We start from the raw sequence: 72,089 nt of genomic DNA on the forward strand, positions 1-72,089 counted from the left end.
CTGCATCAAAACGTCAGAGAGTGACACCCACTAGTCAGGCTGGTCAGGCTGTGGAGAAGTCAGCCTCATACACTGCTGACAGGAATAGAAAATATTTCAGCAGCTTTGTAAAGCAGTCTGGCAGCACTTCCTATATTAAACATAAATGAACGAAGCAATTTACCCAGCATCTACCCAAGACATGAAAGCACATGTCCCCACAAAGACCTGTACACAAATGTGGAAAGTAGCATATTTGTACTAAGAGGTGGAAATGGCCCAAATGTCCCTCAGTGGACAAGTGGATAAACAAAATGTGCCATCCCCACATAGAGGAATACTCTTCAGTCATAAAAAGAAATAAAACTACATTGAGATACCACCTTACACCAGTTAGAATGGCCAAAATTAGCAAGACAGGAAACAACATGCGTTGGAGAGGATGTGGAGAAAGGGGAACCCTCTTACACTGTTGGTGGGAAAGCAAGTTGGTGCAGCCACTTTGGAGAACAGTGTGGAGATTCCTCAAGAAATTAAAAATAGAGTTTCCCTATGACCCTGCCATTGCACTACTGGGTATTTACCCCAAAGATACAGATGTAGTGAAAAGAAGGGTCATCTGTACCCCAATGTTTATAGCAGCAATGGCCACGGTCGCCAAACTGTGGAAAGAACCAAGATGCCCTTCAACGGATGAATGGATAAGGAAGATGTGGTCCATATACGGATTATTATGCCTCCATCAGAAAGGATGAATACCCAACTTTTGTAGCAACATGGACGGGACTAGAAGAGATTATGCTGAGTGAAATAAGTCAAGCAGAGAAAGTCAATTATCATATGGTTTCACTTATTTGTGGAGCATAACAAATAGCATGGAGGACAAGGGGAGATGGAGAGGAGAAGGGAGTTGGGGGAAATTGGAAGGAGAGGTAAACCATGAGGGACTATGGACTCTGAAGAACAATCTGAGGGTTTTGAAGGGGCGTGGGGTGGGAGGTTGAGGGATTCAGGTGGTGGGTATTGGCGAGGGCACAGATTGCATGGGGCACTGGGTGTGGTGCAAAAATAATGAATACTGTTATGCTGAAAAAATAAAAAAAATTATTAAAAAAAAGAAAAAGAAATGCGACCACGTGAACGAGTTGAAAACATTATGCTAAAAGAAAGAAGCTAGTTACCAAAGACAGAATACCACATGATTCCATTCTATGAAAAGCCAGATTAGGAAAACCCAAAGAGAGAGAAAGTAGATTAGTGGTTGCTTAGGGCTGGGGATAGGGGCTTAGGAGAATAACAGGAAATGGGTTTTGAGGAAATGACAATGTCATAGAAACATCTATGGTGATGGCCACCCATATCTGTGAATGTGTTAAATATTATGGAATTATTCACTTTACATGGAAAAACTATAGCTAAATAAGCTAAAAGAAGAAGTAGTTAAAGAATTCCAATCATCAGACATATCTGATGTCAGAGTGGACAATGTTCTACAAGACAACTGGCCTGGATTTGTCAAAGGACCAAATCATGAGAAGAAAGGGGGTGGAGATGAGAGGAGTTGGGGGTTCTATACAGAAGGAAACCGAAAAGTAGACCCAAGAAGCAAAATCAAGGTAGGGACTTTGATTGGATCCTGACTGAAAACTGGTATCTGGGATAATAGGAAAATTTGACAAGGATTAGATATCAAATGGTATCATCTATTTCTGATGTATCTGGATGGAGAAGAAAGACCATTTATCTTTGCCCCTTTGGCTGGGTGGCCTAGAAAGAACCTACCGAGTCTCAGAGCTGTCAGCTCATGGTCATGGACATTTGGCTATTACTGCTTTAGGGAAAGGAAGATGTCATGTTAGCACAGCCCCAACTTCTGGTTTATAAATGGGTCATGGCTGAGTTAGTGGTATGGACTGTGTTGGACATGGAGACACACCCCTCAAGGCCCCCTATAGGAGGTGCTAGTTGCCCCAGTTGCGGGGGTGTCCCCAGCATTCAGCCTCCAGCTACCAGCCTTCCAGGACTTCCTCAGCCTTGCCAGGGCCACATGCTGCTACACAGTAGCTGGTGGAGGCAGAGATAGAAAAGCCTGGTCACTTTGGCCAAAGCAGGACAGCCCTAGGGCCATGTTCGCTCCAGGGCCCTCTGGCCACTCCTACTTCTACACTCCCCTGTTCTTAGGTCATGGCTTCTCTGCAGTCCCTCCTCACCTCCCACATGCTCCTCTCTGCTTCTGGGGTCCACACACTGCCATGTGCAGTTTCCCACTATTCTAGGAGAAGGCAACAGGCCACTCTTACAACAAAGATGAAAAGCCATGCCACTGCGGGCTACATGGGAATGTGTGTCCTTGCTGGTATGGGCAGCGCCACCCTTCCTCTGCCAACTGGGGTGAACGACAATCAGGTAGACATTGGAAAGGGCTGGCTAACACCACAAGGCTTCATGCAGTCTATCGAGAAGGATCCTCCTGAGGTGCCCCTTGTCCTGTGTGATCCCAGGCAGTGACTTCCTCTCCCTACACTTCCACCTGGCAGGAGAATGCCAGTGATGTGTCACTATGCTTATGACCATGGAGGTGAGCGGACAGGAAAGGAAAATCAGGTCTTCCATGGGGAGTGACACAGATGGGGCTCCTCACCTGCAGAGAGCAGGGAAGCTGTATTTTCACATCTCTGCCCAGCTACATGGCCCTGGTCCTTCTCAGCCACCATGGACCCAAGGTCATGGGTCTGCATTCTCAGCAGGCAATGGGCAGCCCTCCCACACCTATTTGTAAACACATCTGGCCCCTGTGACCACCGCCATCCTGTCCCAACATTGGCCAATCTGCCATCATGCGTGGCTTGGGCAACTGGCCTCTAAGACACCAGGATATGCCTGCTTCCCCATCCAAAGCTCCCTCAGCAGCAGAGTGATCCATAAACATGTAAATCAGATGGGAACCTGTGTGGCTCAGTGGGTTAAGCCTCTGCCTTTAGCTCAGGTCATGATCTCAGGGTCCTGGGATTGAGCCCTGCATTGGATTCTCTGCTAATCAGGGAGCCTGCTTCCCCCACTCTCTCTCTGCCTGCTTCTCTGCCTACTTGTGGTCTCTATCTGTCAAATAAATAAATAAATAAATAATCTTTAAAAAGGCATGTAAATCAGAGTAGTTACTCTTCTACTTCAAACCCTTCAGGGTCTTCTAATAGCACCACAGTAAAAGTCAAACTCCCTACAAGTCTGTAAGACCCTCATGCCTCTGTCTCCCAGCTATCTTGTTGTCTTGTCCCACTGTCCCTCTACTCCAGGCTTCTTGCAGTTCCACTAAAGTACTAGTTCATTCCCACCTCAGGGCCTTTGTACATACTGTTCCCTCTGTCTGGGCTACTTTCTTCACAGCAATTCTTGCTGGATTTTCATCATGCTTCAGAGCTTTGCTCTACTGTCTCCTCCTGAGAAAGGTCTTCCTGAAGCCACCTTATCCTTAGTGACAGGCCTCTGTTCCACTTGCTATCACATTGCCCTGTACTTTGCAGGAGTTCTCATAACTGGAGGCAATCATGGTGTCTTTCTCATGTGTTTTGCTTACCTATGTCCTGACCCCTTCTCCCTTCTTGAGGACCGACCTCTGCCAGTCTTTGTTTCACTTTCCTGGTGAGGGAACACTTCCTGGCCCATTACAGGAATTCAAAGAATATTTGATGAATGAATGAATGGGATGAATGAATGGATGGATGGATGGATGGAAGCCAGATGGCCTTGGCTGGGACAAGCAGGCCGGAGGAGCCCATGGCTCACGCTTGCAGAGGCAGTTCTCCATATGAAGGCAGAGATGATGCACTTCTGTTGCCTTTTGTTCCATGTTTTCACCATATGGCTTGCTGCACATTGGGCTGAATTGCAGATGCTCTAACTTGGAGCTTTCTTGCTTTTGTGTGCTAATAACATAAAGATGGAACATAGCTTACCACACATTTTGTGTTTTCTGACTATCTATATGTATATAAAACAGACGTTGGTGTTACTAGCCAACCCACTTGTGAAGTGGAAGGAAAAGAGAGCAATTAGAGAGGGAGGGAGGAGGTGGGTGCTGCCTGAGACCCTGGCCAAGTCTCCAGAATTATGTGTGCCTCCCATGGAGGGCAGGCTCTACCCAGGAGGACATGGCAGGGCAGGGCTTGGCACAGAGATTTTATAGCCTTACAGTCCCCCTGATAGGGTCCAGCGCCTCATGAAGCATGGCAGAGAGTGTGCTCCCTGCACTCCTGCCCAAGTCTTCCTCAGCCTCAGTGCTTTCCTTTCCCAACTCCACTCAGCCCCAGTGCTTCCCTTTCCCACCTCCACTCAACCCCAAACACACCTGACGACTGTCACTTCCAGGATGGACCGCTCTCTCTCTAGCCTTTGAACACCCCACCTCAGACCACAGCCCGCTCACCCCTCCTGGTGTCACTCAGCAATCTTTCACTCAAATGTTTAAGACTGAGTGCCTCCCACGTGCCTTTGTGTAACGACCTTCTGAAGGAGGGAGAGCTCCAAACAAATAAACAACTGCACAAAAACAAAGTGCCTCACATGCAATGAAGAACAAAATATGGGGCTTATTTAAAAAGACAGAATTAAGCATTTGTGCCACCATGGTAGCCACAATGCAGGGCAACCAAATAGCCCTAATTGATATAGAATATTTCTTTAAAGAAGATTCCAGTGAGTAGACTCTGAACAGCGGTGTGTCGAGGCAGGGGCGAAGCAAGGGTCCTGGGGACCTGAGAGGAGCAGTATTCCATCACGGACATTGCTTGGAATGGCAAAGCTGTGGGAATGATACAAACAGATGACTCTTATCCATTTCTTTTTTTTTTTAAGTTCTTCACAGACAATGTAAGACAGAAGTAAGAATACTAAAACCATAAGAGCCAAGAGGAGAGCCTGAGGGGAAAGCCAGGAAAGGGTTTTCACCACCTGGGGGAGACCGGACTTGAGGTCCAGCCTGTCCTCTCAGGCCCAGCACCCATTACAGTCACCCCAGAACCCAGCTAGTCCACACTGACTTCACTCAGCAAGATCTGCTCCATCTGACCCAAAACTGCCCAGAGTTGGTCAGGTTTTTTCCCAGGAATGAAGGCAGGCCGGCCAAGGGAAGGACTTCAGTGACCATCAGGGCAGGACCACTGACTAGGACCCCGTGTTCCCTGGGTCTGGGAGAGTTGGACCCAACCCATGAGCAATGAATGGGTGAGGCTTCCCCTAACTCCCAATCACCTCTATGAGTTAGGAAAACCATATTAATGGCCCACCACCCTGTGGAGAATCATCTAAATGAGACCCCTGCTTTCTAGAAATAGCTTTGAAATCAATGTACTGGACTTCAGCCTTTGAGGCACTTTTCCAGAATGGCCAGCAGCTCCTTTTTCAGGTCCGCACTGCCCATGACCAATGTGGTCAGGTCTTCAGTGTCCCTCCACTCCAGGTCCTTGAGGATGGTCATGGCTTTATTATAGAGCTTTTGCTTCTTATCAGGCGGCAGCTCCATTATGGTCTGAGGAATCGGCTTGAACTCTCCACTTACCATCCATGTACCTAAGAGAGCCCCAATAGCCTCCCCTAGAAAACAAGGAAGGTTCAATTAGTTGGTTCAATGTGTGCTCTTGCTGGGAGCACGTCCACCGCCTTGACGAGTGAACACATTCACGCACAGGCCAGAATGGGCTCGGCTTCATGCCTGCTCCACCCCTTCGTGAGGGGGCAAGGGTTTCTGGGGTCCTTGTTCCATTTGGCTCAGATAACTGACACCCAACATGCCTTTTCCTAAGTTGTGCACTCACAGACGCAGCACAAAGTATCTCTCACCGCACAGCTCTGAGAACTGAAAACTTCTCCAGGGCCCACATGTTTCCTGCTTCCCAGAAATCTCTCTCATCTTAAAGGACAGAGCTGAGAAGCCAGTGCCTTTGCAAGGAGAATCATCTCAGTGGTGAGGCTGAGTTTTCTTCACAATATGCATTTTGCCCCTGAACTTTGGAAATTTTCAGTGAAATCCTATGGTTAAAGGACCCTGTGGACAGAAAACGAGACCATATCTCTGGAAGCAACTGTTTTTCATGCCAGCCCTCCAGAGTGGTATGATAATAACTATCAAAGAGAGCTTACTCAACTGCACAGGTAAGTGAAACCATATATTAATTGACTCTTTATACTTGACTTATTTCATTCAGCATAATCTCCTCTAGTCCCATTCATATTGATGCACAAGTTAGGTATTCACCCTTTCTTTTTTTAAAAATTTCTTTTCAGTGTAAGAGTATTCATTGTTTTTGCACCACACCCAGTGCTCCATGCCATCCATGCCCTCTCTAATACCCAGCACCAGATTCCCCCAACCTCCCACTCCCCGCCACTTCAAAACCCTCACATTGTTTTTCAGAGTCCATAGTCTCTCATGGTTCATCTCCCCTTCCAATTTCCCCCAACTCCCTTCTCCTCTCCATCTCCCCTTGTCCTCCATATTATTTGTTATGCTCCACAAATAAGTGAAACCATACGATAATTGACTCTCTCTGCTTGACTTATTTCACTCAGCATAATCTCTTCAGTCCCATCCATGTGGCGACAAAAGTTGGGTATTCATCCTTTCTGATGGAGGAATAATACTCCACAGTGTATATGTACCACATCTTCCGTATCCATTCATCCGTTGAAGGGCATCTTGGTTCTTTCCACAGTTTGGCGACTGTGGCCATTGTTGCTATAAACATTGTGGTAGAGATGGCCCTTCTTCTCACGACATCTGTATCTTTGGGGTAAATACCCAGGAGTGCAATTGCAGGGTCATAGGGAAGCTCTATTTTTAATTTCTTGAGGAATCTCCACACTGCTCTCCAAAGAGGCTGCACCAACTTGCTTTCCCACCAACAGTGGAAGAGGGTTCCCCTTTCTCCACATCCTCTCCAACACATGTTGTTTCCTGTCTTGATAATTTTGGCCATTCTAACTGGTGTAAGGTGATATCTCAATGTGGTTTTAATTTTCATCTCCCTGATGGCTAGTGATAATGAGCATTTTTTCATGTGTCTGATAGCCATTTGTATGTCTTCATTGGAGAAGTGTCTGTTCATATCTTCTGCCTATTTTTTGATATGATTATCTGTTTTGTGTGTCCTCAGTTTGAGGAGTTCATTATAGATCCTGGATATCAACATTTTTTCTCTACTGTCATTTGCAAATATCATCTCCCATTCCATGGGTTGCCTTTATGTTTTCTTGACTGTTTCCTTTGCTGTGCAGAAGCTTTTGATTTTGATGAAGTCCAGAAGTTTATTTTCGCTTTTGTTTCCTTTGCCTTTGGAAACATATCTTTTTTTTTCCCAATTAATTTATTTTCAGAAAAACAGTATTCATTATTTTTTCACCACACCCAGTGCTCCATGCAAGCTGTGCCCTCTATAATACCCACCACCTGGTACCCCAACCTCCCACCCCCCCGCCACTTCAAACCCCTCAGACTGTTTTTCAGAGTCCATAGTCTCTCATGGTTCACCTCCCCTTCCAATTTACCCAAATTCCCTACTCCTCTCTAACGCCCCTTGTCCTCCATGCTATTGGTTATGCTCCACAAATGAGTGAAACCATATGATAATTGACTCTCTCTGCTTGACTGATTTCACTCAGCATAATCTCTTCCAGTCCCGTCCATGTTGCTACAAAAGTTGGGTATTCATCCTTTCTGATGGAGGCATGATACTCCATACTGTATATGGACCACATCTTCCTTATCCATTCATCCGTTGAAGGGCATCTTGGTTCTTTCCATAGTTTGGCGACCGTGGCCATTGCTGCTATAAACATTGGGGTACAGATGGCCCTTCTTTTCACTCCATCTGTATCTTTGGGGTAAATACCCAGGAGTGCAATGGCAGGGTCATAGGGAAACTCTATTTTTAATTTCTTGAGGAATCTCCACACTGTTCTGCAAAGTGGCTGCACCAACTTGCATTCCCACCAACAGTGTAAGAGGGTTCCCCTTTCTCCACATCCTCTCCAACACATGTTGTTTCCTGTTTTGTTAATTTTGGCCATTCTAACTGGTGTAAGGTGATATCTCAATGTGGTTTTAATTTGAATCTCCCTGAGGGCTAATGATGATGAACATTTTTTCATGTGTCTGATAGCCATTTGTATTTCTTGATTGGAGAAGTGTCTGTTCATATCTTCTGCCCATTTTTTGATGTGTTTGTCTGTTTCGTGTGGGTTGAGTTTGAGGAGTTCATTATAGATCCTGGACATCAACCTTTTGTCTGTACTGTCATATCTTGAAAGAAGTTGCTGTGGCTGATACAGAAGAGATTACTGCCTATGTTCTCCTCCAGGATTCTGATGGATTCCTGTCTCATGTTGAGACAGGTTAGGTCCTAGCAACAGCAATCAGACAACAAAGAGAAATAAAAGGTATCCTAATTGGCAATGAAGAAGTCAAACTCTCTCTCTTCGCAGATGACATGATTCTTTATATGGAAAATCCAAAAGACTCCACCCCCAAACTACTAGAACTCATACAGCAATTCAGCAACGTGGCAGGATCAATGTACAGAAGTACAATGTACAAAGTCAATGTACAGAAATCAGTGGCTTTCTTATACACTTTCTTATACACTAACAATGAAAATACAGAAAGAGAAATTAGAGAATCAATTCCATTTACTATAGCACCTAGAACCATAAGATACCTGGGAATAAACCTAACCAAAGAGGTAAAGGATCTGTACTCTAGGAACTACAGAACACTCATGAAAGAAATTGAAGAAGACACAAAAAGATGGAATACCATTCCGTGCTCTTGGATCAGAAGAATAAACATTGTTAAAATGTCTATACTGCCTAAAGTAATCTATACTCTAATGCCATTTTGAGCTTATTTTTGTGTATGGTGTAAGAAAATGGTCACGTTTCATTCTTCTACATATAGCTGTCCAGTTTTCCCAGCACCATTTATTGAATAGACTGTCTTTTTTCCACTGTATATTTTTTCCTCTTTTGTCGAAGACTATTTGACCATAGAGTTGAGGGTCCATATATGGGCTCTCTACTCTGTTCCATGGTCTATGTGTCTGTTTTTATGCCAGTACCATGCTGTCTTGGTGATCACAGCTTTGTAGTAAAGCTTGAAATCAGGTAGCATGATGCTCCCAGTTTTATTTTTGTTTTTCAACATTTCCTTAGTGATTCCAGATCTCTTCTGGTTCCATACAAATTTTTGGATTATTTGCTCCAGCTCTTTGAAAAATACCAGTGGAATTTTGATCAGAATGGCATTAAAAGTATAGATTGCTCCCCCAAACTACTAGAACTCATACAGCAATTCAGCAGCGTGGCAGGATACAAAGTCAATGTGCAGAAATCAGTGGCTTTCTTATACACTAACAATGAAAATACAGAAAGGGAAATTAGAGAATCGATTCCATTTACTATAGCACCAAGAACCATAAGATACCTGGGAATAAACCTAACTAAAGAGGTAAAGGATCTATACTTGAGGAACTATAGAACACTCATGAAAGAAATTGAAGAAGACACAAAAAGATGGAAGACCATTCCATGCTCTTGGATCGGAAGAATAAACATTGTTAAAATGTCTATACTGCCTAGAGCAATCTATACTTTTAATGCCATTCCGATCAAAATTCCACCGGCATTCTTCAAAGAGCTGGAGCAAATAATCCTAAAATTTGTATGGAATCAGAAGAGACCCCGAATCGCTAAGGAAATGTTGAAAAACAAAAATAAAGCTGGCGGCATCACCTTACCTGATTTCAAGCTTTATTACAAAGCTGTGATCACCAAGACAGCATGGTACTGGTATAAAAACACACACATAGACCAGTGGAACAGAGTAGAGAGCCCTGATATGGACCCTCAACTCTATGGTCAATTAATCTTTGACAAAACAGGAAAAAATATACAGTGGAAAAAAGACAGTCTCTTCAATAAATGGTGCTGGGAAAACTGGACAGCTATATGTAGAAGAATGAAACTCGACCATTCTCTTACACCGTACACAAAGATCAACTCAAAATGGATAAAAGACCTCAACGTGAGACAGGAATCTATCAGAATCTTAGAGGAGAACATAGGCAGTAATCTCTTTGATATCAGCCACAGCAACTTCTTTCAAGATACGTCTCCAAAGGCAAAGGAAACAAAAGCGAAAATAAACTTCTGGGACTTCATCAAAATCAAAAGCTTCTGCACAGCAAAGGAAACAGTCAAAAAGACAAAGAGGCAACCCACGGAATGGGAGAAGATATTTGCAAATGACAGTACAGACAAAAGGTTGATATCCAGGATCTATAATGAACTCCTCAAACTCAACCCACACGAAACAGACAAACACATCAAAAAATGGGCAGAAGATATGAACAGACACTTCTCCAATCAAGAAATACAAATGGCTATCAGACACATGAAAAAATGTTCATCATCATTAGCCCTCAGGGAGATTCAAATTAAAACCACATTGAGATATCACCTTACACCAGTTAGAATGGCCAAAATTAACAAAACAGGAAACAACATGTGTTGGAGAGGATGTGGAGAAAGGGGAACCCTCTTACACTGTTGGTGGGAATGCAAGTTGGTGCAGCCTCTTTGGAGAACAGTGTGGAGATTCCTCAAGAAATTAAAAATAGAGCTTCCCTAGGACCCTGCCATTGCACTCCTGGGTATTTACCCCAAAGATACAGATGTCGTGAAAAGAAGGGCCATCTGTACCCCAATGTTTATAGCAGCAATGGCCACAGTCGCCAAACTATGGAAAGAACCAAGATGCCCTTCAACGGATGAATGGATAAGGAAGATGTGGTCCATATACAGTATGGAGTATCATGCCTCCATCAGAAAGGATGAATACCCAACTTTTGTAGCAACATGGACGGGACTGGAAGAGATTATGCTGAGTGAAATCAGTCAAGCAGAGAGAGTCAATTATCATATGGTTTCACTCATTTGTGGAGCATAACCAATAGCATGGAGGACAAGGGGCATTAGAGAGGAGTAGGGAATTTGGGTAAATTGGAAGGGGAGGTGAACCATGAGAGACTATGGACTCTGAAAAACAGTCTGAGGGGTTTGAAGTGGCGGGGGGGGTGGGAGGTTGGGGTACCAGGTGGTGGGTATTATAGAGGGCACAGCTTGCATGGAGCACTGGGTGTGGTGAAAAAATAATGAATACTGTTTATTCTATTTGTGTACTGCATTTCCAAATAAATTCACCCCAAGGGGGGGAAAAAAGTATAGATTGCTCCTTTCTAATGGCTGTGTAATATTCTGTTATATATATGGACCACATCTTCTTTATTCATTCCTCCTTTGAAGGACATCTTAGCTCTTTCCACAGTCTGGCTCTTGTGGACACTGCTGCTATGAACATTGGGGTACAGAAGACCTTTCTTTTCACTATATCTCTATCTTTGGGGTAAATACCCAGCAGTGGAATTGCAGGGTCATAAGGTAGCTCTACTTTTTATTTTTTGAGGAAACTTCACACTGTTTTTCAAAGTGGTTGTAACAGCTTGCATTCCCAACAACAGTATAAGAGTGTTCCCCTTTCCCCACATCCTTTCCAACACTTGTTTCCTGTCCTTTTAATTGTTGCCAGTCTAACTCATGTAAGGTGGCTTTTCAGTGTGGTTTTGATTTTAATTTCCTTGATGGCTAATGATATTAAACATTTTTTTCATGTGTCTGCTGGCTATTTCTATTTGTTTTCTTCCTTAAATTATTTTTATTTATTTATCTGACAGAGAAAGAAACAGCTAGAGAAGGAACACAGCAGAGGGAGTGGGAGAGGGAGAAACAGGGCACCTGCAGAGAAGGGAGCTCAGTGTGGATCTTGATCCCAGGACCCTGGGATCATGACCTGAGCCAAAGGCAGATGCTTAAGGATTGAGACACCCAGGTGCCCCTCTATGTGTTTTCTTTTTTCTTTTTCTTTTTTTTTATTTTCAGCGTAACGGTATTCATTGTTTTTGCACCACACCCAGTGCTCCATGCAATCCGTGCCCTCTATGTGTTTTCAATACTATGGATTAGGGACACAAAGATCATGTCATGGGAGCAACCACAACTCAGCAAAAAAGTCCCACAGGACAGAGACTTTTGTGAGGTCTCTGTGGTTTCAAAATCTAGCTCTCCCTGCAAGGCTTACCAACAGTAGCTCCATGTCGACCTCCAACCATATGACCGATCATTCCACCCACAGCTGGCTTCAAGCTCCCCTTTTCCCTCTCCTCAGCGATGCGGCACAGCAGCTTCATGACGTCTTCCACCTTGAGAGGTTTCTTGGCAAGCCTCGAAGGAAGCCTTTCAAAGGGAGAGTTATAATGAGTGTCAGAGTATTTGCACCCAAATGTCACTCTTGCTAGAGTTTGGAGGACAGCCTCACGCAGAGAACAGGAGCTCTGCTGTATGCGGAACCAACAGCACCCAGCAATGTGATGGGTTCCTTGACACAGAGGATGTCGGGGAGCCACTAGTTAATAAGCACACAGAACCCACAGAATGCATGAGAGGTCTTCCTTGCCCTCTGAATAACTTCTCACTTATGAGAGATTATGGAACAGGCCCAGCCACAAGCTGCATCTGTTCATCACAAGTGAGGCAAGCATGTCCTCTCTCACATCTGCAGAATTCGTGCCGGCTCAGGGACCCCCAGTGCACAGAGCCTGGCAGAGGACAGATTGTCCCAGCCTTGAGTCCTTTGTCATGTGGCAGGGCAATAAAGCTCATGCCAAGCCCAAGAAGGGGGAAAGTACTGGGCTCTGTGACCACCCTGGCCTATACCCTCACATGCCTGCCACGTGACCCTGAGCAGACTCCTCACCTGTAAAGGGAGATAAGCCACCTACAAGCTGGATTCTGGAAAGGTCTGGGGGGAATGGATGCAAAGTACCTGTTGTGAGTCTGGAACACACGGACCTGAGACCAGATGGCTCTAAATGAGCCTTATGTTACTGATACACACCACTGGCTTTTCTGTAAGCAACCTCTCTTAATGCCCATCCAGTTCTGCAAAGGGGATAATAAGGGTAGGAACAGGATGGCCCTAAGGATGACCAGTAAGATGGAACAACCAGAGAATAAAATAAACCAAAGAATTCCAGAGGTTTGCGTGTGTTTGCATAGACAGACAGATGAACATTTGGAACAATGACCTTTGAACAATACTCTGTGGTCAAGAAAGTGTTATCCACACTGGTGGGAAACTGACAGGCACACAGGGGAAAGGCAGGGGATGCTCTGACCCAGAGTCAGTGGGCATGGAGATCCAAAACACTGACGGGACACCTGACAGGACCCAGAACCCAAATCAAAGTGGCCATGAGTTGGTGCTTCTCCTTTTGGCTTCACCTGGACCCAAGGCTGGAAGGACGCTTTCTTTCCTTCACTCCCCTTTTCATGAAAGTAATTCCTAAAGTATCTTGACATAGTTTGGGGCAGACCCTTTGCTCAAGAACTCTTGGTTACGTCTCCTTTTGACCCAAGGAAAATCCAGAACCAGACACTCCTGTAGAAATCATCCTCTCAATCCTGGGGGAGAATTTTGAGCCCCTAGAACAAGTCTGTAGGTCTACTGGATCACCACAGTCGGGGTTCAGAACCTCTTTGCCATTCCAGAAGAGATAAGTTAGTGTCCTGGACTCTGGCCCCTGCCATGTTCTAAATCAGTGATTCTCCATAAGTTGACCCCACTTCAGACAGCAAGACTCGAAGAGAGCATGACCCAGACATCTGACATCGGCTACTTAGTCCTCAAGTTCAGAAAGTGCAAACAAGCACCCACCAAAAGTGTCTGTTTGACCATGTGGGGTGTGGAGGCCTTGAAGGGGCAGGCCCTGCAGGGGTGCTCAAGGGACTGGAGGAGAAGTCAGGAGTATCTGCCCTCACTCTGGCACCATGTGTCCTGGACCTGCCAGCACACCTCTGAGCTTCCTGCCCCTTTGCTCACTACTGGCAACCCCTTGCAGGGAATGGAATATCTGTCCTTTATCCTGGGGAAAAGGGAGATGAAACTTGGAACTGGGAAGGTGCTTCTGGGGCTGCAGTGAGCTTCCCATTTCCAGGCACAGGAAGAACCCAAGCATGGTCTTTAAGGCTGGCTCCCTGGCCAGGGGACTCTGCCCAGACACCACTCCTAAAACAGGGTTTCTGCACAATTATTGACCTGCACGTGGAAACACTTCTGCAGGGCAAGAAAATGTGTGGAAAGGAAGCAGGAAACAGCCATTTCACACTCTGGTCAATCTAAAAACCTACCTTCCCACCTGCTCTGAATGACTTCATACAAACCCAGAGGGGCTAATACAACATCATCATGCAAAGACTACTCACTTCCAACCTCCTCTCAGCACAGGCAGACCAGCCCAAGGCAGGAGCCCAGGGCTCTGTGGACCAAGAGGGCCAGCAGGTGTACTGATGTGTGGGAGGGCACGAGAGGATGCGGCTCACCTCTGGCTGGGTTCAACAACTTCACATCACAGCAAGACGTAGCACTACAGTTGCCTCAGTGCAAGACAGAGCCAGTTTAATTTCCATGTGAGAATCATTTTAGACTTTAGAGCATCAATAGACTCTAATAGAAGAAAGGTTTGTCACCCCATCTCTTCAGTTCTTACTGGAAATCCCACCCTCCTGATTTCTCAGGAATTGCCAGACTGAGGAAGGAAGCCAGTCCTGTTTACCCTCCCACTCCAAGATTACCTTTGTCTTTGAGCAGTAAGGAAACCAGGAAGGAGGGAGGAGAGAGGAAGAGTACTCTGATGGGGACACACCTCAGAGGGTGGGAATGGGGTTTCCCCTCCCCATTTCACACCTACTTAAGAATCAGATTTGTTCATAACACAGGCTCTGGTCACAGAAAGCCCATCTTCCAGCCACAGGGAAAGCAAATGCCAACTTGAAGCCCTGGTTTCTTGCAAGCACCAGGCTGGTCTGCTGGTGACAGCAAGGTTCTGGGGAAGAGGGAAATGAACCCATCCCTGGGACTGCATCCCGCCTTTTTGAGATGGACCAGATTGTGAGAGAGCAGGGAGAAAAAGGCTTCAGAGCTAACATGGACTTCCGTGCACCGTGTTTAAAAAAAAAATTAGAAAAGCAGAGCCCCTTAAGGAGTCAGAGTGATCGTGCTCACCTGCCATCCTCAGTACTTTCTACTTCTCTGTTGGAATTTATGAAACTCCTTTGCATGGCCTGGTTCTTGCAAGCCTTGTGTCCGCACTTCTGTAGGTCTGCTCCAAACATCCCATGTGGGACCCCACTAGCACTTTTGGATATGCCCACAGACTTTTTAATGACTGAAGTGTTGCCAGTATTTAAAAACCAGATTTAACATACATCAGATTTCTGATTTCTCTTGAAAAATCAAGAGAACACCTTCCCATAGACACAGAGGCCAAAGCCGAACAGATCCTGGCTGGGCGACCTTACCTGAGCAGAGGCCCATAAACAGGTCATCTGCAAAGTCTCAAATCTCCCTGCTTCCTCTTTTAAAGGCTACAGAAGCCACCAGTCCCCACCACAGGAATTGTCCCCTCTGATATCTCAAACTTCCATTCCTGAACATCTCTAAACTTTATCTGCAGGGCAAGACCAGGGGTGCTGACTCATGGAGTATCCTTCTAGGACTCTGTCCCACAGTTCTAACACCTGCCACCCCACCCATGCACCTGGGACGCATAGGAAGGTGACACACACACCGGGTTACTGAAGATGGCACATACATGCAGGTAACTCAAGAGGTCATACACACACTGGGGTCACTCTGCTGGGAGCCAGGGCCCTGAGTCCCACTGCCTGGGTTGTAGCTGGCTGCTTCTGCTTACTTCTGGTATGACATCAGCCTCTCTCTGTCTCAGTGTCTTCATGTTGGCAACGAATACCTTAGCAACCATGGATAGGGCTCCACGCCCCACCTCACCTGTGCCACATCCGTGCACCCAGCCCTTCACCTGCTGGGACGCGACCACTGGCATCACGGAGACCTAAGGACCAGCTTCTCCGGCCCCACCCAGGGTCTTCTAGCCCCGCAGCCGCCCCAACGCGCAGACCCCCTCCCTGACACCTTCCGGCTCACCCACGTAGAAGGGCCTTCTGGCTCCCACTCACCATGGCACCGATGCCGCCAATACTATTACCACCACCGCCACTGCCACCGCCACATTCACCTCAGCCTTCCTCCTCTCTGCCGCCGCCTCCGCTACCATGGTCCTCCTGGTGGCTGCCACTGCGGTCACCACTATGGCCACCAGCACCACTGGCCTCACCAACCGGCTGTGCTGCTCTGGCGCCTTCACCTTCACTTGATGCCTCTCTGGCTTCGGCTTGCTGGCCAGGTGTTGCTTAGAACCTGGAGACTGAAGGATCCTGGGGAGATTTTCCTGAGGGTCCTTCTCCAGCCCTCTACCACACACATTTTATATGTGATTTGGTATCTCTGACCCTTGGGCCTAAGGAAGTTCCTCCCCTCCTTTACTGGGCTTGAGGGAGATCCCAGTAACCCAGGAAAACTCAAGGTGCTAAGTTAATGTTTGCTGAATGTATGGGCCGAAGTCCAACATAGGCTGTCCCCCATCCACTGCAGCAGCACGGGCCTCTGGGTCAGGAGTTTGAAAGGCTAAGCGCTGGCTTCACTCCTAAGGTTCTAAAAGAACAGTGAGTCCAGCTTCCAGCACAAAATTGAGGTTGGGGAACCTCTTGGGTGGGGGCAGAGCTGAATATGGTGGGCTTGCAAGGAATCCTTCAGAGGGAGCCTGGAGATTTCCCCCACACACCCCCACCCCAACACACACACACAAACACACACACACACACAGGCTGGCCTTGAACCATCTGAAATCTGAAAAAGGGCTCTGGGGGCTTTCAATGAACTAGCCCACTTAATCCTGACACTGTCCTCCCACCTAGGCATGGTTGCCACTGCTCTATTACAGATAGCTACAAGAGGTTGGTCTGCCCAAGGCCACCCAGGTAGGAAGTATCAAGGTCCATACTCTAACCTGGGTCCACCTGGCTCAAAGCCCTCACTGGACCTCTTTCACTCAAAGTCTTTTTGTTTCATTTTCTTCTCTTTCCTCCTTTGAATGGGAAAGTATTTTGGAAGTATATATGCCATATATACACACATATATATAAACCATAATATTCAACATACAAATATGTACATGCATTGCTGAATTCCTGTATCAGTTCTAGCAATTTTGGAGTAGAGTCTTTTGGGTTTTCTACATACATATCATGTATCTGCGAAGAGTGAGAGTTTGACTTCCTTGCTTATTTGGATGCATTTTATTGCTTTTTGTTATCTGACTGCTGAGGATAGAATTTTTGGTACTAAGTTGAACAACAGTAGTGATGGTGAATATCTGTAGTATTCTTTTTTCCCACTATTTTTTAAAATTCTTTATTGTTTTATGTTAGTCACCATACATCATTAGATTTTTTTCCAATTTATTTATTTTCAGAAAAACAGTATTCATTATTTTTTCACCACACCCAGTGCTCCATGCAAGCCGTGCCCTCTATAATACCCACCACCTGGTACCCCAACCTCCCACCCCCCCCCGCCACTTCAAACCCCTCGGACTGTTTTTCAGAGTCCATAGTCTCTCATGGTTCACCTCCCCTTCCAATTTACCCAAATTCCCTACTACTCTCTAACGCCCCTTGTCCTCCATGCTATTGGTTATGCTCCACAAATGAGTGAAACCATATGATAATTGACTCTCTCTGCTTGACTGATTTCACTCAGCATAATCTCTTCCAGTCCCGTCCATGTTGCTACAAAAGTTGAGTATTCATCCTTTCTGATGGAGGCATGATACTCCATACTGTATATGGACCACATCTTCCTTATCCATTCATCCGTTGAAGGGCATCTTGGTTCTTTCCATAGTTTGGCGACCATGGCCATTGCTGCTATAAACATTGGGGTACAGATGGCCCTTCTTTTCACTACATCTGTATCTTTGGGGTAAATACCCAGGAGTGCAATGGCAGGGTCGTAGGGAAGCTCTATTTTTAATTTCTTGAGGAATCTCCACACTGTTCTCCAAAGAGGCTGCACCAACTTGCATTCCCACCAACAGTGTAAGAGGGTTCCCCTTTCTCCACATCCTCTCCAACACATGTTGTTTCCTGTTCTGTTAATTTTGGCCATTCTAACTGGTGTAAGGTGATATCTCAATGTGGTTTTAATTTGAATCTCCCTGAGGGCTAATGATGATGAGCATTTTTTCATGTGTCTGATAGCCATTTGTATGTCTTGATTGGAGAAGTGTCTGTTCATATCTTCTGCCCATTTTTTGCAGTCAAATGCTCTACCACTGAGCTATACCCCCTCTGCCCATTTTTTGATGTGTTTGTCTGTTTCATGTGGGTTGAGTTTGAGGAGTTCATTATAGATCCTGGATATCAACCTTTTGTCTGTACTGTCATTTGCAAATATCTTCTCCCATTCCGTGGGTTGCCTCTTTGTCTTTTTGACTGTTTCCTTTGCTGTGCAGAAGCTTTTGATTTTGATGAAGTCCCAGAAGTTTATTTTCGCTTTTGTTTCCTTTGCCTTTGGAGACGTATCTTGAAAGAAGTTGCTGTGGCTGATATCAAAGAGATTACTGCCTATCTTCTCCTCTAAGATTCTGTTGGATTCCTGTCTCACGTTGAGGTCTTTTATCCATTTTGAGTTGATCTTTGTGTACGGTGTAAGAGAATGGTCGAGTTTCATTCTTCTACATATAGCTGTCCAGTTTTCCCAGCACCATTTATTGAAGAGACTGTCTTTTTTCCACTGTATATTTTTTCCTGTTTTGTCAAAGATTAATTGACCATAGAGTTGAGGGTCCATATCAGGGCTCTCTACTCTGTTCCACTGGTCTATGTGTCTGTTTTTATGCCAGTACCATGCTGTCTTGGTGATCACAGCTTTGTAATAAAGCTTGAAATCAGGTAAGGTGATGCCGCCAGCTTTATTTTTGTTTTTCAACATTTCCTTAGCGATTCGGGGTCTCTTCTGATTCCATAGAAATTTTAGGATTATTTGCTCCAGCTCTTTGAAGAAATTATGAATGAAAAGGGAGAGATCACAACTAACGCCAAGGAAGTAGAAACAATCATCAGAAGTTATTATGAACAGTTATATGCCAATAAGCTTAGCAACCTAGATGAAATGGATGCATTCCTGGAAAAATATAAACTACCAAAATTGAACCAGGAAGAAATCAACAACCTGAATAGACCGATATCTAATAACGAGATTGAATCAGTGATCAAAAACCTCCCAAAAAACAAGAGCCCAGGACCTGACGGATTCCCTGGGGAATTCTACCAAACCTTCAAAGAAGAAATAACACCTATTCTCCTGAAGCTGTTTCAAAAAACTGAAGCAGAAGGAAAACTTCCAGACTCTTCCTATGAAGCCAGCATTACCCTGATCCCCAAACCAGGCAAGGAACCTACCAAGAAGGAGAATTTCAGACCAATATCACTGATGAATATGGATGCTAAGATTCTCAACAAGATCCTAGTCAACAGGATCCAACAGCACATTAAAAAGATTATCCACCATGATCAGGTGGGATTCATCCCTGGGCTACAAGGATGGTTCAACATTCGCAAATCAATCAATGTGATACAACAAATTAATATGAGAAGAGAGAAGAACCACATGGTCCTCTCAATTGATGCAGAAAAAGCATTTGACAAAATCCAACATCCGTTCCTGATTAAAACGCTTCAAAGTATAGGGATAGAGGGAACATTCCTGAACCTCATCAAATCTATCTATGAAAGACCCACAGCAAATATCATCCTCAATGGGAAAAAGCTTGCAGCCTTCCCACTGAGATCATGAACAAGACAAGGATGCCCACTTTCACCACTCTTGTTCAACATAGTATTAGAAGTCCTAGCAACAGCAATCAGACAACAGAGAGGAATAAAATGTATCCAAATTGGTAATGAAGAAGTCAAACTCTCTCTCTTCGCAGATGACATGATTCTTTATATGGAGAACCCAAAAGACTCCACCCCCAAACTACTAGAACTCATACAGCAATTCAGCAACGTGGCAGGATACAAAGTCAATGTGCAGAAATCAGTGGCTTTCTTATACACTAACAATGAAAATACAGAAAGGGAAATTAGAGAATCGATTCCATTTACTATAGCACCAAGAACCATAAGATACCTTGGAATAAACCTAACTAAAGAGGTAAAGGATCTGTACTTGAGGAACTACAGAACACTCATGAAAGAAATTGAAGAAGACACAAAAAGATGGAAGACCATTCCATGCTCTTGGATTGGAAGAATAAACATTGTTAAAATGTTTATACTGCCTAGAGCAATCTATACTTTTAATGCCATTCCGATCAAAATTCCATCATTAGATTTTGATGTAATGTTCTAAGATTCATTGTTTACGTATAATACCTATTGCTCCATGCAATTTGTTCCCTCCTTAAAACCCACCACCAGGCTCACCCATTTCCCCCCCCCACTAAAATGCTCAGTTTGTTTCTGGAGTCCACAATCTCTCATGGTTCATCTCCCCTCCAGTTCTCCCCCTTCACTTTTCCTTTCCTTCTCCTAATGTCCTCCGTGTTCTTCCTTATGTTCCACAAGTAAGTGAAACCATATGATAATTGACTTTTTCTGCATGACTTATTTCACTCAGTATAATCTCCCCCAGTCCCATCCATACTGATGCGAGAGTTGGGTATTCATCCTTTCTGGAGGCTGAGTAATATTGCTTTGTATATATGAACCACATCTTCTTATCCATTCATCTGTTAAAAGGAATCTCATCTCCTTCCATAGTTTGGCTATTGTGTACATTGCTTCTATGAACATTGGGATGGGGTTAAAACCCAGTAGTGCAATTGCAGGGCCATAGGGTAGCTTTAATTCTTTGTGGAATCTCCACACTGTTTTCCGAAATGGCTGCACTAACTTGCATTCCCACCAACAGTGTAAGAGGGTTCCCCTTTACCCACATCCTCTCCAACATTTGTTGTTTCCTGCCTTGTTAATTTTTGCCATTCTAACTGGTGTAAGGTAATATCTCATTGTTGTTTTGATTTTAATTTCCCTGATGGCTAATGATGATGAACATTTTTCACATGTCTGCTAGTCATTTGTATGTCTTCATTGGAGAAGTGTCTGTTCATGTCTCCTGCCCATTTTTTTTTCAATTTATTTATTTTCAGAAAAACAGTATTCATTATTTTTTCACCACACCCAGTGCTCCATGCAATCCGTGCCCTCTATAATAACCACCACCTGGTACCCCAACCTCCCACCCCCCCGCCACTTCCAACCCCTCAGATTAAAAGGCTTATATGTTAATAAAAATGGAAGGAAGGAAGGAAAGAAAGAAAGAAAGAAAGAAGAAAGAAAGAAAGAAAGAAAGAAAAGGCTCTCAGCTTTTCCCCATTGAGAATGATATTCCCTGTGGGCTTTTCATAGATGGTTTTTATGAAATTGTGGAATGTTCCCTAAATCCCTACAATCCAGAGAGTTTTAATCTTGAAGGGATGCTGTGTTTTGGGGCTCCTTGGTGGATCAGTCATTTTGTGTCTGCATTCTGCTCAGGTCATGATCCCTGGGTCTGGGGTGAAGCCCCATATTGGGCTCCTTGCTGGGAGGGAGGCCTGCTTCTCCCACTCCCACTCTCCCTGCTTGTGTTTCTTCTCTTACTGTCTCTCTATCAAATAAGTAAATAAATAAATAAAATCTTTAAAAGAAAAAGAATGCTGTGTTTTGTCAAATGCTTTTTCTGCATCAGTTGAGAGAATCTTATGGTTCTTTTCTCTTTTCTTATTAATGTCCGTGTGTGTGTGTGTGTGTGTGTGTGTGCCATGACTAGGACCCAGCCTCCTATAGCAGCACGCAGCAACAAGATGCAATGGAAGCAACGACACACCCATCCCATCCCTGCCTCCACCACAGATGGCGAGAAGCCCAGAGCCAGGCAGGCAGACAGGACCTGCCAAAAGTGAGCACTGCTTAGAGCAGCCTGGGTGCAGAACAGCAGGAACAGCTTAGTCAGTGGAATGGGCCTGGGTGGACCCCCACCCTGCCCACAGGCTGTATGGCCTCTGCTACTGTGGACAGGCCTCGGATCCTCTCTAGCCCACCAGGAGGCTGGTACAGTACAATGAGCCAATGACCAAGCCAATGAATTCACACTTCTGAGAGTTATTTTCTCTTGCTGGGCACAAGCAAGTGCATCATAAAGCCCTGATTTCTCTCCTGGATTCCATCCTGCTCTCTGTCCTCCAATCACTTGGCAGCCCCTGCTGCAGAGCCCAGGCCAGGTCTGTGTGGCCCATGACCCACCAACAATCTGGCAAGGAGGTTACCAACTCCGGCTGTTTACATTTCTCTCTCTCCTCTGCAGCTCCAAGAAGTTTCCTTGCAATCAAATGTAGGTAATCAAAGACTTCCCAGCCCCAACAGCTCTGCTCCTGAAGGCTTCTGCAGAGCCTGCTCCCTCTGCTGGCCTTGTGGCTCGAAAAGGTTCTTAAACCAGCCCTCAAATCTCTCCCCAGGAAGGAAGATCCCTCCTCACCTGCAGATCCGCAGACATTTGTCGAGAATTTTATAGTCAGTAATAATAGTAATAACACCTTCAGTGTCCCTGGGGCCTTTTCCAAGGAGGCTCAGAGCACATGGTGTGGGCCCCCCACAGCACTGAGCTGCTGTTGCATTCCCAGTGTGCTGGTGGAAAGGAGGGATCACCCTAAGTGTCGTGTCCCCCAGAGGCTAAACACTCCAGGAGAAAGGTGGGTGTTCTCCCCTTCCTAGTGTGGGCGTTCTCCTTAAGTGGTGTGCCTTAATCAAGGGCAATGATGAGCTGCTCAGCCTGGAGCCTGGAGCACAGCGAAGGGCGAGGAGGCGGATCCGGGACCCTAAGTGTGAGACTGATTGGACCCCAGGACCTCAGACAATCTCACAGCTCCAAAGCCTGGGCCCAATCCCCAGGTGGTACATGTTTTACATGTTTTAGGATAGGCTGGAGTCGGTTACTATCAGCTGCCACCTAACCTTGGCCCAGTATGTGCCACGCTCCGTCACACCTGATGAAGACCAGAGCTAGTGTGTGGGGAATACCTGCTATGTCCCAGGCACTTGCTGAGTTACTTCAGTTGGGCTTCACAGAAGCTCTACCAGAAGCCTCACTTCACTGATGAGGATACTGTGGCACAGAAAGGCCAAGGAACCCATCCAATGTCACACAGTGAGCACCTCAGCCCATCTGTCCCCAGAGCCTGCATTCTAGATGAGCATGCTGGTCTGACTCAAAAGAGCACAGTGGCTTCTGGCATCTTGAGAGCAGAAGTAGGACAAAGGCTAGGGTATGTGGAGGATAAAGTGACTTCCCCACATTACACTTCCTCTACTATGGGACTATGAGGGCCTCGACACAATCTTGGTCCCCAGTGAGGCAGGAGCATGTCATGTTCCCAGGGTGGGCTCCCTAGGCAAGGTTTGTGTGTGTGATGCCGAGAAGCCACTCTGGCCAGGCCCTCAGTGTGGCTGGGGGTTCTGGGCAAGGGTCTGTAAGGTCATTGCAGAAAGAACCAGAATAGACAGGGGTACTGCTGGGGGGGGGCGGGGAAGCAGGGTATGCAGGTGTGGTCTCCAGAGCTCTGTCAGAAGTTACCATCAAGTCTGAAGGGAAGAGGATAGTAAGAAGAAGGGACAACCCCAACTTCAGCCACGGCACCTCCTTCTTGGTCTGGCTTACCTCTGGGACTCCCACAAGGAGTCTCATTTGGGCAAAGACCTTTCCTCAGCTGACAGGAGGTTAAGTCTAAAAGTGCTGACAGCATCTCTTCCACCACATGGGGACCTTCTGCCTGAGAATAAAGTCAGCACAGAGCAAAGTAGAGACAAAGCAAGAACGATTCCTGTCGATATTGTTTAAGCCCCTGGATCCAGCTATGACTGAAAACCCTAGACTTTTTGACAGCCAGGGCCAGTTATTAGTTGATACTCTTTCAAATTTCACTTGAGCCTGTTGACACAGGTTTCCACCATTTTCATTTTTTTTTAAAGATTTTATTTATTTATTTGACAGAGAGAAATCACAAGTAGATGGAGAGGCAGGCAGAGAGAGAGGGAAGCAGGCTTCCTGCTGAGCAGAGAGCCCGATGCGGGCCTCGATCCCAGGACCCTGAGATCATGACCTGAGCCGAAGGCAGCGGCTTAACCCACTGAGCCACCCAGGCGCCCTCCACCATTTTCATTTGAATGAATCTGGACAAATATGGGTCCACAGTAAAGTAAGTCCCCTGCTTTCCCCTGCCTTCAGGAGGCTCTAGCCATCACACTGGAGCGAGCAGCCTTAGCTATTCTGGAAGGACTGTCCTTCCTTGTGTTCCATCAGGAGGAGAAGTGGCAGCTGGCACAGAGCCACCCATTCTCCCTGAGGACTTGGAGGCCGGGATAAAGGACCAGCAAGTGCAGTGATTCCCAGACGCTCCCTCTCCTAGCATGGCACCTCGGACAGTTCTCTGCATGTAGCCTGAGGACGCTTCTAGCAACAACCAGTAACTTCTCTCCCTCACTCAAAAATTATCCAGTTCTCATGCACTTCGATTGTCCCCAACCCAGCCCAGACTCTCCACTCGCCCTTCCTCCCTGGGCCCCAGGTTTCCTGGCCTATTGTTTCATCGGAACAAGCCTGGCTTGCTCAACCTCCAGGCCTCATACTCGCAGTGGCTTAGCACAGTGGGAGGGCCACTCATCCGTCACATCTGGTTCCTCCTGTTTTTGTGGCTTAGCCCCATGGTCATCTATCCCCCACCCCGGGGCCTTCTCTGATGAGCCCAAACCAGTCACTCTGTCTTCCTTTGTAGCTAAGATGGATGCTTGTCCCAGTCCTTATTGATTAGCTGCTTCTCTCCACTGGAAATTAGCATTGCTGTGACTCCATAGCTTGGAAGAGGGCCCCACCCCTTGGGCACTCAGTAAACTCTTGTTAAATGAATGAATGAATGAATGAATGAAGAACACAACCTCCAAGGCCTTGACAACAACCTCCCTCTCTCCTGGTTACCTGCATCTCATCTTCACCCCACACATCCAGAGCAGCCCATCCTCATTATCCATCCTTATTCCAGAGAAGTCCAGGGTCCATGAGCAAGAGTCTTTATTCTTCCCCCCAAAAGCCACCTCAGCAACCTATGTCAGCTCTCTGGTCACCCCGGGAGTGAAAGGCCTCCTGCAGTGTCTCTGACTGCAGCCACTCTGGGACACGGTTTCACCCATCCTGCCGTCCCCAAGGGAGATGGGCTGGTAGAGCCCGTTCTAAAGAGCAGTGGCCCAGGAAGTGGTTGTTTTTTTTTTCTTCTATATGAGGGAAACAATTCATCATCCTTACCAAACAAGAATGACAATTTACAGAAAGTTATGCCCTGAATTCATAATGTGGAATGAGCAGAAATAGTACTATAGTAATCCATCCCCACTGACTCGTTATTTTATATGTACCTGCTAACATTTTTTTTCTTCCCAGTTTTAAATATTTTTATTGAAGCATAGCTGACACACAATGTTACATTAGTTTCAGGTGTACCACAGAGTATTTGACAATTCTATACATTATGCTTTGCTCCCCACAAGTGTAGCTACCATATGACACCATATACTGCTCTTATAATAACATTGACTTAGTCCCTATGCTGTATTATCTGCCCAGTTTTTAAATTTTATTTTATTTTTTCAGTGTTCCAAGATTCATTGTTTATGCACCACACCCAGTGCTCCATGCAATACGTGCCCTCCTTAATGCCCACCACCAGGCTCAACCAACTTCCCACACCCCTCCCCTCCGAAACCCTCAGTTTGTTTCTCAGAGTCCACAGCCTCTCATGGCTCATCTCATCCACCCACCCCCCCCCGTTTCCCCCAACTCACTTCTCCTCTCCTTCTTTCAATGTCCTCTGTGCTATTCCTTATGCTCCACAAGTAAGTGAAACCATATGATAATGGACTCTCTCTGCTTGACTTATTTCACTCAGCATCATCTCCTCTAATCCCATCCATGTTAAGCCAGGACTTTAGAGAAGGGACATTTTGATCACTTCTGAAGTTTGCCGAGCAAACCCCTCACTCTCAGGCATGCGGTCTTTGTACTAGATATTTCCGTCGTGGCTTCCTACAGGCTCCAGAAGCCAGCACATGGACATGCACATGGGCACACACACACAGCCACAGCCTCCTCTTGTTGGCATGACTCTGATTGAGGAGTTTTGTAGGTGCCAAGCTGTGGAAATGGAAGCTGGTAGAATGCACTAACAGTTGGCACCTGTGCCCAGTTTGCCTGAGGATGAGCTGCAGACTGTGGTGCCCACTGGGATTAGAGATGTTTTCCAGCTCTGGAGGAAAGGAAGGGCAGAGGAGAGCAGAGGCATGGAGGGCCAAGCTGGGCTGCCTCCAAGCCATGCAGAGGTGAGCTCATCAGAGCTAGCCATGGGCTGTAGTGATCCTGCACAGGAGGGGGCCAGTGATACCAATACCCTCATGCCCTAGGTTTCTGTGCTTCTGGAGTAGCCACTCATTCCAGGACCCTGTTGGCAGCCACCCCACCTCATCCTTCTCTCAGACCTTCAGCACAGGACGGATACAAACACATGGTAGACTGAGAGCCTCCTGAGGTAGGAATGAGCCCACCAACATGCTCTCTTGCTTACCCTGGGCCTGGCACATCATGGTTACTGAGGAAGTACCTCAAGTGAAGCCAGGTCAGAGGACTCCTTCTCTGGGGAGTGGGCCCTTCCCACTTTCCCACTGACACTTGGGTTGTGTGTGGCCTCCTCGGTATCCAGTGCTGCAAGCTGTAGGCAAGGAGGTGGTGTTCTTTCCACTGGGATCATCAGGAAAGGGACAACTATGCTAAACTAGGTCTGGGCAATGGTAGAGGGACATGAGAAGCTGCATCCAAAAACACTCACTGAAGTGCACTCTCTCTCTCTGAACAAATATTTCAGAATATCCCAAACTTATGGGAAAAAATGACCTATGGACCCTCACAAGAGGGCCACAAGAGCAGCAAGGAAAAAGAGTGAGATGTACTCTTTTATGGAAGAAGCTCCAGGAAATGTTATTCTGGGAAAAGAAAGTAAGTTGAAAATAAAATAAAATTCAAATAATGCTTGCAACGTAATTTCACTTTTAAAAATCTTTTTAAAATATTTATTTATTTATGTATTTATTTAAGAGAGAGAGAGAGAGATTCTGAGGGAAGGGGCAAAGGGAGAGAAACAGACTCCCCTCTGAGCACAGAGCCAAATGCAGGGCTGAATTTCACAAACCTGAGATCATGACCTGAGCTGAAATCAGGAGATGGATGCTTAACCAACTGAGCCACCAAGATGCCTCAACTTCTTTTTGAATCTTACAAGAGGTTGCTGTATACTGTGATTGGGTGCATCCACACATATGCACACACACACATATGTGAAACGCACAGAGAAACCTGTGGAAGGGATCATCTCACAGCACCAATGATGTCCACCTCTGGGGTGAGAAGAGGAGCTAGTGAGAAATGGGTGTGTTAGCCTTATCTGTAATGTTTGCATTACTCTTAGATGTACTCCTGGATGAGTACATGGATGTACTCATCCATGCTTTTATAAAGTTATTAATCAGTATAAAAGGAATGAAATACAAACTAAACTGGTCTCTGCCATCACATTCCTGATCATAGTCCAAGGTGGGACAGTCCACCCAACCCAAACCATTTTGAAGCTCTTTATATCTATTCCATTCATTCATTCATTCATGCATGCATGCATTCAATATGTACCATTTTTCTGTCATTTATTCACCCCAACAAGTATTTACTGAGCACCCATTCTAGGTTCTGCACTGCAGCAGAGAACAAAATAGATAAGGTCCCTACCCCAGGATTTCACATCCATGTGCATATATGCACATACACATTTGCACATGTGTGTCTCCTCCATAGTCCCACTGGCCACCTGGAGAGAGGGGAAAGGAACAATGGCAGTTGTTGCCCCTCACCCTTGAATGGAAGGAGGGGTGAAGAAGAAAAGGAACAGCATTAGGCTGTCCCAAAGCATATGAAAATCACATATTGGCCAGGAAATGAGATGACATCAGGCCTTTTTTCTTATGTAATTGGCTACTCCCATATTGGGGGCATAGATATTTAAAATTGTTAGATCATCTTGGTGGATAGTCCCTTTAAGAATGATGTAGTGTAAGAGGTTTCCCCTTTCTCCACATCCCCTCCAACACATGTTGTTTCCTGCCTTGTTTTTTTTTCCCAATTTATTTATTTTCAGAAAAACAGTATTCATTTTTTTTTCACCACACCCAGTGCTCCATGCAAGCCGTGCCCTCTATAATACCCACCACCTGGTACCCCAACCTCCCACCCCCCCGCCACTTCAAACCCCTCAGACTGTTTTTCAGAGTCCATAGTCTCTCATGGTTCATCTCCCCTTCCAATTTACCCAAATTCCCTACTCCTCTTGCCTTGTTAATTTTGGCCATTCTAACTGGTGTAATGTGGTATCTCAATGTGCTTTTAATTTGAATCTCCCTGATAGCTAGTGATGATGAACATTTTTTCATGTGTCTGATAGCCATTTGTATGGTGCAACCTCTTTGGAGAACAGTGTGGAGATTCCTCAAGAAATTAAAAATAGAGCTTCCCTATGACCCTGCAATTGTACTCCTGGGTATTTACCCCAAGGATACAGATGTCGTGAAAAGACGGGCCATCTGTACCCCAATGTTTATAGCAGCAATGGCCATGGTCACCAAACTATGGAAAGAACCAAGATGCCCTTCAACGGATGAATGGATAAGGAAGATGTGGTCCATATAAACTATGGAGTATTATGCCTCCATCAGAAAGGATGAATACCCAACTTTTGTAGCAACATGGACGGGACTGGAAGAGATTATGCTGAGTGAAATAAATCAAGCAGAGAGAGTCCATTATCATATGGTTTCTCTTATTTGTGGAGCATAACAAATATCCTGGAGGACAAGGGGTGTTAGAGAAGAGAAGGGAGTTAGGGTAAATTGGAAGGGGACGTGAATCACGAGAGACTATGAACTCTGAAAAACAGTCTGAGGGGTTTGAAGTGGCGGGGGGGTGGGAGGTTGGGGTACCAGGTGGTGGGTATTATAGAGGGCACGGATTACATGGAGCACTGGGTGTGGTGCAAAAATAATGAATACTGTTTTTCTGAAAATAAATAAATTGAAAAAAAATTTTTTATAAATAAATAAATAAATAATATTAAAGAAAGCATGTAAATCAGAGTAGTCACTCTTTCACTTCAAACACTTCAGGGTCTTCTAATAGCGTCAGAGTATATCTCAAACTCCCTACAAGTCTAGAAGACCCTGATGTCTCTGTCTCCCAGCTATCTTGTTATCTTGTCTCACTCTCTCTCACTCACTCTAGTCCAGCCTTCTTGCAGTTCCACTAAAGCACTAGTTCATTCCCACCTCAGGGCCTATGCACATACTGTTCCCTCTGCCTGGGATACTTTCTTCACAGCAATTCTTGCTGGATTTTCGTCATGCTTCAGAGCTTGGCTCTACTGTCTCCTCCAGAGAAAGGCCTTCCTAAAGCCACCTTATCCTTAGGACAGGCCTCTGCTCCACTTGCTATCACATCGCCCTGTTACATTTCTGGAGTTCTCATAACTGGAGGCAATCATGATTTCTTTCTCATGTGTTTTGCTTACTTATGTCCTGACCCCTTCTCCGTCCCTGAGGACAGACCTCTGCCTGTCTTGGTTCCTCTGTCCTGGTGAGGGAACACTTCTGGCCCATGACAAGAATTCAAAGAATATTCGATGAATGAATAAATGGAATGAATGGATGGATGGATGGATGGATGGATGGTGGAAGCGAGCTGGCCTTGGCTGGGATACACAGGCCGGAGGAGCCCATGGCCCTGACTTGCAGAGGCAGCTCTTCAGACGAAGGCAGAGATGATGCACGTCTGTTGCCCTCCATCCCCTGTTTTCACCATATGGCTTGCTGCACATTGGTCTGAATTGCAGATGCTCTAAGTTGGAGCTTTCTTGCTTTTGTGTGTTCAAAACATAAAGATGGAACATAGCTTACCACACATTTTATGTTTTCTGACTATCTATATGTGTATAAAACAGACTTCGGTGTTACTAGCCAACCCTCATGTGAAGTGGAAGGAAAACAGAGAAATTAGAGAGGGAGGGAGGAGGTGGGTGCTGTCTGAGACCGTGGCCAAGTCTCCAGAACTATGTGTGCCTGTGGAGGGCAGGCTCTATCCAGGAGGTCATGGGAAGGACAGGGCCAGGCACAGAGATCTTATGGCCCCAAGGCCCCCAGGATAGGGTCCAGCTGCTTATGAAGCATGACACAGAGTGTGCTCCCTGCACTCAGTCTTCCTCAGCCTCAGTGCTTTCCTTTCCCACCTCCACTCAGCCACAGACACACTTGTTGACTGTCACTTCCAGGAGGGACCACTTATCTCTAGCCTCTGAACCCTTCCTCTGCACACCCCACCTCAGACCACAGCCCGCTCACTCCTCCTGGTGTCACTCAGCAATCTTTCACTCAAATGTTTGAGATTGAGTGCCTCCCACGTGCCTTTGTGTAGCTACCTTCTGAAGGAAGGAGGGCCCCAAACAAATGAACAAGCGCACAATGTCAAAATGTCTCACATGCGATGAAGAACAAAATATGGGGTTTAATTAAAAAGAAAGAATTAAGCATCCATGCCACCATAGTAGCCACATTGCAGGGCAACCAAATAGCCCTTATTGATAAAGAATATTTATTTAAAGAAGATTCCAGTGAGTAGACTCTGAAAAGCAGTGTGTTGAGGCGGGGGCGAAGCAGGGGTCCTGGGGCCCGGGTAGGAGCAGTGTTCCATCATGAACATTGTTTGGAATGGCAAAGCTGTGGGAATGATGCAAACAGATGACTCTTAGTCCATTTCTCTTTTTTTAAGTTCTTCACAGACAATGTAAGACAAAGTAAGAATAGTAAAACCACAGGAGCCAAGAGGAGAGCCTGAGGGGAAAGCCAGGAAAGAGTTTTCACCTCCTGGGGGAGACAGGACTTGAAGTCCAGCCTGTCCCCTCAGGCCCAACACCTATTACAGTCACCCCAGGACCCAGCTAGTCCACACTGACTTCACTTAGCAAGATCTTTTCCGTCTGACCCAAAACTGCTCAGAAGTTGGGTCACGGTTTTTCCCAGGAATGAAGGCAGGCCAGACAGGGGAGGGACTTCAATGGGCACCAGGGCAGGATCTCTGACTAGGACCCCATGTTCCCTGGGTCTGGGAGAGTTGAACCCAACCCGTGAGCAATGAATGGGTGAGGCTTCCCCTAACTCCCAATCACCTCTATGAGTTAGGAAAACCATCTAAATGGCCCACCACCCTGTGGAGAATCATCTAAATGAGACCCCTGCTTTCCAGAAAAAGCTTTGAAATCAATGTACTGGACTTCAGCCTTTGAGGCACTTTTCCAGCATGGCCAGCAGTTCCTTCTTCAGGTCCTCACTGCCCATGACCAATGTGGTCAGTTCTTCGGTGTCCCTCCACTTCATGTCCTTGAGGATGGCCGTAGATTCATTATAGAGGTTTTGCTTCTTATCAGGCAGCAGCTCCATTACGGTCTGAGGAATTGGCTTGAACTGTCCGCTTTCATCCTGTATCTAAGAGGCCCCCAATAGTCCCCCCCTAGAAAACAAGGAAGGTTCAATTAGTAGGTTCAACGTGTGCTCTTACTGGGAGCACGTCCACCACCATGACGAGTGAGCACATTCATGCACAGGCCAGAATGGGCTCTGCTTCATGCCTGTTCCACCCCTTGGTGAGGGGGCAAATGTTCCTGGGATCCTTGTTCCATTTGGTTCAGATAACTGACACCCAAAGTGCCCTTCCCTATGCCGTGCACTCACAGACGCAGTACAAAGCATTTCCCACCACACAGCTCTGAGAACTGAAATCTCCAGGGCCCACCGGTTTCCTGCTTCCCACAAAACTCTCTCATCTTAAAGGACAGAGCTGAGAACCCAGTGCCTTTGCAAGAAGAATCATTTCAGTGGTGAGGCTGAATTTTCTTCATAATATGCACTTTGCCCTTGAATTTTGGAAATTTTCAGTGAAATCATATGGTTAAAGGACCCTGTGGGCAGAAAAGGAGACCTTTACTCTGGAGGCAACTGTTTTTCATGCCATCCCTCCAGAGTGGTGTGATGATAACTATTAAATAGAGCTTACTCAACTATTTCTATTCCTGTGATCCCAAAAGAGCATAACCATTATATTCAAGTGTAAATTTATGATTGATTTAAGGTGTATGATTTTGGGACTTGAGGCCCTATGTCAATGGAAAGTTCTTTCTGAGCAGGTGGGATGTAGGTTTGCTACAGGAAGGTGCCCTGGGGCAGGGGTCTCCAACTCAAGTGCCTTCAGGGGGCAGGCAGTAGATGAAAGGAATGAAGAAGGATGAGTGAGCCTGTGGGTAATGGTGAGCTGGGTCCCTATCTAAATGGGCAGTGGCACTGTTGTTCAACAGAATACTAGAAGTCCTAGGCTCAGCAATAAGACAACAAAAAGAAAGAGAAGACGTTCAAATTGGCAAAGAAGAAGTCAAACTCTCACTCATTCAGGATGACATGATAACTTACGTGAAAAAACCCAAAAGATGGCATCCCCAAAATTGTTAGGACTTATACAGCTGTTCAGCAACATGGCAGGATACAAAATCAATGCACAGAAAATAGTTTCATGTCTCTACACCAACAATGAGCCTGAAGAAATAGGAATTAAGGAATCAATCCCATGTACAATTGCACCAAAACCATAAGACACCTAGGAATAAACTGAACCAAAGAGGTAAAGGACTGTACTCTAAAAACTACATAACACTTATGAAAGAAATTGAGGAAGACGCAGAGATGGAAAAACATCTCACACTAATGGATTAGAAGGATAAGTATTGTTAAAATGTCTATGCTGCCCAGAGAAATCTACATATTCAATGCAATCCCTATCAAAATACCATTGACATTGTTCACAGAGGTGGAACAAACAATCCTAAAATTTGTATGGAACCAGAAAAGACCCTGAATACCCAGAGGAACATTGCAAAGAATGCTAACGCTGGGGGCATCAGAATGTCTGACTTCAAACTATATTACAAAGCTGGGATCATCAAGACAGCATGATCCTGGCAAAAAACCAAACACATAGACTAATTGAACAGAACAGAGAGCCCAGAAATGAATTTTCAACTCTATGGTCAACTAATGTTTGTCAAAGTGGGAAAGAATACTCAATGGAAAACATATAGTCTCTTAAATAAACAGTGCTGGGAAAATTGGATACCCACATGTAGAAGAATGAAAATGAAAAATTCTCTTAACTCTACCCAAAGGTAAACTCAAAACAGATGAAAGACCTCAATGTGAGACAGGAATCCATCAAAATCTTAGAGAAGAACATAGTCAGGAAACTCTTTGACCTCAAACATGTCAACTTCTTTCTAGATGCATCTCCAAAGGAAACAAAAGCAGAAATGAACTCTTGGGACTTCATCAATATAAAGAGCTTCTGCACAGCAAAGGAAACCATCAACAAAACTAAAAGACAACCTACAGAATGGTAGAGGATATTTATATATGACACTACAGACAAAGAGCTGATATCCAAGATCTATAAAGTACTTCTCAAACTCAACACCTAAAGAACAAATATAATCCACTCAAAAGAAATGGACAGTGGATAAGGAAGATGTGGTCCATATACACTATGGAGTATTATGCCTCCATCAGAAAGGATGAATACCCAACTTTTGTAGCAACATGGACGGGACTGGAAGAGATTATGCTGAGTGAAATAAGTCAAGCAGAGAGAGTCAATTATCATATGGTTTCACTTATTTGTGGAGCACAACAAATAGCATGGAGGACAAGGGGAGATGGAGAGGAGAAGGGAGTTGAGGGAAATTGGAAGGGAAGGTGAACCATGAGAGATCATGGACTCTGAAAAACAACTGAGGGTTTTGAAGGGGCGGGGAGTGGGAGGTTGGGGTACCTGGTGGTGGGTATTATAGAGGGCACAGATTGCATGGAGCACTGGGTGTGGTGCAGAAACAATGAATACTGTTACACTGAAAAGAAATAAAAAATTAAAAAAAAAGAAATGGGCAGAAGGCATGAGCAGATATTTCTCAAAAGAAAATATACAAATGGCCAACAGACACATGATGAAATGTTCCACATCACGTGGCATCAGGGAAATAGAAATCGAAACTAAAATGAGATATCAAGACCAGTCAGAATGGCTAAAATTAACAAGGCAGGAAACAACAAATGTTTGAGACGATGAGGAGAAAGGGGAAACTTTCTACATTGTTGGTGGCAAGGCAATCTGTTAAAGCCACTCTGGAAAACAGTATGGAGGTTCCCAAAGAAGTTAAAACTAGAGCTACAATATGACCCAGAAATTGCACCACTGGGTATTTATCCCAAAGCTACAGATGTACTGAAAATAAGGAGCGGCTGCACCCCAATGTTCATAGCAGCAACACACACACACACACACACACACACACACACACACATACGCAATGAAATATTAGCCATCAGAGAGGATGAATACTTACTATTTACACCCACATGGGTGGAAATAATACAGGATATTATGTTAAGTGAAATAAGTGAATTAGAGAAAGACATATATCGTATGGTTTAACACATATGCGGGCTATAAAAAACAGTGCAGAGAACCATAAGGGAAGGTAGTGAAACCTGAACAGGAAAAAAAAAAGAGAGGGAGCAAACCAGGAGAGACTCTTAATTATGGGAAACAAATGAAGTGTTACTAAAGGGGAGGAAGTTAGGGTGTGAGGTAACTAAGTGATGGGCATTAACAAGGGCAGAGGTTGTGATGAGCACTGGGTGTTATATGCAACTGATTAATTGTTGAACACTACATCTGAAGATAATGATGTACTATCTGTTGCAGAATTGAATTTAAATAGAAATAAAAAATAAAGGAGCAGTGGCTACCTCTTGACAGTTCATTGCTACCACACAGAATGCAAGATGTATATCCTGAGAAGTCGCATGACTATTAAATATTGATGATCAGATATTAATAGATGCAGCTCAGCTGGACTTAGGGACTCTCTTTGAAAGAGCAGAGTGTGGAAAGGGGAGACATTGACTTCAAAATGGACTCCTGGCAAAGACCACCTTAACCGGGTGATCAAGGTGGCCATCGCCGGGGAGGATTGTGGATGTCACATGTCCCTAAAATGGCACCATGAGACAGGTGCTCCGCCTCTGTCTGTGGTATGCTTTCCCAAGGTCCACAAACCCTGCATAAGCATGAGAAAGCATCCTGCTGACCCAAACGGAGAAGCATTCTACAAGTACCTGCCCGGTACTCCTCAACAGTACCAGATCATGAAAACAAGCCAAGTCTGAGAACTGTTACAGAGCCTGGGAGACTAAGGAGATCTGAGGATTAAATGCTCTGTGATCTCTTGAGCTGGATTCTGGGAAAGATCTTAAAACAAATGAAAAGATCTTAATGCCAAAACTGGAAAAGTACAGATAAAGTCTGGAGACCAGTTAATAGTGATCCATGAGTGTTGACTTCATACTTTTCATAAGTGCACCATGGTGGTAACATTATGGGAACTGGGTGAGAGATATCTGGGCATTCTCAGCACAGTCTCACCAATGTGTCTGTAATTCTACTACTATTGCAAAACTGAAGGTTTATCTGAGAGAATAGACCCCAGCAATGAGATGAGTTCCTTGTCACAGAGGAAGTCGGAGAGCCGCTAGTTAATAAGCACAGAGAACCCTCAGAGGGACAGAGGTCTTCCTTGCCCTCTGTGTAACTTCTCATGACAGATTACAGAACAGGTACAAGTACAAGCTGCATCTGTTCATCACAAGTGAGGCAAGCGTGCCCTCTCTCACGTCTATGGCCTTCCTGCTGGCTCAGGCAGCCCCTGTGCACAGATCCTGGCAGAAGACAGAATGTCCCAGCCTCGAGTCCTCTGTCATGTGACAGGGCAACGGAGCTCATGCCAAGCACGAGAAGGGGAAAGTACTGGGCTCCGTGATCACCCTGGCCTGTGCCCACACCTGCCCCGTGACCCTGAGCCGAGCGTCAGACTCCTCACCTGTAAAGGGAGATAAGTCACCTACAAGATGGATTCTGGAAAGGCCTGAGGAGAATGGATGCAGAGTACCTGTGGTGAGTCTGGAACACGCGGCCCTGAGACAGGATGGCTCTAAATGACTGTTCTGTTACTGATACACACCACTGGCTTTTCTGTAAGCAACCCTTCCTAATACCCATCCAGTTCTGCGTGGGGCATAGTAAAGGTAGGGACAGAATGGCCTTAAGGATGACCAGTAAGATGGAACAACCAGAGAATAAAATAAACCAAAGAATTCCAGAGGTTCGCATGTGTTTGCATAGACAGACAGATGGACTTTTGGAACAAAGTCCTTTGAACAATTTGCTGTGGTCAAGAAACTGTTATCCACACTAATGGGAGACTGACAGGCACACAGGGCAAAGGCAGGATGGGCTCTGCCTCAGGTTCAGTGGGCATGGAGAGCCACAACACTGACGGGACACCTGACAGGACCCGGAACCCAAATCAAAGTGGCCATGAGCTGGTACTTCTCTTGGCTTCACCTGGACCCAAAGCTGGAAGGGCGCCTTCTTTCCTTCACTCCCCTTTTCATGCAAGCAGTCCCTAAAGGATCTCGACACAGTTTGGGGCAGACCCTTTGCTCAAGAACTCTTGGTTACATCTCTTTTGACCCAAGGAAAATCCCAAACCAGACACTCCTGTAGAAATCATCCTCTCAATCATGGGGGAGGAATTTGAGCCCCTAGAACAAGTCTGTGGGTGTGCTGGACCACCACAGTCGGGGTTCAGAACCTCTCTTCCATTACAGAAAGATAATTGGTGTCTTGGGCTCTGGCCCCTACCATGTTCTAAATCAGTGATTCTCCATAAGTGCACTCCACTTCGGACAGCAACTCTAAGAGAGTATGACCCAGACTCTGACATCGGCTACTTAGTCCTTGAGTTCAGAAAGTGCAAACAAGCATCCCCCAAAAGTGTCTGTTTGACCATGTGGGGTGAAGAGGCCATGAAGGGGCCAGGCCTGCAGGGGTGCTCGAGGGACTGGAGGAGAAGTCAGGAGTGCCTACCCCCACTCAGGCACCATGTGTCCTGGATGTGCCAGCACACCTCTAAGCTTCCTGTCCCTTTTCTCACTACTAAAAACCCCTTTCAGGGAATGGAATATCTATCTATTATCCTGGGGAAAAGGGAGATGAAATTTGGACCTGGGAAGGCCCCTCTGAGGGCTGCAGTGAGTTTCCCCATTTCCAGGCACATGAAGATCCCAAGCATGGTCTTTAAGGCTGGCTCCCTGGCCAGGGCACTCTGCTCAGACACCACTCCTAAAACAGAGTTTCTGCACAGTTATTGACCTGCACTTGGAAACACTTTCTGCAGGGCAAGAAAATGTGTGGAAAGGAAGCAGGAAATAGCCATTTCACACTCTGGTCCATCAAAGAACCTAGCTTCCCACCTGCTCTGAATGACTTCATACAAACCCAGAGGGGCTAATAAAACATCTTCATGCAAAGAATACTTACTTCCCAGTTAGAATGGCCAAAATTAACAAAACAGGAAACAGCATGTGTTGGAGAGGATGTGGAGAAAGGGGAACCCTCTTACACTGAATGCAAGTGGGTGCAGCCTCTTTGGAGAACTGTGTGGAGATTCCTCAAGAAATTAAAAATAGAGCTTCCCTATGACCCTGCAATTGCACTCCTGGGTATTTACCACAAAGATACAGATGTAGTGAAAAGAAGGGCCATCTGTACCCCAATGTTTATAGCAGCACTGGCCACGGTCGCCAAACTATGGAAAGAACCAAGATGCCCTTCAACGGATGAATGGATAAGGAAGATGTGGTCCATATACACTATGGAGTATTATGCCTCCATCAGAAAGGATGAATACCCAACTTTTGTAGCAACATGGACGGGACTGGAAGAGATTATGCTGAGTGAAATAAGTCAAGCAGAGAGAGTCAATTATCATATGGTTTCACTTATTTGTGGAGCATAACAAATAGCATGGAGGACAAGGGGTGTTAGAGAGGAGAAGGGAGTTGGGGTAAATTGGAAGGGGAGGTGAATCACGAGAGACTATGGACTCTGAAAAACAATCTGAGGGGTTTGAAGTGGCAGGGGGGTGTGAGGTTGGGGTACCAGGTGGTGGGTATTATAGAGGGCACGGCTTGCATGGAGCACTGGGTGTGGTGAAAAAACAATGAATACTGTTTTTCTAAAAATAAATAAATGGGGAAAAAAAAGAATACTTACTTCCAACCTCCTTTCGGCCCAGTCAGACCAGCCCAAGGCAGGAGCCCAGGGCTCTGCAGACATGGAGGGCCAGCAGGTGTCCCGGTGTGTGGGAGGGCATGAGAGTATGTGGCTCACCTCTGGCTGGGTTCAACAGCTTCACACCACAGCAAGACGTAGCATTATAGCTGCCTCAGTGCAAGACAGAGCCGGTTTAATTTCCTTGTGAGAATCATTTTAGACTTCAGAACATCAATAGACTCTTGTGGAAGAAAGGTTTGTCACCCCATCTCCTGAATCCTTGCTGGAAAGCCAGCCTCCTGCCATCTTGCGGATTGCCAGATTGAGGACAGAAGCCAGACCTGCTTCCCCTCCCACTTCAAGCTTGCCTTTGTCAGTGAGCAGCAAGGAAGCCAGTAAGGAGGGAGGAGGGAGGAAGAGTACTCTGATGGGGACAGACATCAGAGGGTGGGAATGGGGTCTCCCCTCCCCATATCACACCTATTTCAGAATCAGATTTGTCAACAACATGGGCTCTGGTCACAGAAAGCCCATCTTCCAGCCACAGGGAAGGCAAATGCCAACTTGAAGCCCTGGTTTCTTGCAAGTACCAGGCTGGTCTGCTGGTGACAGCAAGGTTCTGGGGAAGAGGGAAATGAGCCCATCCCTGGGACTGCAGCCTGGCTTTTTGAGATGGACCAGATTGTGATAGAGCAGGGAAAGGAAGGCTTCAGAGCTAACACAGACTTCCGTGCACCATGTTTAAAAAAAAAAATTAGAAAAGCAGAGCCCCTGCACCATTTATTGAAGAGAGACAAAAGGTTGATATCCAGGATCTATAATGAACTCCTCAAACTCAACATACACGAAACAGGCAAACACATCAAAAAATGGGCAGAAGATATGAACAGACACTTCTCCAATCAAGACATACAAATGGCTATCAGACACATGAAAAAATGTTCATCATCATTAGCCCTCAGGGAGATTCAAATTAAAACCACATTGAGATATCACCTTACACCAGTTAGAATGGCCAAAATTAACAAAACAGGAAACAACATGTGTTGGAGAGGATGTGGAGAAAGGGGAACCCTCTTCCACTGTTGGTGGGAATGCAGGTTGGTGCAGCCTCTTTGGAGAACAGTGTGGAGATTCCTCAAGAAATTAAAAATAGAGCTTCCCTAGGACCCTGCCATTGCACTCCTGGGTATTTACCACAAAGATACAGATGTAGTGAAAAGAAGGGCCATCTGTACCCCAATGTTTATAGCAGCAATGGCCACGGTCGCCAAACTATGGAAAGAACCAAGATGCCCTTCAACGGATGAATGGATAAGGAAGATGTGGTCCATATACACTATGGAGTATCATGCCTCCATCAGAAAGGATGAATACCCAACTTTTGTAGCAACATGGACGGGACTGGAAGAGATTATGCTGAGTGAAATAAGTCAAGCAGAGAGAGTCAATTATCATATGGTTTCACTTATTTGTGGAGCATAACAAATAGCATGGAGGACAAGGGGTGTTAGAGAGGAGAAGGGAATTTGGGTAAATTGGAAGGGGAGGTGAATCACGAGAGACTATGGACTCTGAAAAACAATCTGAGGGGTTTAAAGTGGCGGGGGGGTGGGAGGTTGGGGTACCAGGTGATGGGTATTATAGAGGGCACGGCTTGCATGGAGCACTGGGTGTGGTGAAAAAATAATCAATACTGTTTTTCTGAAAATAAATAAATTGGAAAAAAAAAAGAAAGAAAAGCAGAGCCCCTTAAGGAGTCAGAGTGATCGTGCTCACCTGCCATCCTCAGTACTTTCTACTTCTCTGTTGGAATTTATGAAACTCCTCTGTGTGGCCTGGCTCTTGCAAGCCTTGTGTCCCCATTTCTGTAGGTCTGGTCCAAAGGTCCCATGTGGGACCCCACTTAGCACTTTCGGATATGCCCACAGACTTTTTTTTTTTAAGATTTTATTTATTTATTTGACACAGAGAGAGAGATCACAAGTAAGCAGAAAGGCAGGCAGAGAGAGGGGGGGAAGCGGGCTCCCTGCTGAGCAGAGAGCTCGATTCAGGGCTCGATCCCAAGACCCTGGGATCATTAACTGAGCCAAAGGCAGAGGCTTAATCCACTAAGCCACCCAGGTGCCCCTGCCCACAGACTTTTTAATGACTGAAGTGTTGCCAGTATTTAAAAACCAGATTTAACATACATCACATTCCTGATTTCTCTTGAAAAATCAAAAGAACACTTTCCCATAGACACAGAGGCCAAAGCTAAGCAGGTCCTGGCAGGGCAACCTTACCTGAGCAGAGGCCCATAAATAGGTCATCTGCAACCTCTCAAAGTCCCCCTGCTTCCTCTTTTATAGGCTAAAGAAGCCACCAGTCCCCACCACAGGAATTGTCCCCTCTGAGATCCCTAACATCCATTCCTGATCATCTCTAAGCTTTATCTGCAGGGCGAGGCCAGGGGTGGTGACTCACGGGGTATCCTAGGACTCTGTCCGGGATTTGTAACACCTGCCGCCCCACCCACGCACCTGGGAGGCAGACGAGCGTGACGCACACCCTGGGTTACTGAAGATGGCACATACGTGAGGGTAACTCAAGAGGTCATACACACACTGGGGTCACTCTGCTGGGTGCCAGGGCCCTGAGTCCCGCTGCCTGGGTTTAACCCCAGCTGGGCTGCTTCTGCTTACTTCTGGAGTGACATGAGCCTCTCTCTGTCTCAGTGTCTTCATGTGGGCAACGAATACCTTAGCGACGTGGATCCGGCTCCACGCCCCACCTCACCTGCTCCACATCCGTGCACCAAGCCCTTCACCTGCTGGGATGCGGCCCCTGGCACCAGGGAGACCTAACCACCGGCTTCTCCGGCCCCATCCAGGGTCTCCTAGCCCCGCAGCCTCCCCAGCGCGCAGACCCACTCCCTGAGGCCTTCTGGTTCACCCACGCAGGAGGGCCTGCTGGTCCCCACTCACCGTGGCACCAATGCCACCACTACTATCACCACCGCGGCCGCTGCCACTGCCGCTGCCGCCTTCATCCTCTCTGCCGCGATCTCCGCTGCCACTGCCGCCTTCATCCTCTCTGCCTCTGCCTCCACTGCCACTGCCACCTTCATCCTCTCTGCCGCTGCCTCCACTGCCGCTGCCGCATCTGCCTGCATCCTCTCAGCTGCCGCCTCCGCTACCATGGTCCTCCTCACGGCTACCACCACAACCACTACCGCCACCACTGCCACCACTATGGCCACCAGCACCACTGCCCTCACAGACAGGCTGTGCTGCTTTGGCGCCTTCATCTTCACGCGATGCTTCTCTGGCTTCGGCTTGCTGGCCAGGTGTTGCCTAGGACCTGGAGACTGAGGGCTCCTGGGGAGCTTCTCCTGAGGGTCCATCTCCAGCCCTCTACCACACACGTTTTATCTGGGCTTCCCTTGCACCTTCCTCAAGCTGGGGGAGGCCTCTCTCTTTGGTTTGATTCAGTATCTCTGACCCTTGGGCCTAAGGAAGCTCCTCCCCCCTCCCTTCATTGGGCTTGAGGAAGAGCCCAGCAACCCCGGGAAGCTCAAGGTGCTAAGTTAATGTTTTCTGAATGTATGGGCCAAAGTCCAACATAGGTTTTCCCCCATCCGCTGCAGCAGCGCGGGCCTCTGGGTGGGGGGTTTGAGAGGCTAAGCACTGGCTTCACTCCTAGGGTTCTAACAGAACGGGGAGTCTAGCTTCCAGGACAGAGCTGAGGTTGGGGAACCTCTTGGTGGGGGCAGAGGTGTATGTGGTTGCTTGCAGGCAGTCCTTCAGAGGGAGCTTGGAGAAGATTCCCTCCTCACCTGCACCCCGAAACATACACACACACACACACACACACACACACGCACAGGTTGGCCTTGAACCATCTGAAATCTGAAAAAGGGCTCTGGGGGCTTTCTATGAACAAGCCCACTTAATCCTGACACTGTCCTCCCACCTAGGCATGGTTGCCCCTGCTCTATTACAGATACCTACAAGAGGTTGATCTGCCCAAGGCCACCCAAGTAGGAAGTATCAAGGTCCACACTCTAACCTGGGTCTACCTGGCTCAAAGTCCTCACTGGGCCTCTTTCACACACAGCCTTTTTGTTTCGTTTTCTTCTCTTCTCTCCTTTGAATGGGAAAGTACTTTGGAAGTATATATGCCATATATACACGCACATATATACACCATAATATTCAACATATAAATATGCCCACACATTGCTGAATTCCTGTATCAGTTCTAGCAATTTTGGAGTAGAGTCTTTTGGGTTTTCTACATACACATCATGTATCTCCAAAGAGTGAGAGTTTGACTTCTTTGCTTTTTTGGATGCATTTTATTGCTTTTTGTGATCTGATTGCTGAGGATAGAATTTTTGGTACTAAGTTGAACAACAGTAGTGATGGTGAACATCTTTGTAGTATTCTTTTTTCCACTATTTTTTTATTTTTTATTGTGTTATGTTAGTCACCATACATCATCAGCTTTTGATGCAGTGTTCTAAGATTCATCGTTTACGTATAATACCCAGTCCTCCATGCAATTTGTGGCCTCCTTAATACCCACCACCAGGCTCACCCATTTCCCCCACCCCCTCCCCACTAAAATGCTCAGTTTGTTTCTCGGAGTCCACAATCTCTCATGGTTCATCCCCCTTCACTTTTCCTTTCCTTCTCCTAATGTCCTCCATGTTCTTCCTTATGTTCCACAAGTAAGTGAAACCATATGATAATTGACTTTTTCTGCTTGAAGTTTTTCACTCAGTATAATCTCCCCCAGTCCCATCCATATTGATGCAAAAGTTGGGTATTCATCCTTTCTGGAGGCTAAGTAATATTGCTTTGTATATATGGACCACATCTTCTTCTTCTTTTTTTTGTATGTCTGCTTTTTTTTTCATTTTTTAAATTTATTTTCAGCGTAACAGTATTCATTGTTTTTGCATCACACCCAGTGCTCCATGCAATCTGTGCCCGCTCTAATACCCACCACCTGGTTCCCCCAACTTCCCACCCCCGACTCCTTCATACCCCTCAGATTGTTTTTCAGAGTCCATAGTCTCTCATCGTTCACCTCCCTTTCCAATTTCCCTCAACTCCCTTCTCCTCTCTCCTTACCCATTCATCTGTTAAAGGACATCTTAGCTCCTTCCACAGTTTGGCAATTGTGGACATTGTTTCTATGAACATTGGGATGGGGTTAAAAGCCAATAGTGCAATTGCAGGGTCATAGGGTAGCTTTAATTTTTTGTGGAATCTCCACACTGTTTTCCAAAGCAGCTGCACCAACTTGCATTCCCACCAACAGTGTAAGAAGGTTCCCCTTTACCCACATCCTCTCCAACATTCATTGTTTCCTGCCTTGTTAATTTTTGCCTTTCTAACTGGTGTAAGGTGATATCTCATTGTGGTTTTGATTTTAATTTCCCTGATGACAAATTATGATGATGAACATTTTTTCACATGTCTGCTAGCCATTTTTTTGTCTTCATTGGAGAAGTGTCTGTTCATGTCTTCTGCCTATTTTTTGACTTGATTATCTGTCTTTTGGGTGCTGAGTTCAAGGAGTTCTTTCTAGATCTTGGATATCAGTGCTTTGTCTGTAGTGCCATTGGCAAATATTTTCTCTCATTCTGTGACTGCCTCTTTGTTTTGTTGACTGCTTCCTTTGTTGTGCAAAAGCCTTTGATCTTGATGAAGTCCTGAAAGTTCATTTTTGCCTTGATTCCCTTGCCTTTGGAAACGTGTCTTGAAAGGAGTTGTTGGGGCCAATGTCAAAGAGGTACTGCCTATGTTCTTCTCTAGAATTTGAGGGATTCTTGTCTAATATTGAGGTCTTTCATCCATTGTGAGTTTATCTTTGTGCATGGTGAAGGGAATGGTTGAGATTCATTCTTCTCTATGTAGCTGTCCAATTTTACCTGTACCATTTATGAAAGAGACTGCCTTTTTTTCCATTGGATAATTTTTCCTTCCTTAATTGAAGATTATTTGACCACAGAGTTGAGGGTCCATGTCTGGGCCCTTTACCCTATTTTGTTGGTCTGTGTGTTTGTTTTTGCACCAGTATGATGCTGTCTTGGTTTTCGTAGCTTTATAATAAAGTTTGAAATCAGGCGATGTGATGTCCCCAGCTTTGTTGTTCTTTTTCAACATTTCCTTGGTGATTTGGGGTCTTTTCTGGTTCCATACAAATTTTAGGATTGCTTGTTCCAGCACTTAGAAAAATGTCATTGGCATTTTGATTGGGATGGCATTGAAAGATAGATTGCCCTGGTCAGCATAGACATTTTAACAATGTTTATTCTTCTGATCCATGAGCATGGAATGTTTGTCCATCTTTTTGTGTCTTCTTCAATTTCTTTCATGAGTGCTCTATAGTTCCTCAAGTATAAATTCTTTACCTCTTTGGTTGGGTTTATTCCGCGGTAGCTAAAGTATTTGGGTGCTTTAGTAAATGGAATCAATTCCCTAATTTCTTTTTCTATAGTTACATTGTTAGTGAATGGGAAAGCAACTGATTTCTATGCATTTATTTTGTGTCCTGCCACATTACTGAATTGCTGTATGAGTTCAAGTAATCGGGGAGGTGGGGTGGAGTCTTTTGGGTTTTTCCACATAAAATACCATGTCATCTGTGAAGAGAGAGAGTTTGACTTCTTCCTTGCCAATTTGAATACCTCTTATTTCTTTTTGTTGTATGATTGCTGTTATTAGGACTTCTAGTACTATGCTGAACAACAGTGGTGAGAGTGGACATCCTTGTTCTGCCCCTGCTCTTATGGAAAAGGCTTATATGTTAATAAAAATAGGAGGAAGGAAAGAAAGTGAGAAAGAGAGAAAGAAAGAAAGAAAGAAAGAAGAAAAGAAAGAAAGAAAAAGAAAGAGAAACAAAGTAAGAAAGAGAAAAAAAAGAAAAGGCTCTCAGCTTTTCCCCATTGAGAATGATATTCCCTGTGGGCTTTTCATAGATGGTTTTTATGAAATTGTGGAATGTTCCCTAAATCCCTACAATCTGGAGAGTTTTAATCTTGAAGGGATGTGTGTTTTGGGGCTCCTTGGCAAATCAGTCATTATGTGTCTGCCTTCTGCTCAGCTCATGATCTTTGGGTCTGGGGTCAAGCCCCATGTTGGGCTCCTTGCTGAGAGGGAGGCCTGTTTTCCCCTCTCCCACTCTCCCTGCTTGTGTTCCTTCTCTTACTGTGCCTCGCTATCAAATAAGTAAATAAATAAATAAATAAAATCTTTTTAAAAAAGAGAATACTGTGTTTTGTCAAATGCTTTTTCTGTATCAATTGAGAGAATCTTATGGTTCTTGTCTCTTCTGTTATTAATGTCTGTGTGCACATATGTGTGCGTGTGTGTGTGTGTGTGTGTCCCACAGCCCTGACTAGGACCCAGCCTCCTGCAGCAAGCAGCAACAAGATGCAATGGATGCAAGGACAATCCCACCCCCACCCCCACCCCCGCCCCCACCACAGAGGGCGAAAAGCGCAGAGCCAGGCAGACAGAGAGCCCAGTCACCTACATACAGGACCAGCCAAAAGTGAGCGCTGCTTAGAGCAGTTTGGGTGCACAGCAGCAGGAACGGCTTCGTCAGTGGGGTGGGCCTGCGTGGACCCCCACTCTGCCCGCAGGTCGTATGGCCTCTGCTGCAGCCCTCGGATCCCCTCTAGCCCACCAGGAGGCCAGGACAGTACCACGCGCCAATGACCGAGCCAATGAATTCACACTTCCCAGGGTTATTTTCTCTTGCTGCACACAAGCAAGGGCATCATAAAGCCCTGACTCCTCTCCTGGGTTCCATCCTGCTCTCTGCTCTTGGGTCACTTAGCAGCCCCTGCCACAGAGCCCAGGCCAGGTTTCTGTGGCCCATGCCCCACCTACAATCTGGCGAGGAGGCCACCGACTCCTTGCTGTTTACACTTCCCTCTCCCCTCCGCAGCTCCCAGAAGTTTCCATACATACAAATGTAGGTAATCAAAGACTTCCCAGCCCCAAATGCTCTGCTCCTGAAGGCCTCTGCAGAGCCTGCTCCCTCTGCTTGCCTTGTGGCTCCGAAAGGCTCTTAAACCAGCCTTCAAATCTCTCCCCAGGAAGGAAGACTCCTCCTCGCCTACAGATCCACAGTCATTTGTCGAGTATTTTATGGTCAGTAATAATAGTAATAACACTTTGATGGAGAGAAGGGAGTTGAGGGGAATTGGACGGGGAGATGAACCATGAGAGACTATGGACTCTGAAAAACAATCTGAGGGTTTTGAAGGGGCGGTGGGTAGGAGGTTAGGGGAGCCTGGTGGTGGGTATTATGGAGGGCACGTATTGCGTGGAGCACTGGGTGTGGTGCATAAACAATGAATTCTGTTATGCTGAAAAAAAAAATAATAATAGCACCTTCAGTGTCCCTGGGGCCTTTTCCAAGGAAGCTTGGAGCACATGGTGTGGGCCCTCCACAGGACTGAGCTGTTGTTGCATTCCCAGTGTGTGGGTGGAAAAGAGGAGTCACCCTAAGTGCCATGTCTCCCAGCGGCTAAATGCTCCAGGAGAAAGGTAGGTGTTCTCTCCTTCCTCGTGTGGGCGTTCTCCTTAAGTGGTGTGCCTTCATCAAGGGCAAGGATGTGCTGCTCAGCCTGGAGCCTGGAGCTCAGAGAAGGGCGAGGAGGTGGATCCGGGACCCTGGGTGTGATGCTGATTGGACCCCAGGACCTCAGACAATCTCACGGCTCCAAAGTCTGGGCCCAGTCCCCAGGTGGTACATGTTTTACATGTTTTAGGATAGGCTGGAGTCGGTTACTATCAGCTGCCACCCAACCTCGGCCCAGCATGCCCCACGCTCTGTCACACCTGATGAAGACCAGAGCTAGTGTGTGGGGAGCACCTGCTATGTCCCAGGCACCTGCTGAGTTACTTCAGATGGGCTTCACAGAAGCCCTACCAGAAGCCTCACTTCACTGATGAGGATACTATGGCACAGAAAGGCCAAGGAACCTATCCAAGGTCACACAGTGAGCACCTCAGCCCATCCGTCCCCAGAGCCTGCATTCTAGATGAGCATGCTGGTCTGACTCAAAAGAGCACAGTGGTTTCTGGCATCTTGAGAGCAGAAGTAGGACAGAGGCTAGGGTATGTGGAGGATAAAGTGACTTCCCCACATTACACCTTCTCTACTATGGGACTATGAGGGCCTTGACACAATCTTCGTCCCCAGTGAGGCAGGAGCATGTCATGTTCCCAGGGCCAGCTCCCCAGGAAGGGTGTGTGCTGGATGCCCAGAAGCCAGACTGGCCAGGCCTTCAGTGTGGCTGGGGGTTCTGGGCAAGGGTCTGTATGGTCATTAGCAGAAAGAACCAGAATCCACAGGGGTACTTCTTGGGGGGAAGCAGGGTCTGCAGGTGTGGTCTTCAGAGCTCTGTCAGAAGTTACCATCAAGTCTGAAGGGAAGAGGACAGTGAGCAGAAGGGACTTCCCCAGCTTCAGCCACGGCACCTCCTTCTTTTTTTTTTTTTTCCAATTTATTTATTTTCAGAAAAACAGTATTCATTATTTTTTCACCACACCCAGTGCTCCATGCAAGCTGTGCCCTCTATAATATCCACCACCTGGTACCCCAACCTCCCACCCCCCCGCCACTTCAAACCCCTCAGATTGTTTTTCAGAGTCCATAGTCTCTCATGGTTCATCTCCCCTTCCAATTTACCCAAAAGCACATACCCTCCCCAATGTCCATAACCCTACCCCCCTTCTCCCAACCCCCCTCCCCCCAGCAACACACAGTTTGTTTCGTGAGATTAAGAGTCACTTATGGTTTGTCTCCCTCCCTATCCCATCTTGTTTCATGGATTCTTCTCCTACCCACTTAAGCCCCCATGTTGCATCACCACTTCCTCATATCAGGGAGATCATATGATATTTGTCTTTCTCCGCTTGACTTATTTCGCTAAGCATGATACGCTCTAGTTCCATCCATGTTGTCGCAAATGGCAAGATTTCGTTTCTTTTGATGGCTGCATAGTACTCCATTGTGTATATATACCACATCTTCTTGATCCATTCATCTGTTGATGGACATCTAGCTTCTTTCCATAGTTTGGCTATTGTGGACATTGCTGCTATAAACATTCGGGTGCACGTGCCCCTTTGGATCACTACGTTTGTATCTTTAGGGTAAATTCCCAGTAGTGCAATTGCTGGGTCATAGGGCAGTTCTATTTTCAACATTTTGAGGAACCTCCATGCTGTTTTCCAGAGCGGTTGCACCAGCTTGCATTCCCACCAACAGTGTAGGAGGGTTCCCCTTTCTCCGCATCCTCGCCAGCATCTGTCATTTCCTGACTTGTTGATTTTAGCCATTCTGACTGGTGTGAGGTGATATCTCATTGTGGTTTTGATTTGTATTTCCCTGATGCCGAGTGATATGGAGCACTTTTTCATGTGTCTGTTGGCCATCTGGATGTCTTCTTTGCAGAAACGTCTGTTCATGTCCTCTGCCCATTTCTTGATTGGATTATTTGTTCTTTGGGTGTTGAGTTTGTTAAGTTCTTTATAGATTTTGGACACTAGTCCTTTATCTGATATGTCGTTTGCAAATATCTTCTCCCATTCTGTCAGTTCTCTTTTGGTTTTGTTAATGTTTCCTTTGCTGTGCAAAAGCTTTTGATTTTGATGAAATCCCAAAAGTTCATTTTTGCCCTTGCTTCCCTTGCCTTTGGCGATGTTCCTAGGAAGATGTTGCTGCGGCTGAGTTCGAAGAGGTTGCTGCCTGTGTTCTCCTCAAGGATTTTGATGGATTCCTTTCTCATATTGAGGTCCTTAATCCATTTTGAATCTATTTTTGTGTGTGGTGTAAGGAAATGGTCCAATTTCATTTTTCTGCACGTGGCTGTCCAATTTTCCCAACACCATTTATTGAAGAGGCTGTCTTTTTTCCATTGGACATTCTTTCCTGCTTTGTCGAAGATTAGTTGACCATAGAGTTGAGGGTCTATTTCTGGGCTCTCTATTCTGTTCCATTGGTCTATGTGTCTGTTTTTGTGCCAGTACCATGCTGTCTTGATGATGACAGCTTTGTAATAAAGCTTGAAGTCCGGAATTGTGATGCCACCAACTTTGGCTTTGTTTTTCAATATCCCTTTGGCTATTCGAGGTCTTTTCTGGTTCCATATAAATTTTAAAATTATTTGTTCCATTTCTTTGAAAAAGATGGATGGTACTTTGATAGGAATTGCATTAAATGTGTAGATTGCTTTAGGCAGCATAGACATTTTCACAATATTTATTCTTCCAATCCAGGAGCATGGAACATTTTTCCATTTCTTTGTGTCTTCCTCAATTTCTTTCATGAGTACTTTATAGTTTTCTGAGTATAGATTCTGTGCCTCTTTGGTTAGGTTTATTCCTAGGTATCTTATGGTTTGGGGTGCAATTGTAAATGGGATTGACTCCTTAATTTCTCTTTCTTCTGTCTTGTTGTTGGTGTAGAGAAATGCAACTGATTTCTGTGCATTGATCTTATATCCTGACACTTTACTGAATTCCTGTATAAGTTCTAGCAGTTTTGGAGTGGAGTCTTTTGGGTTTTCCACATAGAGTATCATATCATCTGCGAAGAGTGATAATTTGGCTTCTTCTTTGCCGATTTGGATGCCTTTAATTTCCTTTGGTTGTCTGATTGCTGAGGCTAGGACTTCTAGTACTATGTTGAATAGCAGTGGTGATAATGGACATCCCTGCCGTGTTCCTGACCTTAGTGGAAAAGCTTTCAGTTTTTCTCCATTGAGAATGATATTCGCGGTGGGTTTTTCATAGATGGCTTTGATGATATTGAGGTATGTGCCCTCTATCCCTACACTTTGAAGAGTTTTGATCAGGAAGGGATGCTGTACTTTGTCAAATGCTTTTTCAGCATCTATGGAGAGTATCATATGGTTCTTGTTCTTTCTTTTATTGATGTGTTGTATCACATTGACTGATTTGCGGATGTTGAACCAACCTTGCAGCCCTGGGATAAATCCCACTTGGTCGTGGTGAATAATCCTTTTAATGTACTGTTGAATCCTATTGGCTAGTATTTTGGTGAGAATTTTTGCATCTGTGTTCATCAAGGATATTGGTCTATAGCTCTCTTTTTTGATGGGATCCTTGTCTGGTTTTGGGATCAAGGTGATGCTGGCCTCATAAAATGAGTTTGGGAGTTTTCCTTCCATTTCTATTTTTTGGAACAGTTTCAGGAGAATAGGAATTAGTTCTTCTTTAAATGTTTGGTAGAATTCCCCCGGGAAGCCATCTGGCCCTGGGCTTTTGTTTGTTTGGAGATTTTTAATGACTGTTTCAATCTCCTTACTGGTTATGGGTCTGTTCAGGCTTTCTATTTCTTCCTGGTTCCATTTTGGTAGTTTATATGTTTCTAGGAATACATCCATTTCTTCCAGATTGTCAAATTTGTTGGCGTAGAGTTGCTCATAGTATGTTCTTATAATAGTTTGTATTTCTTTGGTGTTAGTTGTGATCTCTCCTCTTTCATTCATGATTTTATTTATTTGGGTCCTTTCTCTTTTCTTTTTGATAAGTCTGGCCAAGGGTTTATCAATTTTATTAATTCTTTCAAAGAACCAGCTCCTAGTTTGGTTGATTTGTTCTATTGTTTTTTTGGTTTCTATTTCATTGATTTCTGCTCTGATCTTTATGATTTCTTTTCTCCTGCTGGGCTTAGGGTTTCTTTCTTGTTCTTTCTCCAGCTCCTTTAGGTGTAGGGTTAGGTTGTGTACCTGAGACCTTTCTTGTTTCTTGAGAAAAGCTTGTACGGCTATATATTTTCTTCTCAGGACTGCCTTTGTTGTGTCCCACAGATTTTGAACCATTGTATTTTCATTATCATTTGTTTCCATGATTTTTTTCAGTTCTTCTTTAATTTCCCGGTTGACCCATTCATTCTTTAGAAGGATGCTGTTTAGTCTCCATGTATTTGTGTTCTTTCCAAACTTCCTCTTGTGGTTGAGTTCTAGCTTCAGAGCATTGTGGTCTGAAAATATGCAGGGAATGATCCCAATCTTTTGATACTGGTTGAGTCTTGATTTAGGACCGAGGATGTGATCTATTCTGGAGAATGTTCCATGTGCACTAGAGAAGAATGTGTATTCTGTTGCTTTGGGATGAAATGTTCTGAATATATCTGTGATGTCCATCTCATCCAGTGTATCATTTAAGGCCTTTATTTCCCTGTTGATCTTTTGCTTGGATGATCTGTCCATTTCAGTGAGGGGAGTGTTAAAGTCCCCTACTATTATTGTATTATTGTTGATGTGTTTCTTTGATTTTGTTATTAATTGGTTTATATAGTTTGCTGTGCCCACGTTGGGGGCATAGATATTTAAAATTGTTAGATCTTCTTGTTGGACAGACCCTTTGAGTATGATATAGTGTCCTTCCTCATCTCTTATTATAGTCTTTGGCTTAAAATCTAATTGATCTGATATAAGGATTGCCACTCCTGCTTTTTTCTGATGTCCATTAGCATGGTAAATTCTTTTCCACCCCCTCACTTTAAGTCTGGAGGTGTCTTCGGGTTTAAAATGAGTTTCTTGGAGGCAACATATAGATGGGTTTTGTTTTTTTATCCATTCTGATATCCTGTGTCTTTTGATTGGGGCATTTAGCCCATTAACATTCAGGGTAACTATTGAGAGATATGATTTTAGTGCCATTGTATTGCCTGTAAGGTGACTGTTACTGTATATTGTCTCTGTTCCTTTCTGATCTACCACTTGTAGGCTCTCTCTTTGCTTAGAGGACCCCTTTCAGTATTTCCTGTAGAGCTGGTTTGGTGTTTGCAAATTCTTTCAGTTTTTGTTTGTCCTGGAAGCTTTTAATCTCTCCTTCTATTTTCAATGATAGCCTAGCTGGATATAGTATTCTTGGCTGCATGTTTTTCTCGTTTAGTGCTCTGAAAATATCATGCCAGCTCTTTCTGGTGTGCCAGGTCTCTGTGGATAAGTCAGCTGCCAATCGAATACTTTTACCATTGTATGTTACAGACTTCTTTTCCTGGGCTGCTTTCAGGATTTTCTCTTTGTCACTAAGGCTTGTAAATTTTACTATTAGGTGATGGGTGTGGGCCTATTCTTATTGATTTTGAGGGGCGTTCTCTGAACCTCCTGAATTTTGATGCTCGTTCCCTTTGCCATATTGGGGAAATTCTCCCCAATAATTCTCTCCAGTATACCTTCTGTCCCCTCTCTCTTTCTTCTTCTTCTGGAATCCCAATTATTCTAATGTTGTTTCGTTTTATGGTGTCACTTATCTCTCGAATTCTCCCCTCATGGTCCAGTAGCTGTTTGTCCCTCTTTTGCTCAGCTTCTTTATTCTCTGTCATTTGGTCTTCTATATCGCTAATTCTTTCTTCTGCCTCATTTATCCTAGCAGTGAGAGCCTCCATTTTTGATTGAACTTCATTAATAGCTTTTTTAATTTCAACTTGGTTAGATTTTAGTTCTTTTATTTCTCCAGAAAGGGCTTTTATATCTCTGGAGAGGGGTTCTCTAATATCTTCCATGCCTTTTTCAAGCCCGGCTATAACCTTGAGAATTGTCATTTTGAACTCTAGATCTGACATATTACCAATGTCTGTATTGATTAGGTCCCTAGCCTTTGGTACTGCCTCTTGTTCTTTTTTTTGTTGTGAATTTTTCCGCCTTGTCATTTTGTCCAGCTAAGAGTATATGAAGGAGCAAGTAAAATACTAAAAGGGTGGCAACAATCCCAGGAAAATATGCTTTAACCAAATCAGAAGAGATCCCAAATCGTGAGGGGGGATTTCTCCCCTCTCACTATTGAGTGAGGGATCTCCTCTGATTGGGATCTCCTTTGATTGGGATCTCCCAATCTCTTCTGATTGGGATCTCCCAATCTCTTCTGATTGGGATCTCTTCTGATTTGGGGATAAAAAGAGGTTCAAAAAGAAAGAAAGAAAAAAAAGAAAAAAAGAATTAAAAAAAGAGATTGAATTAAAAATTCAATCAAGAATTTAAAAAAGAATAAAGAAAAAAAAGATTGAGGAGATTAAGATCTCTTCTGATTTGGGGATAAAAAGAGGTTCAAAAATAAAGAAAGAAAAATAAGAAAAATAAAGAATTAAAAAAAGAAAATGAATAAAGAAAAGTATAAAAAAGAAAAAAATATATATATATTAGATAATCTAGTTAAAAAACATTAAAAAAGAAAAGGGTAAAAGTTATAAAAAATTTTAGCAGAAGAAGAGAAAAAAAATGAAAAAGAAAAAAATTAAATTAACTGCAAGACTAAAAAATCACAGGCAGAAAGCCATGAGTTCCGTGGTTTGTCTTCTCCTCCTCTGGAATTCTGCTGCTCTCTCCTTGGTATTGAAACTGCACTCCTTGGTAGGTGAACTTGGTCTTGCCTGGATTTCTTGTTGATCTTCTGGGGGAGGGGCCTGGTGTAGTGATTCTCAAGTGTCTTTGCCCCAGGCGGAATTACACCGCCCTTACCAGGGGCCGGGCTGAGTGATCTGCTCGGCTTTGCTTTCAGGAGCTTTTGTTCCCTGAGCGCTTTCCGTAGAGTTCCGGAGGATGGGAATACAAATGGCGGCCTCCTGGTCTCCGGCCCGGAGGAGCCGAGAGCCCGGGGCCCCGCTCCCCAGTGCGCCCTCAGTGAACAGCTCCTAGTAACTCGCGTCTGCCTAACCTCCGGCCGCGCTCCGAGCTCACCGAGCTTGCGACCGGTTCAAGGCAACTCCGAGCTGCGAGCTTACTGTCGGCTCTGTCTCTGCAGCCGGCTTTCCCGTTCCAATATCCGCAAGCTCTGCGACACTCAGACACCCCCAATCCTTCTGTGACCCCGCGGGACCTGAGATCACGCCGACCCCGCGTGGGCTTCGCCCCGGTTTAGCCTCCGGAGCTATGTCCCTCAGCGGAACAGACTTTTAAAAGTCCTGATTTTGTGCTCCATTGCTCCGCCGCTTGCCGGGAGCCGGCCCCTCCCCCCGGGGTCTATCTTCCCGTCGCTTTGGATTCACTTCTCCGCCAGTCCTACCTTTCAGAAAGTGGTTGTTTTTCTGTTTCTAGAATTGCTGTTCTTCTTCTCTTCGATCTGCCGATGGATTTGCAGGTGTTTGCAATCTTTAGATGAGCTCTCTAGCTGATCTCCTGCTAGCTGAAGTAGTCTCAGCCTGCTACTTCTCCGCCATCTTGACTCCTCCCTCCACGGCACCTCCTTCTTGGTCTGGCTTACCTCTGGGACTCCCACAAGGAGTCTCATTTGGGCAAAGACCTTTCCTCAGCTGACAGGAGGTTAAGTCTGAAAGTGCGGATGGCATCTCTTCCACCACATGTGGACCTTCTGCCTGAGAATGGAGTCACCACAGAGGAAAGTAGAGACAAAGCAAGAAGGATTCCTGTCAATATTGTTTAAGCCCCTGGATCAAGCTATGACTGAAATCCCTAGACTTTTTGACAGCACGGGCCAGTAATTTGTTGATACTCTTTCAAGTTTCACTTGAGCCTATTGACTTGGGTTTCCATCATTTTCATGTGAATGAATCTGGACAAATATGGGTCCACACTAGAGTAAGTCCCCTGCTTTCCCCTGCCTTCAGGAGTCTCCAGCCATCACACTGGGGCAAGCAGCTTTAGCCAGTCTGGAAGGACTGTCCTTCCTGGTCTTCCATCAGGAGAAGTGGCAGCTGGCACAGAGCCACCCACACACCCCAAGGCCTTGGGAGCCAGGATGAAGGACCAGCAAGTGCAGCGATTCCCAGAGACTCCCTCTCCTACTATGGCACCTCTGCTGACAGTTCTCCCCATGGCAGCCTGAGGAAGCTTCTAGCAACAACCAGTCACATCTCTCCCTCACTCAAAAAATATCCAGTTCTCATGCACTTCGATTGTCCCCAACCCAGCCCAGACTCTCCACTCACCCTTCCTCCCTGGGCTCCAGCCTTGCTGGCCTATTGTTTCATTGGAACAAGCCTGGCTAGCTCGACCTCCAGACCTCATACTCACAGTGGCTTAGCACAGTGGGAAGGTCACTCACCTGTCATGTCTGGTCCCTCCTTTCTGTGTGGCTTAGCCCCATGGTCATCTACCCCCTGGGGCCTTCTCTGATGAGCCCCCACCAGTCACTCTGGTTTTTTTTTTGTAGCTAAGATGGATGCTTGTCTTAGACTTCTTGATTGGCTGATTCTCTCCACCGAAACTTAGCATTGCTGTGACCCCATAGCTTGGAAGAGGGCCCCACCCCTCGGGCACTCAGTAAACTCTTGTCAAATGAATGAATGAATGATGAACGCAGCCTCCAATGCCTTGCCAACAACCTCCCTCTCTCCTGGTTACCTGCATCTCATCTTCACCCCACACATCCAGAGCAGCCCATTCTCATTATCCACCCTCATTCCAGAGCAGTCCAGTGTCCATGAGAAAGAGTCTTTATTCTTCCCCCAAAAGCCAGCTCAGCAACCTATGTCAGCTCCCTGGTCACCCCAGGAGTGAAAGGCCTCCTGCAGTGTCTCTGACTGCAGCCACTCTGGGACACAGCTTCACCTATCCTGCCGTCCCCAAGGGAGATGGGCTGGTAGAGCCTGTTCTAAAGAGCAGTGGCCCAGGAGAGTGGCATGTTTTTTTTTTTTCTTCCATATCAGGGAAACAATTAGTCTTCCTTACCAAACAAGAATGACAATTTACATAAATTTATGCCCTGAATTCATAATTTGGAATGCGCAGAAATTGTATTCTATAGTAATCCATCCCAACTGACTCGCTATTTAATATGCACCTGCTAACATTTTTTCTGCCCATTTTCAAATATTTTTATTGAAGCATAGTTGATACACAACGTTACATTAGTTTCAGATGTACCACATAGTATTTGACAATTCTATACAATATGCTCTTCTCCCCACAAGTGTAGCTACCATATGACACCATATACTGCTGTTATAATACCATTGGCTTAGTCTTTATGTTGTATGATAGGCTCATTTTTTTTTTGTCCAAAATGTGGATCTTTTATTTTTTTTTCCAATTCATTTATTTTCAGAAAAACATTATTCATTATTTTTTCATCACACCCAGTGCTCCATGCAAGCCATGCCCTCTATAATACACACCACCTGGTACCCCAACCTCCCACACCCCCGCCACTTCAAACCCCTCAGATTGTTTTTCAGAGTCCATAGTCTCTCATGGTTCACCTCCCCTTCCAATTTACCCAAATTTCCTTCTCCTCTCTAACGCCCCCTGTCCTCCATGCTATCTGTTATGCTCCACAAATAAGTGAAACCATATGATAATTGACTCTCTCTGCTTGACTTATTTCACTCAGCATAATCTCTTCCAGTCCCATCCATGTTGCTACAAAAGTTGGGTATTCATCCTTTCTGATGGAGGCATAATACTCCATAGTGTATATGGACCACATCTTCCTTATCCATTCATCCGTTGAAGGGTATCTTGGTTCTTTCCATAGTTTGGCGACCGTGGCCATTGCTGCTATAAACATTGGGGTACAGATGGCCCTTCTTTTCACGACATCTGTATCTTTGGGGTAAATACCCAGGAGTGCAATTGCAGGGTCATAGGGAAGTTCTATTTTTAATTTCTTGAGGAATCTCCACACTGTTCTCCAAAGAGGCTGCACCAACTTGCATTCCCACCAACAGTGGAAGAGGGTTCCCCTTTCTCCACATCCTCTCCAACACATGTTGTTTCCTGTTTTGTTAATTTTGGCCATTCTAACTGGTGTAAGGTGATATCTCAATGTGGTTTTAATTTGTCTCTCCCTGAGGGCTAATGATGATGAGCATTTTTTCATGTGTCTGATAGCCATTTGTATTTCTTGATTGGAGAAGTGTCTGTTCATATCTTCTGCCCATTTTTTGATGTGTTTGTCTGTTTCGTGTGGGTTGAGTTTGAGGAGTTCATTATAGATCCTGGATATCAACCTTTTGTCTGTACTGTCATTTGCAAATATCTTCTCCCATTCCGTGGGTTGCCTCTTTGTCTTTTTGACTGTTTCCTTTGCTGTGCAGAAGCTTTTGATTTTGATGAAGTCCCAGAAGTTTATTTTCGCTTTTGTTTCCTTTGCCTTTGGAGACGTATCTTGAAAGAAGTTGCTGTGGCTGATATCAAAGAGATTACTGCCTATGTTCTCCTCTAAGATTCTGATGGATTCCTGTCTCACGTTGAGGTCTTTTATCCATTTTGAGTTGATCTTTGTGTACGGTGTAAGAGAATGGTCGAGTTTCATTCTTCTACATATAGCTGTCCAGTTTTCCCAGCACCATTTATTGAAGAGACTGTCTTTTTTCCACTGTATATTTTTTCCTGTTTTGTCAAAGATTAATTGACCATAGAGTTGAGGGTCCATATCAGGGCTCTCTACTCTGTTCCACTGGTCTATGTGTGTGTTTTTATGCCAGTACCATGCTGTCTTGGTGATCACAGCTTTGTAATAAAGCTTGAAATCAGGTAAGGTGATGCTGCCAGCTTTATTTTTGTTTTTCAACATTTCCTTACCGATTTGGGGTCTCTTCTGATTCCATACAAATTTTAGGGTTATTTGCTCCAGCTCTTTGAAGAATGCTGGTGGAATTTTGATCGGAATGGCATTAAAAGTATAGATTGCTCTACGCAGTATAGACATTTTAACAATGTTTATTCTTCCGATCCAAGAGCATGGAATGGTCTTCCATCTTTTTGTGTCTTCTTCAATTTCTTTCATGAGTGTTCTATAGTTCCTCAAGTACAGATCCTTTACCTCTTTAGTTAGGTTTATTCCAAGGTATCTTATGGTTCTTGGTGCTATAGTAAATGGAATCAATTCTCTAATTTCCCTTTCTGTAGTTTCATTGTTAGTGTATAAGAAAGCACTGGGTGTGGTGAAAAAATAATGAATACTGTTTTTCTGAAAATAAATAAATTGGGAAAAAAAACAAAAAAAAACAAACAAAAAAAAAGAAAGCCACTGATTTCTGCACATTGACTTTGTATCCTGCCACGTTGCTGAATTGCTGTATGAGTTCTAGTAGTTTGGGGGTGGAGTCTTTTGGGTTTTCCATATAAAGAATCATGTCATCTGCGAAGAGAGAGAGTTTGACTTCTTCATTACCAATTTGGATACCTTTTATTTCTCTCTGTTGTCTGATTGCTGTTGCTAGGACTTCTAATACTATGTTGAACAAGAGTGGTGAAAGTGGGCATCCTTGTCTTGTTCTTGATCTCAATGGGAAGGCTGCAAGCTTTTTCCCATTGAGGATGATATTTGCTGTGGGTCTTTCATAGATAGATTTGATGAGGTTCAGGAATGTTCCCTCTATCCCTATACTTTGAAGCGTTTTAATCAGGAACGGATGTTGGATTTTGTCAAATGCTTTTTCTGCATCAATTGAGAGGACCATGTGGTTCTTCTCTCTTCTCTTATTAATTTGTTGTATCACATTGATTGATTTGCGAATGTTGAACCATCCTTGTAGCCCAGGGATGAATCCCACCTGATCATGGTGGATAATCTTTTTAATGTGTTGTTGGATCCTGTTGACTAGGATCTTGTTGAGAATCTTAGCATCCATATTCATCAGTGATATTGGTCTGAAATTCTCCTTGTTGGTAGGGTCCTTGCCTGGTTTGGGGATCAAGGTAATTCTGGCTTCATAGAAAGAGTCTGGAAGTTTTCCTTCTGCTTCAATTTTTTGAAACAGCTTCAGGAGAATAGGTGTTATTTCTTCTTGGAAGGTTTGGTAGAATTCCCCAGGGAATCCGTCAGGTCCTGGGCTCTTGTTTTTTGGGAGGTTTTTGATCACTGATTCAATCTCGTTATTTGTTATCGGTCTATTCAGGTTGTCGATTTCTTCCTGGTTCAATTTTGGTAGTTTATATTTTTCCAGGAATGCATCCATTTCATCTAGGTTGCTAAGCTTATTGGCATATAACTGTTCGTAATAACTTCTGATGATTGTTTCTACTTCCTTGGCGTTAGTTGTGATCTCTCCCTTTTCATTCATAATTTTATGAATTTGGAATTTCTCTCTTTTCTTTCGGATTAGTGTAGCCAATGGCTTATCGATCTTATTGATTCTTTCAAAAAACCAGCTTCTAGTTTCATTGATACGTTCTACTGTATCTCTGGTCTCTCCCTCATTGATCTCAGCTCTAATCTTGATGATTTCTCTTCTTATGTGTGGAGTTGGTTTGATTTGTTGTTGATCCTCCAGTTCTTTAAGGTGTAGAGACAGCTGGTGTGTTCTGGATTTTTCAATTTTTTTGAGCAAGGCTTGGATGGCTATATATTTTCCCCTTAGGACCGCCTTTGCTGTATCCCATAGGTTTTGGACCGAAGTGTCTTCATTCTCATTGGTTTCCATGAATTGTTTCAGTTCTTCTTTGATCTCCTGGTTGATCCAAGCATTCTTAAGCAAGGTGGTCTTCTGCCCATTTTTTGATGTGTTTGCCTGTTTCGTGTGTGTTGAGTTTGAGGAGTTCATTATAGATCCTGGATATCAACCTTTTGTCTGTACTGTCATTTGCAAATATCTTCTCCCATTCCGTGATTGCCTCTTTGTTTTGTTGACTGTTTCCTTTGCTGTGCAGAAGCTTTTGATTTTGATGAAGTCCCAAAAGTTTATTTTCGCTTTTGTTTCCTTTGCCTTTGGAGACATATCTTGAAAGAAGTTGCTGTGGCTGATATCAAAGAGATTACTGCCTATGTTCTCCTCTAGGAGTCTGATGGATTCCTGTCTCACGTTGAGGTCTTTTATCCATTTTGAGTTGATCTTTGTGTATGGTGTAAGAGAATGGTCGAGTTTCATTCTTCTACATATAGCTGTCCAGTTTTCCCAGCACCATTTATTGAAGAGACGGTCTTTTTTCCACTGTATATATTTTCCTGTTTTGTCGAAGATTAATTGACCATAGAGTTGAGGGTCCATATCAGGGCTCTCTACTCTGTTCCACTGGTCTATGTGTCTGTTTTTATGCCAGTACCATGTCATCTTGGTGATCACAGCATGGTCCTCTCAATTGATGCAGAAAAATCATTTGACAAAATCCAGCATCTGTTCCTGATTAAAACACTTCAAAGTATAGGGATAGAGGGAACATTCCTGAACCTCATCAAATCTATCTATGAAAGACCCTCAGCAAATATCATCTTCAATGGGAAAAACCTTGCGTCCTTCCCGTTGAGGTCAGGAACAAGACAAGGATGCCCACTTTCACCACTCTTGTTCAACATAGTATTAGAAGTCCTAGCTACAGCAATCAGACAACAAAGAGAAATTAAAGGTATCCAAATTGGCAATGAAGAAGTCAAACTCCCTCTCTTCGCAGATGACATGATTCTTTATATGGAAAACCCAAAAGACTCCACCCCCAAACTACTAGAACTCATACAGCAATTCAGCAACGTGGCAGGATACAAAGTCAATGTACAGAAATCAGTGGCTTTCTTATACACTAACAATGAAACTACAGAAAGGGAAATTAGAGAATCGATTCCATTTACTATAGCACCAAGAACCATAAGATACCTGGGAACAAACCTAATCAAAGAGGTAAAGGATCTGTGCTCAAGGAATTACAGAACACTCATGAAAGAAATTGAAGAAGACACAAAAAGATGGAAGACCGTTCCATGCTCTTGGATCAGAAGAATAAACATTTTTAAAATGTTTATACTGCCTAGAGCAATCTATACTTTTAATGCCATTCCGATCAAAATTCCACCGGTATTCTTCAAAGAGCTGGAGCAAATAATCCAAAAATTTGTATGGAATCAGAAGAGACCCCGAATCACTAAGGAAATGTTGAAAAACAAAAATAAAGCCGGGGACATCACGTTACCTGATTTCAAGCTTTATTACAAAGGAGAAGGTCTTCTTATCTGATCACAGAAGTCCCAGAGACCTTCCTGGAGAAGGAGAGGCCTGAGCTGAGTATGTTTTTTAATATTTTATTTATTTAATTGACAGACAGAGATTACAAGGAGGCAGAGAGGAAGGCAGAGAGAGAGGGCTAAGCAGGCTCCCTGCTGAGCAGAGAGCCTGATGTGGGGCTCTATCCCAGGACCCTGAGATCATGACCTGAGTTGAAGACAGAGGCTTTAACCCACTGAGCCACCGAGGTGTCCCCTGAGCTGAGTATTAAAAAAGAAAAGCTGCCAGTCAGAGAAGCTGGGAAAGGTCATCCCAGGCAGAAGCATAGGACAACTCAGGATGATTTGAGGGACATGGAACATAAGCCCCAGAGGGAGGGAGAAACAGAGAAAGACAGGGCTGGAGGACTAGGTCACCAAGGATACACATGCTTTGCTCAAAAGAATGAATTTCACCCAAAGGGCAATGGGGCACCATCAAGAATTTTAATTAGTATGTGGTCTGCATGTTTTAGGAAAGCCCCTCAGACTGTTACACGAAGAATAAACATTGATGGACCAGGGGAAGAAGAGGAATAGGGGGCAAGTTCCTGAGAACAAGGACCAAGTGTGAGAAATATCAAGGGGGGAGGTTACTCAGACCTATAGACCTCTGAATAGGGCCCTGAGAGGGAGGAAGGAGTCAAGGAAAATCATCTCCACAGAGTTGCTACTGTTTAGCCTGCCCAGTGGGCAGGATTTCCCTTGGAAAGCACCTCCTCCCAGAAAACTGGTCCATGACAAACCCCTAATCCTGAAGTGAGACTATGACACAAGCCTGGCCAATCACAAAGCTTCTTTTTGGACAGCCACTGATGCAGGAGTGAGCATGTGACCCAAGCCAGACCAATGGACCTCCAGTATGGGATTCCGCCACAATAGCTGAGTTAGCTACCTTTGCCATCACCCAAGAAGAGGTTGCTAGAAGCAGGACCAAGAGATGGGTACAGCCGAAACAAATGGGCCCTGGACCCAGCTGTACCTGAAGCCATTAGACTTTCAGTAACATGTACCAGGGGATCCTTTCCCTTAGGTCAGTTTGAGCTAAGAGTCTGTTATTGGTGACAAATAATTCTGAACAAATCATTAAAGAAGACAAAGGTGAGCAGGACTCGGACCCAGCCCTCAAGCAGAACCTGTAGTATCTGTTCGGACGAGAAGTCACAGCTCTGATCACCTAGAACACAGAGCCCTAAGACCGTAGGTTAGTGTCTAAAGGAGGTGCAAGTGTGCTACTACACAGACATTCAGAGGAGGGCAGAGAAAGATGGCTCCAAGAAGAGGTGATATCCGGTTAGGCCTTGAATCTGATATTGGCAGTTGAAGATTGACAGATGTACAAAACAGGAAAGAAAATAGCAAGAGAATAGTTGTGGAGATTAGAATCCCAGAGGAATTTGTCTCCCAAGAAGCAGAGGGTTGGTGCAGGGTGGGCTGGAAGACTTGGGCCTTAGGAGAGGCTGTCCTTGCCTGGGTACACACCTGCCTGCCCTGGCCTCACCTAATCACAGAGAGCAAATTCCCAAACCCTGCAACTCCAGAGAAGCAGGCACCCCAAGGAGGCTGCTTAGCTCTGACTGGGGCACTATCCCCAGAGGAGGGACGGACTGCCATCTAGATGCATTGGCAGAGGCTGCAAGCTCCATGATGGGCCCAATCTCCTCAAATCAGACTTCCAGGCTGGAAACATGGGCTGTTATAGCCTGGCCTGTCTGTTTTCAGAGATGCTGAGTTTCCCACAGCATCAGCACCTCTTTGGTAAACAGTATTGGGGAAGAGAAACATCCTGGACAGGGAGCCTAGCATGCAGTTTAGAATGGAGGCTTGTTTCTATGAGTCACCTGCTCTCAGCAAACTCCTCCTTCCTGCCACTTTCCCCAGTACTACACACTGCAGCTCCCAGGAGCCCTGGCCCAGTCTCCAGCACCAGCTCACTTGAGCAACCTTCATCTCTCTGAGGTCTAAGTGTCTTCACCTTACAGTTCTACTCTGGCTGCTTCCTGAGGATCTTATTAGGGCACTGAATGAAACTTGGTAGGAAATGGCAGGATCTGACCATCTACAAAAATAAGAAAATGATACCATCTAATTCTGTGTCATTTGTATCCTTCATGGTGTGGTTGTAGGAGGCCTAGTCTTCTGGGGTGAGGCTGTGGGAGTTGAAGGCCACCTGCCTTAGAGAAAAGCTTCCACTGTGGAACATGGAGAAGAACTGCATCAAAAAGTCAGAGAATGACGCCCACTAGTCAGGCTGGTCAGGATGTGGAGAAGTCAGCCTCATAGACTGCTGACAGGAATTGAAAATATTTCAGCAGCTTTGTGAAGCAGTCTGGTAGCCCCTTGAACATTAAACATAAAATAACCCAGCAATTTACCCAGCATCTACCCAAGAGATGAAAGCATACATCCCCACAAAGACTTGTACACAAGTGTGGAACATAGCATATTCGTACTAAGAGGTGGAAACAGCCCAAATGCCCCTCAGCGGACAAGTGGATAAACAAAATGTGCCATCCCCACATAGATGAATACTCTTCAGTCATAAAAGAAATGCCACCTGAAGAGTATTCATAAAAGAAATGCCACCTCGGCATCAGGGAAATACAAATCAAAACCACAATGAGATATCACCTCACACCAGTCAGAATGGCTAAAATCAACAAGTCAGGAAATGACAGATGCTGGCGAGGATGCGGAGAAAGGGGAACCCTCCTACACTGTTGGTGGGAATGCAAGCTGGTGCAACCACTCTGAAAAACAGCATGGAGGTTCCTCAAAGTGTTGAAAATAGAACTGCCCTATGACCCAGCAATTGCACTACTGGGTATTTACCCTAAAGATACAAACATAGTGATCCAAAGGGGCACGTGCACCCGAATGTTTATAGCAGCAATGTCCACAATAGCCAAACTATGGAAAGAACCTAGATGTCCATCAACAGATGAATGGATAAAGAAGATGTGGTATATATACACAATGGAATACTATGCAGCCATCAAAAGGAATGAAATCTTGCCATTTGCGACAACATGGATGGAACTAGAGCGTATCATGCTTAGCGAAATAAGTCAAGCGGAGAAAGACAACTATCATATGATCTCCCTGATATGAGGAAGTGGTGATGCAACATGGGGGCTTAAGTGGGTAGGAGAAGAATCAATGAAACAAGATGGGGTTGGGAGGGAGACAAACCATAAGTGACTCTTAATCTCACAAAACAAACTGAGGGTTGCTGGGGGGAGGGGAGTTGGGAGAAGAGGGGTGGGGTTGTGGACATTGGGGAGGGTAGGTGCTTTGGTTAGTGCTGTGAAGTGTGTAAACCTGGTGATTCACAGACCTGTACCCCTGGGGATAAAAATATATGTTTATAAAAATAAAAAAAATTAAAAAAAAAGAAAGAAAGAAATGCCACCACATGAACAAACTGAAAACATTATGCTAAGAGAAAGAAGCCAGTTGCCAAAGACAGAATACCACACGATTCCATTCTATGAAAAGCCAGATTAGGAAAAGCCAAAGAGAGAGAAAGTAGATTAGTGGTTGCTTAGGGCTGGGGAGAGGGGCTTAGGAGGATAATAGCTAATGGGTTTTGAGGAGATGACAATGTCATAGAACCAGCTATGGTGGTGGTCATACATATCTGTGAATGTGTTAAAAGTCATGGAATGGTTCACTTTACATGGGAAAATTATTACTAAATAAAGCTAAAAGAAGAAGTTAAAGAATTCCAATCATCAGACAAATCTAGAGTGGACAATGTCCTACAAGACAGCTGGCCTGGACTTGTCAAAGAACCAAAATCATGAGAAGAAAGGGGGTGGAGATGAGAGGAATTGGGGGTTTTATACAGAAGGAGACAAAAGAGTATACCCAAGAAGCAAAATCATGCTATTTGTTATGCTCCACAAATAAGTGAAACCATATGATAATTGACTCTCTCTGCTTGACTGATTTCACTCAGCATAATCTCTTCCAGTCCCATCCCTGTTGCTACAAAAGTTGGGTATTCACCCTTTCTGATGGAGGCATAATACTCCATAGTGTATATGGGCCACATTTTCCTTATCCATTTGTCCATTGAAGGGCATCTTGGTTCTTTCCATAGTTTGGTGACCGTGGCCATTGCTGCTATAAACATTGGGGTACAGATGGTCTTTCTTTTCATTCCATCTGTATCTGTGGGGTAAATACCCAGGAGTGCAATTGCAGGGTCATAGGGAAGTTCTATTTTTAATTTCTTGAGGAATCTGCACACTGTTCTCCAAAGAGGCTGCGCCAACTTGCATTCCCACCAACAGTGGAAGAGGGTTCCCCTTTCTCCACATCCCCTCCAACACATGTTGTTTTCTGTCTTGTTAATTTTGGCCATTCTAACTGGTGTAAGGGGATATCTCAATGTGGTTTTAATTTGAATCTCCCTGAGGGCTAGTGATGATGAACATTTTTTTTTTCAACTCAGAGAAATACATGCTTTAATAGCAAGTCTTTCCATCTAGGTTACTGGTAAAAAGCAATGACTATATTAATTAAAACACTAAGGAATCACATACTGAGCTTTTTTCTATTAAGAGCAACACAAATACCATCAACTTGTGGTTGGGAACAACTTGTACATCAGATCAGACTTGAATACCAGCAAGATCAGGTCCTGCCGAAGGTAGATGGGGCCATGGAAGCTGTGAAATCAAATTTAGACCCCATAAGTTAGGGCACGAAGCCGATGTTTGGGGGAGCCACCCTGGCTGGCCCCTGACTACACTGAAGTGGCTCTGAGAGCAATTATCCTGGTAAAGCAGCTCTCACTTTGCATTTAAGATTGTCCTCCTGAAAAGGTCATGTGTAAATCAAATTTAATAAATCAAATTGATGAACATTTTTTCATGTGTCTGATACCCATTTGTATGTCTTGATTGGAGAAGTGTCTGTTCATATCTTCTGCCCATTTTTTGATATGATTGCCTGTTTCGTGTGTGTTGAGTTTGAGGAGTTCATTGTAGATCCTGGATATCAACCTTTTGTCTGTACTGTCATTTGCAAATATCTTCTCCCATTCCGTGGGTTGCCTCTTTGTTTTATTGACTGTTTCCTTTGTTGTGCAGGAGTTGGGGTAAATTGGAAGGGGAGGTGAATCATGAGAGACTATGGACTCTGAAAAACAATCTGAGGGGTTTGAAGTGGTGGGGGGTTGGGGGGGTGGGGTACCAGGTAGTGGGTATTATAGAGGGCACGGATTGCATGGAGCACTGCGTGTGGTGAAAAAAATAATGAAGAATACTGTTATGCTGAAAATAAATTAATTTAAAAAAAGAAGCTAAATCAAGGCAGGGACTTTGATTGGATCCTGACTGAAAACAGGTATCTGGGATAATGGGAAAATTTGACAAGGATTAGATTTCAAATGACAATATATAATACTGATGTATCTGGATGGAGGAAAAAGACCATTTATCTTTGCCCCTGTGGTTCTGGCCTAGAAAGAGCCTACTGAGTCTCATAGCTGTCAGCTCATGGTCATGGACATTTGGCTATTCCTGCTTTAGGGAAAGGAAGATGTCACGTTAACACAACCCCAACTGCTGGTTTATACATGGGTCATGGCAGAGCTAGTGGGATGGACTGTGGTGGACATGGAGATGCATCCCTCAAGGCCCCTGTAGAAGGTGCTAGTACCTCAGCTGCGGGGGTGTCGCCAGCACTCAGGCTCCAGTTGCCAGCCTTCCAGGATTGCCTCAGCCATGCCACGGCCACATGCTGCCACATAGTGGCTGATGGAGGCAGAGATAGAAATGCCTGGTCACTTTGGCCAAAGCAGGACAGCCCTCAGCCATGTCCGCTCCAGGGCCCTCTGTCCACTCCTACTTCTACACTCCCCTGTTCTTAGGTCATGGCTTCTTGGCAGACCTTCCTCACCTCCCACATGCTCCACTCTGCTTCTGGGGTCCGCATACTGCCATGCGAAGTTTCCCCCTATTCTAGGAGAAAGCAACAGTCTGCTTTCACAATGAAGATGAAAAGCCATGTCACTGCAGACTACATGGGAATGTGTGTCCTTTCTGGTATGGGCAGCTCAACCCTTCCTCTGCCAGCTCTGGTGAAAGACAGTCAGGCGAACTTTGGAAAGGGCTGGCTAACACCCTGATGCTTCACACAGTCTATCGAGAAGAGTCCTCCTGAGGTGCCCCTTGTCCTGTGTGATCCTAGGCAGTGACTTCCTCTCCCTACACTTCCACCTGAGCCTCTGCCTTCAGCTCAAGTCATGATCTTAGGGTCCTGGGATCAAGCCCTGCATCGGGTTCTCTGCTAATCAGGGAGCCTGCTTCCCCCACTCTCTCTCTGCCTGCTTCTCTGCCTACTTGTGGTCTCTATCTGTCAAGTAAATAAATAAATAATCTTTAGAAATCATGTAAATCAGAGTAGTCACTCTTCTACTTCAAACGCTTCAGGGTCTTCGAATAGCATCAGAGTAAAACTCAAACTCCCTACAAGTCTAAAAGACCCTGATGCCTCTGTCTCCCAGCTATCTTGTTATCTTAACCCACTCTCCCTCTCTCACTCTACTCCAGACTTCTTGCAGTTCCACTAAAGCACTAGTTCATTCCCACCTCACGGCCTTTGCACATACTGTTCCCTCTGTCTCAGCTACCTCTTCACAGTAATTCTTGCTGGATTTTCATCATGCTTCAGAGCTTGGCTCTACTGTCTCCTCCTGAGAAAGGCCTTCCTGCAGCCACCTTATGCTTAGTCATAGGCATCTGCTCCACTTCCTATCCCATTGCCCTGTTACGTTTCAGGAGTTCTCATAACTGGAGGCAATCATGGTGTCTTTCTCATGTGTTTTGCTTACCTATGTCCTGACCCTTTCTCCCTCCCTGAGGACAGACCTCTGCCTGTCTTGGTTCCTCTGTCGTCGTGAGGGAACACTTCCTGGTTCTTGACAGGAATTCAAAGAATATTTGATGAATGAATGAATTAATTGAATGAATGGATGGATGGATGGATGGAAGCCAGCTGGCCTTGACTGGGACACGCAGGCCGGAGGAGCCCCTGGCCCTCACTTGCAGAGGCAGCTCTTCAGATGAAGGCAGAGATGATACACGTCTGTTGCCTTCCATCCCGTGTTTTCGCCATATGGCTTGCTGCACAATGGGCTGAATTGCAGATGCTCTAACTTGGAGCTTTCTTGCTTTTGTGTGTTAATAACAAAAAGATGGAACATAGCTTACCACACATTTTGTGTTTGCTAACTATCTATATGTATATAAAACAGATGTCGGTGCTACTAGCCAACCCACATGTGAAGTGGAAGGAAAACAGAGCAATTAGAGAGGGAGAGAGGAGGCGGGTGCTGCCTGAGACCATGGCCAAGTCTCCAGAATTATGTGTGCCTCCCGTGGAAGGCGGGGTCTATCCAGGAGGTCATGGGCAAGGCAAAGCCGGACACAGAGATTTTACAGCCCCACGGCCCCCAGGATAGGGTCCAGCTCCTCATGAAGCATGACACAGAATGTGCTCCCTGTACTCCTGCTCGAGTCTTCCTCAGCCTCAGTGCTTTCCTTTCCCAGCTCCACTCACTCCCAGACATACCTGATGACTGTCACTTCCAGGATGGACCGCTCTCTCTCTAGCCTCTGAACCCTCCCTCTACATACCCCACCTCTGACCACGGCCTGCTCATCCCTCCTGGCCTTCACTCAGCAATCTTTCACTCAAATGTTTGAGACTGAGTGCCTCTGACGTGCCTTTGTGTAGCTACCTTCTGAAGCAAGGAAGACCCCAAACAAACAAACAAATGCACAATGAAAAAAATGTCTCACATGCGATGAAGGACAAAATATGGGGCTTAATTAAAAAGACAGAATTAAGCATTCATGCCACCATAGTAGCCACTTTGCAGGGCAACTAAATAGCTCTAATTGATATATAGAATATTTCTTTAAAGAAGATTCCAGTGAGTAGACTGAACAGCGGTGTGTCGAGGCAGGGGCGAAGCAAGGGTCCTGGGGACCTGGGAGGAGCAGTATTCCATCACGGACATTGCTTGGAATGGCAAAGCTGTGGGAATGATACAAACAGATGACTCTTAGTCCATTTCTCTTTTTTTAAGTTCTTCACAGACAATGTAAGACAAAAGTAATAATACTGAAACCACAGGAGCCAAGAGGAGAGTCTGAGGAAAGACAGGAAAGGGTTTTCACCTCCTGGGGGAGGCAGAACTTGAGGTCCAGCCTGTCCTCTCAGGCCCAACACCCATTACAGTCACCTCAGGACACAGCTAGTCCACACTGACTTCACTTAGCAAGATCTGCTCCGTCTGACCCAAAACTGCTCAGAAATTGGGTCAGGGTTTTTCCCAGGAATGAAGGCAGGCCAGACAGGGGAGGGACTTCAATGGGCACCAGGGCAGGACCTCTGACTAGGACCCCATGTTCCCTGGGTCTGGGAGAGTTGGACCCTCATTGGTTGGACCCAACCCATGAGGAATGAATGGGTGAAGCTTCCCCCAACTCCCAATCACCTCTATGAGTTAGGAAAACCGTATTAATGGGCCATATTAATGGCCCACCACCCTCTGGAGAATCATGCTTCAGAGCCCCTGCTTTCTAGAAATAGCTTTGAAATCAATGTACCGGGCTTTAGCCTTTGAGGCACTTTTCCAGCATGGCCAGCAGCTGCTTCTTCAGGGCCTCACTGTGCATGACCAATGTGGTCAGGTCTTCAGTGTCCCTCCACTTCAAGTGCCCGAGGATAGCCATGGCTTCATTATAGAGCTTTTGCTTCTTATTAGGTGGCAGCTCCATTATGGTCTCAGGAATTGGCTTGAACTGTCTGCTTGTCATCCTTGTACCTAAGAGGCCCCCAACACCCCCCCTAGAAAACAAGGAAGGTTCAATTAGTTGGTTCAATGTGTGCTCTTGCTGGAAGCAAGTCCACTGCCATGACAAGTGAGCACATTCACACACAGGCCAGAATGGGCTCTGCTTCATGCCCGCTCCACCCCTTGGTGCGGGGGGGCAAGGGTTTCTGGGGTCCTTGTTCCATTTGGCTCAGATAACTGACACCCAACGTGCCCTTCCCTAAGCTGTGCACTCACAGATGCAGCACAAAGCATCCCCCACTGAACAGCTCTGAGAACTGAAATCTTCTCCAGGGTCTGCAGTTTTCCTGCTTCCCATAAAACTCTCTCATCTTAAAGGACAGAGCTGAGAAGCCAGTGAATTTGCAAGGAGAATCATCTCAGTGGTGAGGCTGAGTTTTCATGATAATATGCACTTTGCCCCCAAACTTTAGTAATTTGCAGTGAAATCCTATGGTTAAAATACCCTGTGGACAGAAAAAGAGACCTTAACTCTGGAAGCAACTGTTTTTCTTGCCAGCCCTCCAGAGTGGTATGATGATAACTATCAAATAGAGCTTACTCAACTATTTCTCTTCCTGTCACCTCAAAAAGGGCATTCTTTTGAAGTGTAAATTTATGATCGATTTAAGGTGTATGATTTTGGTACTTGAGGCCCTATGTCAATGGAAAGTTCTTTCTGAGGAGGTGGGATGTAGGTTTGCTACAGGAAGGTGCCCTGGGGCAGGGGTCTCCAACTCAAGTGCCTTCAGGGAGCAAACAGTAGATGAAAGGAATGAAGAAGGATGAGTGAGACTGTGGGTGCTGGTGAGCTGGGTCCCTATCTAAATGGGCAGTGGCACTGTTGTTCAACAGAATACTAGAAGTCCTAGGCTCAGCAATCAGACAACAAAAAGAAATAGGAGACGTTCAAATTGGCAAAGAAGAAGTCAAACTCTCACTCATTCAGAATGACATGATATTTTATATAGAAAAACCCAAAATATGGCACCCCCAAGTTTTCTAGGACTTACACAGCTGTTCAGCAACATAGCAGGATACAAACGCAATGCACAGAAAATAGTTACATTTCTCTACACCAACAATGAGCCTAAGAAATAGAAATTAAGGAATCAATCCCATGTACAATTGCACCAAAACCATAAGACACCTAGGAATAAACTGAACCGAAGAGATAAAGGATCTGTACTCTAAAAACTACAAAGGCAAAGGAAACAAAAGCGAAAATAAACTTCTGGGACTTCATCAAAATCAAAAGTTTCTGCACAGCAAAGGAAACAGTCAACAAAACAAAGAGGCAACCCACGGAATGGGAGAAGATATTTGCAAATGACAGTACAGACAAAAGGTTGATATCCAGGATCTATAATGAACTCCTCAAACTCAACCCACACGAAACAGACAAACACATCAAAAAATGGGCAGAAGATATGAACAGACACTTCTCCAATCAAGAAATACAAATGGCTATCAGACACATGAAAAAATGCTCATCATCATTAGCCCTCAGGGAGATTCAAATTAAAACCACATTGAGATATCACCTTACACCAGTTAGAAGGGCCAAAATTAACAAAACAGGAAACAACATGTGTTGGAGAGGATGTGGAGAAAGGGAAACCCTCTTCCACTGTTGGTGGGAATGCAAGTTGGTGCAGCCTCTTTGGAGAACAGTGTGGAGATTCCTCAAGAAATTAAAAATAGAGCTTCCCTAGGACCCTGCAATTGCACTCCTGGGTATTTACCCCAAGGATACAGATGGAGTGAAAAGAAGGGCCATCTGTACCCCAATGTTTATAGCAGCAATGGCCACAGTTGCCAAACTATGGAAAGAACCAAGATGCCCTTCAACGGATGAATGGATAAGGAAGATGTG

General features: G+C 45.1%; 2 protein-coding genes across 2 annotated transcripts; both read right to left on the reverse strand.

Annotated features, from left to right (window-relative positions):
- Nucleotides 1–4,904: 4,904 nt before the first annotated feature.
- On the reverse strand, nucleotides 4,905–16,480 carry LOC122913804 (protein C19orf12 homolog). The gene is made up of 3 exons (XM_044260431.1): nucleotides 16,120–16,480; nucleotides 12,164–12,318; nucleotides 4,905–5,568 (listed from the first exon to the last, which is right to left on the reverse strand). The coding sequence occupies exons 1-3, from the start codon at nucleotides 16,215–16,217 to the stop codon at nucleotides 5,333–5,335; spliced, it is 489 nt and encodes a 162-aa protein (XP_044116366.1). The 5' UTR covers nucleotides 16,218–16,480; the 3' UTR covers nucleotides 4,905–5,332.
- Nucleotides 16,481–30,740: 14,260 nt separating this feature from the next.
- LOC122913806 (uncharacterized abhydrolase domain-containing protein DDB_G0269086-like) lies at nucleotides 30,741–41,910 on the reverse strand. The gene is made up of 2 exons (XM_044260432.1): nucleotides 41,410–41,910; nucleotides 30,741–31,738 (listed from the first exon to the last, which is right to left on the reverse strand). The coding sequence occupies exons 1-2, from the start codon at nucleotides 41,826–41,828 to the stop codon at nucleotides 31,714–31,716; spliced, it is 444 nt and encodes a 147-aa protein (XP_044116367.1). The 5' UTR covers nucleotides 41,829–41,910; the 3' UTR covers nucleotides 30,741–31,713.
- Nucleotides 41,911–72,089: the final 30,179 nt, after the last annotated feature.

Source organism: Neovison vison, chromosome 7 (genome assembly GCF_020171115.1).
Source record: "Neovison vison isolate M4711 chromosome 7, ASM_NN_V1, whole genome shotgun sequence".
Classification (NCBI taxonomy): domain Eukaryota; kingdom Metazoa; phylum Chordata; class Mammalia; order Carnivora; family Mustelidae; genus Neogale; species Neogale vison.

Coding starts and splice junctions, on each gene's coding strand:
- LOC122913804 (XM_044260431.1), bottom strand. CDS start 16,217: ATGGTAGCGGAGGCGGCGGCAGAGAGGAGGAAGGCTGAGGTGAATGTG. Junction 12,319..16,119: donor TTGGCGGCATCGGTGCCATG/GTGAGTGGGAGC, acceptor TCCCTTTGAAAG/GCTTCCTTCGAGGCTTGCCA. Junction 5,569..12,163: donor TCGACATGGAGCTACTGTTG/GTAAGCCTTGCA, acceptor CTTGTTTTCTAG/GGGAGGCTATTGGGGCTCTC.
- LOC122913806 (XM_044260432.1), bottom strand. CDS start 41,828: ATGGACCCTCAGGAGAAGCTCCCCAGGAGCCCTCAGTCTCCAGGTCCT. Junction 31,739..41,409: donor GTGGTGGCATTGGTGCCACG/GTGAGTGGGGAC, acceptor CTTGTTTTCTAG/GGGGGGACTATTGGGGGCCT.